The sequence below is a fragment of the Oryzias latipes genome, chromosome 8 (genome assembly GCF_002234675.1).
Source record: "Oryzias latipes chromosome 8, ASM223467v1".
Classification (NCBI taxonomy): Eukaryota; Metazoa; Chordata; class Actinopteri; order Beloniformes; family Adrianichthyidae; genus Oryzias; species Oryzias latipes.
In genome coordinates this window covers 22,039,992-22,112,080 of record NC_019866.2, presented here as the reverse complement: position 1 = coordinate 22,112,080, position 72,089 = coordinate 22,039,992, and the positions used below count along the sequence as shown (strand labels likewise).

The window sequence follows — 72,089 nt, the reverse complement described above, 5'->3', positions numbered from 1 at the left end:
ACCAAGACACACCTGTCTGAAATTTCCAAAGGAAGTTTTGAAATTATTATGGGATGGCCACAGGACCTGCTGCTTCACAGCCGTTTTGTGGCACAGTGTGAAATTTGGCGATTTGCACATTTTCCCGCAATATGTTAAAAGATCAAGCAATCTTCACAGAATTTGATACACATGCCACAAGGTTAAGTCTACAACCACAACTAAAGCTTTGTTGACCTTTGACCTCAAGAAGAGACCACCATCTTTTTTTATTTGATTTGATTTGAAATGGTTTATTTCAAGCAATCAAATAAGAATAATGCACAAAACAATACAATCAGCAGTTATACATTCATACAAAGATGTATCAAACTTAGGATAATTAGACATAAAATAAAAGATTGCTTGAAAGGGAGTGGAAGGAAGCGAACTCAAATAATGCCACCCCTGTTCCACCATAACCATTTTCATGACATGATTCATCATTATCCGCATCATGATTTTTATCAGACAGAATTGAGAATCCCGAACCCGAAGTATCAATAAATCACATGACAAAGATAAATTACTTAATTATTAGGTAAGAAATATACATAACTGTATTTTAAAAATCAACATGGCAAATGCAGATCAGTTAAAAACTTCCAGATTATATTCATTGGAAAATAATGACTATGATTAAAAATAACACTATCAGAAAAAACAGAAAACACTGTTTCAAAAATCTTTATAGCATATATTGATCAAGTATCAAAACCTAAAAATGTTATATATATATATATATATATATATATATATATATATATATATATATATATATATATATATATATATATATATATATATATATATATATATATTTTATATTTATAAGGTCATTATAAGGTAATGCTGTGAAATAAAAGGGTCCATATTCTAAGCATTGTCCAAGGTTGGTATTCCATCTTCTGCTGCCTGGTTGACAGCCGTCCTTCTGGTTTTAACAGAGTTTATAAGTTCTTTTTGCTGTTGTGTCTTCAGAGTTAGATTAAGGTCCTTTTCCTTCTGCGGTTGTCATCGGCACTGTTTCTTGAATGGAAAAAAAACCTCACCTTCATAATAATAACAATTTTCTACACTTTTTCCATTATTCATTCATACTTGGTGATGGTAACTGCTGATGTAGCCACAGCTGCCCCAGGGCAGACTGCCAGAGGCGTGGCTGACCATCACTGGGGCATTCAGACACATTCACACACCAGTGGAGCTACACTAGAGGCAAGGAGGGTGAAGCGTCTTGCCCAAGGACACAACGACAGTTGACTGAGGCTCAGCCGCCGACCTTTTTATCATTTGACGACCTGCTCAATCGCCTGAGCCACTAACTCGATTTATCCGACCAGATCGATTTGCCTGAGGCAAGCTGTACATCGAACTGCCCTATATCCTTAAAATAATGCCAAAATGAAATAAATGGACTATGATTGATATTGGAAAATACCATTTGGACGAAAGCACAGAAGGTTTACTTTACTATAACGTAAAACGACACACTCATGACAGCAGAAAATGATCAAACCATTATTCCAATGTGTGGAAACACTGAATTTTGTAGACATGTGACCACACAATGTGGTAGATGTTCAGTTTATGTGGAAAAACAACAGCGGGCTGAACTTTAGGAAATGAACATGTGAATGGATTTTTCACTTTTTTGTTTGTGCATATATTTAATTTACGGTACACTTGATTGTCCTGCAGTAAATATAAGAAAACTGGAAAACATCACCTGAGCCGTTCAGCATCCAGGTTTTTGTCTCTGAGTCACACTGGCTAAAGTTTTGCCTAAAGATGTCCTGGATCCATTTTAGGTCAGAGAATCGGATCGTTAAAATGAACCAAAATCAACTATGAATCGTATCGTCAACCACAAATTGTGATAGGATTTGATTAGTTGTTAAAATAAATTGTTACACAATTGTTTTTTGTTTTGTAAACGACATAACATACTTTATTAGGAAATGCAGGCGTGGGTAACGAAAAACCTCTGTTGCCAAGGAAATCGAATAGATCACTTTTGCAGACTCTTTTAAAAATGACATTTTTTTGTTCTCATCGCCCAAACAAAGAAATGGTTGCTATAGATAAAAAACCAACAGAAAGGCTGCCATATTGAAAAAAAGTGTTGTTTTTTTCATGAAGCTCTGACCAGGATGGCAGGGGCAGAAAGAAAAAGAGAAAGGGGCGTCTAGGAACCACTAACCTGGTGAGGGGCGGGACCGTAGAAAGGAGGCGGTCTGTGGCTTTCCTTTATTGTTATTCGTTCATCTGTAATTCATCAGAAGTTCTTCACACATTAGAAAAACGCTCGTCTCCCCCTGACTTGTGGGGACCAGACTCATTATATAACTGATCGATCCACTGAGACGCATCAACTTAACGTTGAAGGAGCCAATGCATTTATTATTTTTGAAGCTTTCCAGAGAACATCTTAGCACATTCCTAAATGAAGCTCAAGAGCAGCAGCGGCAGCAGCAGCTTCCTAACTCACAGGATTTCCAACGCCAACAGAGCACCCGCCCATTGGTTTCTTCCACCAGGTGACAGAACATAACATAACTGAAGGATCTCTGAGATTTCCCTGCTTTTTGTCACTTCAAAATAAGAGCACCAAAGCACGGTGTGCTTACATTCTCGTGCGTCATGTGAACAGAAACACATTTCAAATACTTAGAAGACCGTTGGGGATTTTTGTTTGTTTGATGGAATTTAGGAACCAGAGTTTAAAAGTTTAGCCTTCTTTGTAAAGGGCACAAAGAATTATTTTAATGATTTCTTGTGCTTTCAGACGTCTTTAGTTTGTGGTTTTATTTACTGTTTTACAGTTCCAAATGTCTTTGCAAGCTTTCTCCAAAGGCTAAAACCATAACAACGTTTGCACTAAAAATATGACATTTATGCTGCATAAAGTCCAGATTATTTAAATTCGTTTTGAAATGTGTTTAGTATAAAAATGTTGACAAAATCTTTCTGTTATTGATTTAACAGATAAAGACTGGGGTTCTGCAGTTTTACTTCATTATAGTCATATCGCAAAAGAACTGTGAAAACAAGGAAACAACACAAGTTTAAAGGGCATTTGGACAAAAATGTTTTCTGGGTGTAATTTCTACAAACCATTTATTTTACAACAAAGGAATCCCTAAAAATGAGACTTTAGGGTTTTGGCACTTCAGCGAATTAAACAGAAGCCATCCATACATCACAACCAAATCAGAGTCCCTGATAGGTCAAAGTTCAACGGGTTTTAGCTTCTATATGTTCAATCACTGTGTGTTTTACAAAGACTTTTCATTAGAAGTGGTCACTTGAACGCATGTTGCAGTCTTATCATTATTATTATTCTTATTATTAAACTGAAGTAATGCTAGTCTTGGTTCAAAACAATTTTTGGATACTCCACCTGCCTAACAGCTCTGTCGGACAATTAGCAAAAAAAATTCATAGAAACCTTTACATTTTTCTTGTGTTTTTTTTTTTTTTTACATTTTTTTATCCATACTCAATGCCTGAACCCAGATGAATATGTCAAACCGCAACAAATGCTCGTTGAGGCTGTGATTGGCTGCAGCTCCCCTGAGTTCTCCATCAGTGACACACAGTTTGTCTTCCTCAGGAGTACGTAGCACGGCCGTGTTTCCATCCTGCAGCAGAGACAGGATGGAACGGAGGATTACGATACAGGTTGGATGGATATAAAACAACGAATTGCTGTTTAGCAAATTTTGCAACTGCAAATTAAATCAATTTATTTATTTATTTATTTTTACAATCTGTAAATGATTGAAATAAAAGCTTATGCTAGAAGACTGAAGTGTTTTTTTTTTGTGGATGCAAGTAAACAGCTGACATCAATTTTTATCTTCCCACTCCAAATATGGAGTTTTCTGAGTTGAATTCAATTTTTATCTTCCAAATATGGAGTTTTCTAACTTTGTCTGCACACATCCTCTTGGATGACCTCAGATTTTGTGAGAAAAAGTTTTTTTTCAGATTTAAAGGTGATGAACATGAAATTTTAAACCCTGGACTTCCAAACATACCTCCCTGAGCCCTAAGAGTTGCTTCGTACTCTGTCGGACTTGGACCAGTAACGTCTTCTCAGCATGATGTGAGATTATTATCACTACTGGCAGAAGGGTGAGACGTTTTAAGTACAAGAACAAGTCCAAAAACAGTCTTTGTGCCGGAAACAGTCTTAAAACTTGAAGGCATCTCAACTATATAAATATATAGATGAGATGCATTTCCTCTGTGTAATGACACCCTGCTAAGAGGTTGCATTTGTGCAAGGCTGCAATTTTCAGCTTTAATAAATGACTTGCACTCATGAATATTTCATGTTCGTTAAGGGCTCTTAAACATGTTGAGAACTTTTCAAACTTTCTTTCATATCACCTCTGTCATTGCTCTCTTTCTCTGTCAGATATGGATGAGTCGTCCTCCTCCTCCTCCTCCCAGCTGGCTCCTCTTCTCTTGCTTTTTGTCTATGCAGTGGTTCTGGGAGCACTCTTCCTCTTAATGCATCCCTAGACTTTGAAAAGCCTCCAAACAGATCAATACTGGCTGGCAGCACTGAAAGCAATGCTTCGACCTCGGGCCGGTAAATAACACCGGGATGGGTCGCACTCATCTGAAGCCTGTTGAAAGCAGATGGATCCGGTTTGGCTGGGCTTTCGGGTGGTGGTGAGGCAGGAGGGGAGTGTGGGGTTGATGTGTTCCTTTGGAAAAATAACAAAGCTTCTATTTGGAGAATTTGTCTTTTTTGGAAGGAGAGAGCAGAATGTCTTCCAAGAGGGGATGACACGGAAACATCAGTCATCTTGTGGGGTCCTGTCTAACTCTCAACTCTGACAATCTCCAGGTCTGAGCTGCACTTTTACATGATGTTACTCTTTTATCTTGGTCTCTAGAGATCCAGACCAAAAAAAAAACATTTGGCCAATAATTTGGGTTAAAGACTTAATCCTGTGAAAATTATGTTTTTGGTGTTTTTAACATGTTCTATGCTATACCTGCCGGCTGTCCAGATGGGTGTCTGTATGTGCCTCCATGCTTGCGCATCTTAGTGTTAAAGTGGGGTCATTCCTCCCGACTGGCCTGTCACCCCGGCGTAACCAGGACCGGTTTTCCCGTGGTCCAGCGTTTTTGGTGGCCCTCTATGTCCTCCAACATTAGGGCTTTTGTGGCAGCTTGTCCTGTTTGTGCCAGTGTCAAGACCCCCAGGACCCCGCCTGCTGGTTTGCTTCACCCTCTACCTGTACCGTCTACACCTTGGTCCCACGTAGCCATGGACTTCATAACTGGTTTACCCAATTCCAAATGTAAGACAGTCATACTCACCATCATAGACCATTTTTCCAAACTGGCGCACGCCAACCTCCCGTCAGCCAAAGACCTAGCTGTGAAAGTCTTTCAGCATTTACCGGTATTCTGTTTGCATGGACTTCCCCAGAACATCACCTCAGATCGTGGACCCCAATTCATTGCCGCTTTCTGGAAGGAGTTTTGCAACCTCCTTGGGATCAAGGTTAGTCTGAGTTCTGGTTTCCATCCTTAGACTAACGGCCAGGCAGAGTGGTTTAACCAAGATTTGGAGACGACACTACGGGCCATGTGCAGCAAAAACCCCAGGACTTGGTCATGGGCTGAGTATTCCAACAACTCCATGGTCAATTCTTCTGGATACTCACCATTCCAAGCTGCTTGTGGTTACCAGCCCCCTTTGTTTCCTCACCACAAACATTTAGTTTCATCATCGAGTCCTGCTGCATTTGTGAGACGCTGTCACCGAACCTGGAGCAAATACAGGCTCGAACTTCAGCGAACCAGGAAAGACTCACGATAGTGGCCAATCATTGGAGGTCCACCACTCCTGACTACAAGGTGGGAGACAAGGTGTGGTTGTCCTCATGTCAGAATAACAAACTACTGTCCACACTAAAAGTCAAGGTGCTCTCAATCTTTATGTCGTTTTAAGGCAAAATGTGGGGAAAAATGCACCCATTGAAAATGCTGTGGCAGGGACGCAGCCTACAGTGCAGCAGCATGGAAACCACACATCACCAGAGGGAGCCTCCATCTTGAAAAGAGGTCCTCTTTTATAGGCGGTTGACTCCACCCCTTACCAAACAAACACAATCAACAATCAAAATCAAACATTTCCCAAAAAACAAAAGAACAATTACATGCATTTTCCTAATAACAAATGCAATAATTACACAAAGATGTCCTAACTTTAACAACATTATTTGAACAAAAATGCAAAATAAAAAGAAATCATTTCGAATTTAAAACAGGCCTGTCAAAGGAAACCAAAACAATAGGTGGGTCCACTGGACATTCTGGATACAAGAAGTACTCCCATGAAATCAGTAAGTAAACAAATGAGACATAGAAAACAACCAAAAACAGAAAATAAACAAAGTGAATTGCAAGAACTGTTGGAAGTTTAAAGCTATACAGTGTGTGCACCGCACCCACTGATGCTGTCAGAAGCAAATACACTTTATTTAACTCTCAAACTGTGACAGACTTGTGCTCTGTCACAACTCTACTGACATTCCTTTAAAGGGAGGATCCAGAAAGCTGCTTCCCCGATACACTGGTCCATACCCCATCACTCGGATATTCAACCCTGGAACCTCGATCTCTACGTGTCGACCCAGTGTTTCATGTGAGTAAAATCAAACCTGCCAGAATCCCCCCTCTTCAACCCGCTCCCGCTCCTGCATCCTCTCAGCCCCCCCGTCTCGTGGACGTTGGACCTGTATACACCGTCAAGGCTCTCCTCGCCTCCAGAGGGGTGGGTCGGGGTCTGCAGTACCTGGTCGACAGGGAGGGTTACGTTCCGGCAGATCACCAATGGGTCCCTGACCGCATCATCATCGACTGTAAACTTGTTTCACGCTTTCATCAAGTCCTTCCTGTAGGCCTTCTCCTTCCTGCGGTCTCCTGTCACAGGTGTTCTGCATTATGTTTGTCATGTGTGTCCCTATTTAAACTGTGGCTGTTCTGTGTCGGAGCGTCTTCTTATCCTGCTCCAGTCTGTGTTTGAGCTTTTGACATTAAAGCCTTTCGATTCTAAACTGGATCTGTGTCGTCCCTTCCTGCTTCTGGGTTTTCTCCCTTGGCCCCACCGTCACATTGAAAGTTTTATTTGAAGTTTTTTTAAACCGCTTGAAGCAAAGCTCGGGTCTGCAACCTGCGGCTCCAGAGCCACGTTTGGCTCCTTTACCCCTGCATTGTGGCTCTTTGGTTAATCAAAAATAAAAAGTTTTCAATTTTAAAACCAACTGTTAAGTAAAAGGAAATAATTAGGGAAGTTAAAAAAAGGAAAGTAAACTAACTGGAACTTTTTTCAAGTCATTTACAAAAAATGCTACGTATCACAGGTCGAACTGAAACCTTTTGACAGATTTTTGTGCGCAGTGTACCACAGAAAATAAATTGAAGGTTAGTAAGCACAACCAGAATTTATAAATAAGGCTCACCACATTATAAGGCAGATTTTCAATTTTTGAACAAATTCAAGGATATTAAGCATTCAAAAAGTATGGCAAGGGTTGTTTGAATAGCTCTGATTTAATTTTGGTTTGTTAGATGTATATATTTCAGACTGAGATTCTCCACAAATGATAACAGAAACTGTTGTTTTGTTTTTAAATGACTGCTAACATGATACCATACTACTAAATCCTATAGAACATGTGACACAGGGTGTCTTTTATTTTGAAAGGTTATGTTAAGTTATAAACTATGATGAAAAAGGGGCTATTTTCTCTTCATAATAATGTTTTATTATTGAAAAATGACAACTGTTGTTTATATTCATCACAAAAGTAAAATTAAGATCAATATAAATCAGTATTTTATTTTTCTAAAGGCTGAAGTTTGACTTTGTGGCTCCTGCTGGGTTCTGGTTAGTGAGAAATTGACCCTAGTGGCTCTTTAGATGTTGTAGGTTGCAGACCCCTGAACTAAATCAACCAATCAATAGTAAAAGTGTTCTATTTCTGCCCTTGATCTTCTGAATAACCTTGGTTACAGTTTTGTAGACATTTGAGTTGTTACAGGAACAAAAAGCTATTTTGAACTTGAAGATATTCTCATATTTTCCCTTCACTAAACTGGTCCTGATGATGGTCCTGATCCAGTGGGGGGGTCACTGCCAGTAAATGACCCCAATATCGATGTGTCACTAGAAGACAGTCCCATCCAGGATGTGCAATGACTTTACGGGGACGTCCTGCTGCTCTCTGTGGACCAAGTGAAGCTATTAAAAAGCATTGATGAGACGCTCAAGTGTTTACTCCCAACCTTTCCCCAAAGATCACAGACGTGGGTCATTATAGTCAATCAGCTCTCCAGATGGCGTCTGTTACATCAGCGCCATCACACACACTCGATGGACTCAACTTAATGGCTGCATGACGTCAACATTGAAATGATGACGGCTGCAGAGGCGGCGTTTGACGCCCAAAGGCTGCAGGTATGTGAGGATCCATGCCCATCAACATGCTGCAAAAACAGTCTGCATAAAGTCAAATACTCTTTATCAACGACACAAATGCTAAATCTATTTTTTAAGGAAGGCCATTTGGGGACATTTTTAATAACAAAGAAACAGAAAAAATGTTCATATATTGGCAAATTCAGTTTCCTAAATGTGGAAAAGGTGATGGGTTTAAATTTCCATATGATGCAAAAAAATATAACTTTAATTAAATCTTTGACATATTTCGCTTTTTCATTTGATCATGCTTCTTGCCTAATAGCAAAAAAAAAAATCATGTTCTGGACAAGGTTTTTGTTTTTTAATATTTCCGATTCAAATTTTAGAGTTTTATTCCTTTAACCCAACAGGTTTTAGGTGCAAAAGAGCAGACAGGTTTGTGTTGAAATGATCAGCATTTGACCCAACAAAACAGACCTGGAGTGACTTCAAACAGCTCTGCAGGTGCCGCACAATGAGAGTTCGGTGAGTGTAGTCATTTTATATTAAACTTCTCCAATATCTTATAATTTTAAAAAGGCAGATTTATTTTGACACGTTTATGTGCAACCAAGCAAAAAAAAAAAAAGGATGGAAATTAGTGCACATACCTAACATAACCTAACTCTAACCCCAACCCTTCCTCTGGGTCTATGCGGCTAAGGAAAAAGTTCAGCACTGGCATATCTAGAATCTTGCGTTTGAAAAGTCACGTTGTTTCAAAAAAAAGCATTATCAAGGAAAAGAAATTGACGATAAAAAAGTTGGCATCAGACATATGTCATTTTAGACACGTTTCAATCAACAAATTAAGAAATCAGTTATCGAATTCCTCTTTATTATCAACAGTTTACTTTAGTTTATGTATTGACATTTTTAATACTTTGTGGGTTCAGTGATTTTTCAGGATTTAAATACACGTATAAAGCAGGAAGTCAACAATAATTTAGGCTCCACAAAGGAGAGTTCATTTTAAAACCCAAACTTTCTAGCAAGGGCTGTTAGTCAGTGTTGACAAAATATCAGGTTTGCATAATTGGAAAATTGACACCACACCTGAAACTTTATATGAGAACTGGAGGGAGTGACTCCTCCCCCTGTCGTTCCAAACAGAAAGTACCTGCTTGTTCCATAAAGCCAAAATGCCACAGACTTCTATAGAGAAATGAACATCTGTTACTCATTCTATTGGTCAGATTCTGGATCTGATACCTTTTTCTGACGTGTACTTGATAATTCTGTTATTTACATGGTATTTTCTTTCTCTAGTACAAGATATTCGAGTTACAAACTGACTAATCAGATGCCTCCATTAAAGTATGTGGTCTCACGTCCAACGTTCAAAACGTTTGAATGACAGATTGGAGTGGACATCCAACAAGCTCACTCCTGATTGGTGAGAGTGGTCACTGCTTACTGCCTTTGTCTGCCTCCAACATGGCTGAGTCCATGTTGAGTATACTAGGCGACGGAATCGACTTCACTTGGTTGAAGTAAACCATTTTCTATTGGTGACGTCACACTCACTTGGTCCGGTTCCCATTTAAAGTCGATGGTTTAGCCATGTATGATCGGCTCTGAGGCAGAGGTTTTAAACCAGCTCAGTTGGTTAAGTGCAGAACTGGCATATGGGAAATCAGGGTTTGATTCCCATGGGGCTCAATGACTTTCATTGGGTAAGACTCTTCATGTTGCTTGCTATGTAGTATGTATGTATCATGTAGCCATGATCTGTCTGTGGCTCCAAAGGTCTGGAGCCAAGTCTGTGCAAGCCCCCCAGTCCAGATAAAGTGTCAGGAAGAACTCCTTCTGTAAATCTCTCTGCCAACCCACCTTTGCTGTGGTGACCCCTATTGTGAAAGTTTAACACATGAATCATATGTAAGCGTGGTTTAGAAAATAAATTCATGGTTCACAAAAGAAATGCGGTTGCCAAGGAAATCTACAAGTTTTCTTTTCAACCTTTATCAGATCAACCTTTATTTATATAGCACTTTCCCAACATATGGCACTCAAAATGCTTTGCATTAAATGTAATCAAATTTAAATACAAAATGACACGACAAACAATGCCGACAACGCCCCCCCCACACCCACACACACCATGGGCTCATACTTTAAAAACATATCAGATAAATATGAAATGCCCGAGACCATAAAAACATCTATAAACCAATTGAAGAACTTTAAAATCAATCCTGAAGCATACAGGGAGCCAATGGAGCGATTTTAAAATCGGTGTAATGTGTTCCCGCCCCCTGGTCCTCGTCAATACGTGTGCTGTTGAATTTTGCAGCTGTTGGAGGTTCGATATCCTTGTTCTGGGAAGACCAGAGAGCAGGGCATTACAATAATCTAAATGGAAATAAAAGCATGCATTAGTACCTCTGTGCTGGCAAGAGAGAGAAATGGGCGGACTCTGGCAACGTTTTTTCGCAATATTTTTAATTTGTGGTATAAAATTCATCTCTGAGTCAAAAATAACACCCAGGTTTCTCACACACTGAGAAGTTTTGTAATTCTTTTTTTTAGATAAAACAATCTCTCTCTTCTCTTCAGAACCGATCACTAAAACCTCTGTTTTGTCCTTGTTTAACTTTAGGAAGTTCTCTGCCATCCACGACTTAATGTCTAAAATGCATTTTAAGAGTGTGTTGACCGACTCTTCGTCATCAAGAGACACAGCGATGTAGAGTTGAGTGTCATCAGCGTAGCTATGAAAACAAACGCCATGCCTCCTGATGATGTCCCGTAGTGGCAGCATGCATAGAATAAAAAGTAGTGGGCCTAAAATTGAACCTTGGGGGACCCCACAGTTGATGTCAAAGACATCAATCCCAATCTTCCAAAATTTACATAGACTTTTTTGTCATCCCCCCAAAAAAGTGTGTTTTCATAAATTTGTCAAAAGCAGCTCTGACCATGGTGATGGGAAAGACTTGATGGCTCAACTTAAAACATGTTTTTTCAACAATGATCAAGTGAGTTTGTGTTTCAGTAGATCTTGACAGGTTTGATTCTGCAGCTTCAAAACTGGCTCTAAGTTTGCCTAAACTTAAAAAACAATTTACGAAAAGTTTTATTAATGTTTTCATAATTAATGGGAAACCACACTTGTTTTTAAGTTCATTTTTTAACTGTCAGATTAATATTTTAGATGAGGAGTTAAAAGCTCATTTTTGTTTGTTGAATTGAATATTTGGATTCCTTCATGTTTGCGTTTCTAAAGGGCATGTATCATGCTTTTCTTAAGCCTTTCAGAGTAAACTTTATCCATAAATACGATAATATATTACCTTTGGCACACTAAAGAACATTTTTTTAAATTAAATATGAGTTATTTTCACAGTTCATTCTGCTATCTGGAAGTAAGACAACTCGATCTCTGAGGCACCGCCTTTCGCTCATTTCGAAGTATTTCTTTATTCAAGTTGTTGTGAATCAAGAGCAGAGAAAAAAATATTGTTGGAAAAAGTCTGCTACATTCTGAAGCATCCACTTGCATGTATGTCAACCTTTTCCTTAGGTCAGTGTGTGAGGGGCTGTAAGCTAGCCGGAGAGAGCGCAAACAAAGGGATGATAGGAAGTGGGGACAGGCTTACTTCTCGCCAACAGTACCGTCCACAACTTAGAGGTGAATTTCCAATAAACTCCTGCCACTCTGCAGAAACTATGTCCTGGAAAACAAAGTTTCTAGGACATGGTTACGGTAAATCAGGTCATTTACCGTAACGCTGTACATATCCATATGGATATGTACACTGCTGGAGCCTCTGATTCTTAAAATACAGAAGAGTAAAAAGCCTGATGCAGATCTAAAAGGCTGTTTGCTTAATTAGAACCTGCTTTGTATTTTTTGGAAAACACGTGACTAAATGTGGAAGTAAATAAATGTTTGCACCAAAATAATCTAATTAAAAGTGAGACTAACTGTTAAAAGGCCTCAGCTTGATGCGGCCCTGCAGCAGAAAAAAAACAACAACTAATGAAATTCAGATTTCTAGTCTATTTTTAGCCAGAGAAAATTGTCTTGGCATTGATTTCTTGAATTTCTTGGATGATTTGAGGTTTTCGTCTGACCTTCCAGTATGGCAGATAGGATCTTTCAGGATTTGTCAAAGAATGGACAAAGTAGAGCATTTCCTCCTGCAGCTATTTAGGGATTTACACCTTTGTCCTCACATGGTCATCCACTTTTACAGCCCCGATTAGAGAGGCTTAGCAGAGGTTTCATTTCCTGAGGACCATCAACTTCATCAGTCTGGAGAGCTGCCCAAGGTCTTTTCACTGCTCTGTTGGGAGCTCTCTGCACACAGAACCACAACAGGGTATGCGAACGCCACAGAAGCACAAATGAAGAGCCTCCAGACAGCAATAATGATATCACAGACTCCCACTGCCCATCCTGGGTGACGTCTTCAAAGCACTCTGCCTCTGCGAAGCCATTTGGAGACATAAAAGTCATATCGACCATCTCAGGGTTGTCATGTGCTGCAGGTTCTTTACATCTGACAACGGCAGAATAAAAATCCTGTTCCCATGAAAGTAGGCTGCAACCCACACTCCCTCCTTTCATTTCCCGCATGAATAATGCCTGAGATTTAACTACAAATACCACAATGGTTGTCCTCGGTAACCTTGAACATTCAGACATTAGCATTCTTCAGGTACTTTTCTTCTGTGTTGACTGGAAACATCAAAGTAATTCATTGTACTGCAAAGTTCCACAGAACTGCACAACAAAGTTCTATTCTCTTTGGAATCAGAGAAACTCATCTGCACAAGTCAGAGCTCCCCCACAGAATGTGGGGGTTAAGGCAGCAGAAAGATTTGCAAGTTTTGATGTTGACCTTATGAAAAGGCTGTTAGGGTGCATTCAGACTGGAACAACCATTTGGTCCAGACCCAGTCCACTTAATTTGTTCCGGATTGAGTCCTGAACCGTTGCTTTTGCTCTGCCTTCAGACCGCCGTAAAGCGGACTTTCCTGTTCAGGACCAAAGCTTGTAAGCAAAACCATGTGACTAAAGAGCTCTTCACTCATTGGTCAGGAATTAAGAGGGCGGGGTAAAGCAACTACAGGCAGGAATTAGGGAAGACCTGCACTTTGCAATCCTTGCCGAGATAGTTCATTCAGACATTATAATTCACTGACCAATCTTAAATGTTTGCATAAACGTCAGGCACAACAGTTTTTACTGCTACTTGGTATAGTGGAGGCGTGCTGCAAGGCAGTTACTGGGGAGACGTCGGCTATGAAGGTATAAGTGTTTGTGACACATAGATTCTCGGGAAAACGGAGAGAAGCAATGTGTGTCGCGTTAAAAGTTGTTTGATTATGAGCATCCAACAACGTTTCAATGAGTTGCTGTGTCTCATCGTTGTGGTGTTATGGCATTGTTTTTAAGAGAATTCTGTTAAGGTAGCTTTTAGGATGACATCCTTCAGCACCTGTTGCGTAACGAGACACAGAAAGGCATGTCAGAAGCCTTTTCAACAGTGTTAAAATAAATGTTGGACCCTTAGTTCAATAAAGTTCATTGTGGCTGTATTGATAACTGAATTCTTTGGTTCTCCTATTATCAGACACGGTTGTATTTTTTCGCATACCTAACATGACGTCCGTCGAAGCATGTTAGGGTATGTGAAAAAACACAACCGTGTCTGATAATAGAAGAACCGAAGAAGTCAGTCTGACCCTTTTTTCTGTTTGATAACATGACAGCCGTTACTTTAGATATGTCCGCGGCTCGTCTGTTGCTACATTCCGACTGTGTTTAGATCACGTGACCACCTGCTACGGTGGCCGTCATGGTCCAGTTGTATTCAGACTGAGCAATCTCAGCGTGAACCGATGCTCAGTCCTATTGAAAATGAATCGAGACCACCTCGAAAGATGGGCCCGAGATCTGTTCCTGGTCCCGGACCAGGGTCCGCTTGGGTGTAGTCAGACTGAAAATATGTTCTGGATAATCAGGGGAAACATATTTTGGTTCACTTAAAGCGGACCAAATATGTCAAGTAGGAATCCACCCCTAGATTCCCTGATTTAGCATCAAAGCTTCCAACTTTATTTACTTTATGAGCAATTTATAAATATATTTTATCATATGTTACCTTTGGCACAATAAAGAAAGATTTTTTTATGAAATATGAGTCACAGCTCATTTTCTTACTCTGTAGTAAGACAACTCGATCTCTGATGCTCCGCCTTGCACTCCTTAAGGGTGCCGCCCATTTCATGGCGTCACCCTAGAGCTGTCTTCGGCTGCGTGTCTGCAAGGCACATCCCAACTTTTGCAAAGATAGATGTGCATACTGTGCATATAAAAGGAAAGGGTTTTAGCCAATCACTGCTAGCTCCACGGAGAAAGTGGGTGTGTGTGTTTGCCTGGGGGCGGAGCCTGCAGCGCAGACTCTTCCTGGAAGGGGACGTTCCTCACTTACATATGAGGAACCCACTCCTTTTCTAGGGTTGGGCGGGGCTGCTGCTCCGAGAGCAAATTTTTAGAGGAATACTCAGAAATGTGTGAATGGTCAGTTGGTTCAGATCTTATTTATGTGTAAGGAGTTTTTCTGTCCAAGTTGGACAGTCCTCTTCCCCAGAAGCTCCACTCAAGCATGGTGTACCCCAGGGCTCAGTTTTAGGCCCTCTTTTATTCTCGCTCTATCTGTTGCCACTGGGGTCCACTTTTAGGAAATATAATATTTCCTTCCACTGCTATGCTGATGATATCCAAATCTATGTTCCCTTAAAATCTGGAGGAGCTGAGGGTCTTGGCAATTTACAGAAGGGCTTAGCAGACATCAAATCCTGGATGGAGCTTGACTTCCTCTGTCTGAACAAAAACAAGACAGGGGTGTTTGTTTTTGGAAAGACTGACCTGCTGACAGGCTGCTGTAATACTGTTGGCCCCCTGGACCCTTCAGTTGCTCCTTTTAAAAGGAATCTTGGGGTAAACATTGACAGGTATTTTAACTTTGACAGGCGGGTCAGTGCAGTAGTTCAGTCTAGTTTTTATCACTTGAGGCTAATAAGAAAAGTTAAGCCATATCTTCCTCCTCCTGCTCTGGAACAAGTGATTCATGCCTTGATCTTCTCCAGACTGGACCACTGTAACTCTTTGTACAGTGGTATTGACCAGTCTCTGCTCCGCCGTCTCCAGCTGGTTCAGAATTCGGCGGCCCGCCTGTTAATGGGGACCAGACAGTGCGAGCATATCACTTCACTTTTATGCTCTATTCACTGGCTGCCTGTGTCTTTTAGGACTATTTTTAAGATTGTACTTTTGGTTTTTAAATGTTTGAATGGTGTGGCACCTCTGTATCTCTGTAAGCTGTTACATGTGTATCGTCCACGTCGAGTCCTAAGATCTGAAGATCACATGCTTTTAATGGTTCTCAGGACTGGGCTTGTGACTCGGGGAGACAGAGCCTTAACATCTGGAATGCTCTCCCCTTTTCTGTGAGGTCTGCCGGAACCATCAGTGATTTCAAGTCACTTTTAAAAACTCATCTTCTTAGTCAGGCTTTTAACTCCAGTGAGCAGATTTAGTGGGTCAGCTTGTTAATTTAATTCTTTTGTTTTTATTGTTTTATTGCTTTAATTTTTCTTTATTTTATCATATTGTTTCTGATTTTATTTGATTATATGTTGAGCACTTTGGTTCCCTCGGCTTGTATAACTGCTATACAAATAATAAATTGATTGATTGATGGAAATGGGAATAGTTTGATGCTGCAAAAAGCCATAAAAGGCCAGGGTTTGCTCTGATAACTGTTAAATCTCCCAGGCCTGTGAAATGTGTATTTCATCCTGGCCTGTGACGGCCCACCCACTAACGTGTCGCCACGGTGACAAACGACATCCAAGATGGATGCCAGACTGCTCTGGCCTTTCTCTCATAAGAAACTTTTCATTCCAAAACAGAGATATAAAGACAGAAGCTAAAAATAACCGTCCTCCTGATTTAAAGTTTGTTTCAGTGTAGCAGAAGAAAGCTGTTAATGACGTTTGCATTTGCTGGAAAAACTTTTTGTCAGGAAATGTTTTGGCTCCATTTTTCTTTTTCCAGCATGTATTGAAATGCGCCGTCAAAAAGCAGGCTTTTGGAAGCATGTTTTACCATTTTGCTTTAAAGTTTTCCTAAAAATCTACAACAACAAACAATCTTAGAACAAGTTTAGAACAAGTCAGTTGAAGGTTATCGAGCTTTTAGAAATTTACAATGTTGTTTACGATGAAAACAGCATTTTTAACATGTTCTTGTGGAACTTTTCTCCTGATGGAGGATATTTATAAAGAAAATTAAGCTTCCATTTTTATTACTGGGCATTTGTTTTTTCAAATAGAATCAGTAGCAGATGAAAAAAAATGGCTACTGCTGCTCTGCAGAAACTATGTCCTAGAAAACAACAACTGTTTTTTAGATTTTGTTCACAAACTGCATAACCATAAATAAAAGACCACTGGGAAAGCTTGACAACAGAGCAAAAGATGATCAGACTGGGACTTTAAGACCTTGGATGACCGCTAATAAAAAGTTTGGGGTTGAAATGAGATTTTATGGTTTGTTGCCACAGTGTGTTTGGACCCATCCCTGTCAAAGTCAAGACTGATTGAGATTTTGTCCCGTTCTTTTGTGATTCCGTTTTTTTAAAGAATTTTGTATTTAGTTTGCGTTTCTATGAGTGAAGCTCCACCTGTTTTGTTTTGGGTGAAACACCAAAACTGCAGGCCAGAGGGCTCAGATGTCAGACTCTTCTAGAATAAACTGTTAAAACTGCAGTCTAGGGTTTTTGTTGTCTTTGCGAAACACAAAAGACCTTCTCTGAAGTAGACGTCGCCTGGACAGCAGCACCTTTACAAATTCCAAAACACCTAACATTCCTGCACAGTCACACATCCATTTCATCAGATATGCTGGATTTAAACTGAACTCTGTGGACAAGCTAGAAGGTCCACTTTTGTTTACTGACGGACTTTGTAAATTTAACACTGGTTTACTTTAAAACAGTCTAGTTTTGAAAAGCCTTGACCCCCTCCCCAGGACCTCACAGCCATCTAATCATTTATGGCTTCCTTTCTGCACGTCTGCATGTTAAAGCCAAAGTTTGCATCTCTAGATGCTGTGGTGGATTGTTTTAACCCACAGAACTTTGTGGAACTTTTGATGGACAACAAAGTGTCATGGTGCCTCGGTCAGACTCCTCCCCCTCCAGCTTGGCTCCACTCTGTTCCTGATTACCCTCCAGCTGCCGTCACTCCACTCATCATCCTCTGCTGTTTAAAAGGAGATCCAATGCCACTAATCAACGCCAGATCGTTACCCATTACGGTGACTAGTATGGTCTTGTCTAGCTCTTGTGCTTCTAGTCTGACTCCAAGTCCTGGCTCTAACCTTGACTCCTTGTCTCAGGATTCCTGCCCACGAGTGACGTCAGTGTGGACCCCTCCCTCTGCCCTTTTGGAAAGAATCGGTGAATCGCCGCGCGATAAAATATAATAAATTTTTTTGAGGAAATGTCTGTGACATACATTTTACAATTTCACTCTCTGTGAAGCAGGTGTTAAAATGAAAAATGTCTGTGTACATGGCCCCCAACTCCTCAGGCATCCTGAGTTTTATGGGGTTTTTTTTTTTTCAGGCTCAAACATCTGATGTATGCGGACGTGTCGTAACAAATCTCAAATTCCTCAACAGCCTGAATGAAGGTAGAGTCAGCGAAGGCCTCCAGTTAGTTGAGAAAGCTCCCACAGGTCAGACTTTCACACATTTGCCTCACGGCGGGCTCCGCCAACGCCGCCATAAACTAGGAGATCTGGAGGCAGACAGGAGGTGCAGCATGGCTGAGGATGCTGGTTCTTCCTCAGATTGCATTGTCAATACAGGGCCGAGCATTTCCCTTCCACATTGAAGCCTTCACCTTCATCTGTGAACTCGTCAATAACCGGTGGGAAATTTGTCTGAAGGACTCAGATTTATTTCTACTAAATCTATGCACAGCTTAAACACATTAATCTTAAGAAGAAAATCCCTATTATTACTTTCTGAAGGTGGTAAAATGATCTGTCCATGCAGCAAATCATGTTTACTTAGAAGATATCAAGATTTAGATATAGTTTACCACAAGCATCCAAAAAAGGAAAAATAAACTAAAAAAGTTAACTGTTAAATAGAATGACCTCAAATTGAATGTAATCCAGCCCAATAATAATTATTTTTTTGCTAGTTCTAAGCAAAAAGTTTGTACTTTTGCCGGGTTTTTGCACTTCATTGTAGTTCTTTTGATTACAGTGACAAAAAAACTTGTGTACTAAGTGAAAACTCATTTTAGAACAAAGTGTAAATAAACTGAGAAAATAAGTACAAGTTGGCCAATCTTAACAAATCTTCTGAAAATCTAAAACTAACACTCATTCTCAGAACATAAATCTACATTTTTGTTTTCCACTATTTGGCAATTTAACTTGTCAGTGTTGTATAGTGTATAGTGTAGGTATTGTAATGTCAGCGTTTTGAAAAAAAAACGTTTATTTTACCATCTGTGAAGCATCTCAGCCAGAAATGAGTATATTTAACTAAATCAAATCCGATAAGAGCTAATCAAGTGAACCTTAGCATATTTTTTCGAACCATAATGCACATTTAAAATCCTTGAATTTGTTTAAAAAATAAATTATCTGTGTTATAATCTACAGTAGTGTTCTCTAAATAGGAATTTAATTGGTTTTCAATTGATTTGCTGTGGTGCACGAATATCTGTCAGAATGTTTTAATTTGATACGATTTGTCCTTTCACTTTTTGTTAATGAGTCAAAAACATTTTAAGTTAGTATACTTTACTTTTTTTATTTGACTTTACCACTTCTTTACTTTTTACTTTACAGTTCCTTTTTAAATTGACTTTATTTTTTTATTTTTCTTTAACCAGAGAGCCACACGGGGTTCTGGTTGCAGACCCCTGCTGTAGAGCAAAGAGAAGTTAAAACAAGTTTTTTTTAACAAATATCTCGAATGTAAATATCTTGAATGCCTAAAAATAAGGTTTGACATCTTTGCAAGTGACAATAGTTTGCTGTATAGCTTTTGTGCTTTTGTTATTACCGTTTTCAGGATGTTTACTTTAAATTTTCTTTAACTGTTTGTCCAGACCTCTGGTGTTTGCAGCTTTTTTTAACCCCCCCCCCCCTGCAGAGCACACTGTTTGGTCAGTGTGTGACTCTGCCGGCTAACAATAGATCCAGCTTGGACATTGATGTGAAACCTCGGGGGTCCACAGATTCAATCTCCTCCAAGTGACTGCAAGCTTTCCTGTTTCCTTCCATTTCCTCCTTCAATCCTCTCAGTCGTGCTCTCTTGAGACGGAAAATAATCGTTGAGTAGGACTTGCAGATGCATCGCCTTCGCCCAAAACGCCTGAAGATTTTTTCTTTCTTTTTCTGAAACATAAATACATCTAAAGGGTTTGCATACTTCACTCCCAGCGAATGTCACTGTGTGCCATTTCATGGCAGAATAATCTCCTGATGTTTGTCCACATAGCTGTTAAAAAGTTTTCAACTAGTTCAGTTTGGAAAACAACACCCCTTCAAACAAACCCATCAGCGTTTTGGTAATATTTTGATCTAAATAAGATTTAAAGACTTTTAAATGACTAAAAATAAATGGATTTACTGGCATGTGGAAGAATTGTTTGACTGGATAACAAACACACCAAATGAAAAAAAATGGAATATTTGCTTTGCACTGTGGGAGGTTTTTTGTTTTTCTTCTTTTACTGATGTGTTACGCATGGCGTTCTCTTCTGCAGGCTCATCCATTTACGCAGATGAAACTGTGTTTAACAAAATACATTTTTTGGTTTCTGTATATCCCTCAGATAAACTAACAGTAACTCCAAAAAAAAAAACGGCAACACCTTGGGGCTATAAAGTAAAATAATTTTTCGCTGTTTTGTTTTTTTGCCTCACATGAAAACGTTTGAAGTGATCTGTGTTTGTGAGCTTTTTGAGGCACTGCTGCTTCTGTCTCAGTGTGCGTGCAGCCATATGTGTCCTCTTCTCTGCTTCTTACAACTCAAATTAAGCTTTGCTCTAATAATTGTACTCCCCAAACTTTTCAATAAACATACAGGGAAAATAAGTGCAAACTCAACACATCACCGTTTTGTGGTGTACTTACCTCACACTTCATTTAAAACACCTATCTGTGAAGTTCTAAAGAATATGTCAGATTATTGAGTAAACAACTTATTCAATAAAAATGAGTTTTTGTCTTTTGATGTTAAAAAAGTACAGGAACAGTAACGACACACGCTTTGAGGTGTTAGGTTAGAATAGGTTTACTCGGACCTACTTAAATATTTTATGAAAAATATTTAGCATCCTTAAAGACCCACTTTTGGTGTTTTTACCAGACTCTTGTGCCATTTTTCTGATGATAAAGGACACAAATAAAGAAAATTAAGCTTAAATTTGCATTTCTGAGTTTTTCTTTATTCCAATTGTTGTGAATCACGAGCAGATCAAAAAAAGGATGTAGTTAGAAAATGAGCTTATACTCTGGGCGGCTCACATGCTCTGTGCTCCACTCCATTCTGATGTTTGGGGACAAACAGATCCATGAACGTCTTTGTTTTCTGCGACTGAACTGGAATCTGGTTCTAAACTGTACGGCTGGATAGCTCTGATACTGCTCGCCGTTTTTTGTTGCACTGTCACGGGGGGCTGTAAGCTACGGAAGCAATTCTGTAGCATAAATAAAAATAAAAGTCAATACCAGAACTGCTTTTTCATTTTCAAAATGAAGCTGCATTTTGCAGCTTTTTCATTTTCTTCCTCAGCACTGCTTATTCTGTCACTTAATTAAAATGATAAAGAAAATGGTATTTGACATTTCATTTTCAAAAAGTTCTCTGGTAAATGTGTAGCAAAATTCATTTAGAAATGTCTAATGTGAGCAAAGCGAAAAGCGAAACTGCAAAGAGGGGATTGCATTTGCGTTTTCACGTTCACCCCGCAAAATCTGTAGCAATATTCAATCTCAGTCAGCATTTCCAGGGGGAGGCGGGGCGATGACGTCAGTGCTCACTGTTCTTCTGCACACTTTACCCTCCCGGCAGTGTTGCTAGATTGGGCGGTTTTGGTTCTAAATTTGAGGGTAAAAATGGCTTTAGGGGAGTGGGCAAAATTTGGGTGATTTTAGGGTCGGTCTGGCAGTTCTTATTTTCTCATGAAAATATTTTACCGGACTGTGTGGCTGTTGGAGTTCTGCGAAGCTTCTATGTACTGGAGCTCCATGAACGCACCAGGCTGAGTGTGGGAGGAGCTACCAGCTAATGTTTTTAGTCAGATCGCTACATGGAGCGGGGTTGTGTCACTCACTATCTCACTTGCAATGCATGGTAGACACGGAGAATGTTTCTCACAGAGATTCTCTGCTTCAGCTTCCAGCCATGACGGCCGCTGCGCTGCAGGCTGTGGTTTTCCATCTCTCTCTTTGACCGAGTCTGAAAGTTTGCCATCCTGCGTTAACCCGAGAGGGAAAAAATTAAAACCAGATTTAAAATTATTGTATCGATTAAAATTAAAAAAAAAAGATCAGGAGAAGGGTTTAGGATCAGGCTAATAAGTGTCAACAACAACATTTAGCTTCTGATGCATTTAACTCCGTACTGCAGGCATAATTCCACAATGTGCATCTTGGTTGTAAATATGCGGGAAAAACTTCAGCCTTTATTTTCTCTGGACTCGATTGGAAACACAAATTCACATGACTGCACGGTTTCTCAGGACTGCCCGAAGCGGAAATTCCGCCTTCAAAAGCCGCCTTAAAGCTACTCTTCTGCTAAAGACTCGGTTCTTCCGGGAGACACAGTCAAGACGGACTGAGGTCTGAAGCGTCCTCCGGAGCGTTGAATGTTACAAAGCACCTTTCCCTTCCCTTCACTTCACACAAACACGAAGACTGTTGCTGCACTGATCAGACATGCTTGGCTCGCGCAGAGCAAGTAGCCACACAGAGTGAGCACTGACGTCATCACCCCGCCTCCCCCTGGAAATGCTCACTGGGATTGAATATTTCTACAGATTTTGCGGGGTGAACGTGAAGACCCAAATGCAATCCCCTCTTTGCATTTTCACTTTAATTATGTCACAGAATGAGCGATGTTAAAGAAGAAAATAAAAAAGGAATGTAAAGGACCGATATTTCATTTTAATTTTGAGTCATTTGATCCAGCTTCTTTTTGAAAATTAAAAAGCATTTCTGTGAATCAATTTTAATTGTCAAATTAGACATTTCTAAATGAATTTTGCCACACATTTACCAGAGAACTTTTTGAAAATTAAATTTCAAATACCATTTTCTTTATCATTTTAATTAAGTGACAGAATCAGTGTTGAGGAAGAACATGAAAAAGCATTTTGGCGGATTGCTTTTTCATTTTAATTTTGAGTCAAAAAATGCAGTTTCATTATGAAAATGAAAAAGTATTGACTTTTATTTTTATTTATGCTACAGAATCGCTTCCATAGTAAGCTAGCAGGAGGGCATGTCAACAAAAATCTCTCAGCAACAGGGAGGGGAAAAGGGAAGGAGGTTAACGGTCCCGCCCACAACTCAGAGGTGAATTTTTGTTGAACAATTATTGGGCTGAAAGTGACACAAGTGTTTTGATTCTGACTAAAAATAATCTTAATTAAAGGAGAGCACTTTTTAAAATAGATCAAAAGACGATCAAGGTTGACTGTATATAAAAACTGAACTGAGTGACCACCCCCCCCTTGCTGGCTCCAAGAAGCCAAACTCTCATAGACTTCTCTAGAGAAACAAACAGCTGGTACTCAGTCTTTCTATTGGTTAGAATAAACATTCTTGCTCTGATACCTCTTTCTAACATGTTCCTGATAATCCTCTGTTGTTTTTTTTTGTTTTGTCTTTTTTGGGTAGTGAAAGTTATCCAAGTTATAAACTGACTAAAAGTAGGTGGTTTAAAGCGTTCACAGATTCACCTGAGCCAGCTTTAAGTGGAAGGGGTGTGAACTTCTAACAAGCTCACTCCTGACTGGTGAGATTGGTTGCCATAGAAACATAGACTCAGACCGACTCGGTCCAATCACTGCGATCCAACATGGGGACAGCCATACTGTAAAAACACGGCGCCTGAATTGACTGAAAGACCCTTTCTGTGGATGAAGTCACCCTCGCTCGGTCCAGTGACCACATACAGTCACATACAGAACACGACTTCAGTTTCAGTAAATGCATAACACTTAAGTGTTTTTTGAGATGTAAGAACTTTCAGGCCGTGAGGCTGTTTAAAAAAGACTAAACCTCTGAGCATGTCTGTGATGGAGCCAAAGAATGTTTATCCCTCTGCAATGTATTTTCTAACTACTATCTTGTAAAACGGGTTTTAGTTCAGTTTTATCCACGTTTAATTCTTTGCATGACAGAAAGTCGTTAGCTGACTTTGTATAATGCCGCCTGTCGGTTTGCTATTTCTCCAGAAATGGATGGGTTTGTTGGCTCCGCCTCCTCCAGCTCAGCAGTTCTATTTCATTGTTTGTTGAAGCCACCAGCCTCTGGGCTAATTACCATCAGGTGTATTTGTTTTTGTGTAGGCTGGTGGATTAACCGAGATTTTTCATGGCACGAAACACTCAGATTTTACTGATTTGTTTGCCTTTGTTCCCCCGGTTTTATGTTTGTGTGTGATTGTTGTGCATCAATGTGGATTTTTTTGATTTTCTATTCTTGATACAACTACCACAACTATCCTGCAAGTAAGTACAAGGGAGTCACAAAAAATAAAAGCGCACCTTTACATAATTTATTATATTTACAGTAAGCTAAAAGAGATGGCAATCTTTGTGATGAGAAACAGGGAAAGCTGAATTTGTTCCAATTCGATGAACATCATCCCAAACAGGAAGCTTTAGCTCGAGGACGGTCCTCCGATAAAATCGCAGACATATTTTCTCTTTTATCTGAACTCCAACCTGGGACTTTTGTTCTTTTTGGGATGTAAACACCCCCGCAAATGTGAACTGATGACCGCAGGACTGCAGCTGCAGGGACTGAACGTCTGACCCACATCTCCAGTTTTCACTGACTTGTTCGGCGAGGATCAGAGCTGATGTTCTCCTGAGAATCCTCCAAATCTGCATTTCGTTTGAGGTTCGGCCCCATTGGACCCCCCCGGCGCTTCCTGAGGCCCATTCCCCTCACATCTGGAGACCTTTGGGACTTGATCATAGCCAAAGTCACACCTACTTTGGCTTCTTAACCCTTGTGCTATCTTGTGGGGTCCAGATGACCCCACTCCCAACGTTAACGTGCCTCGGAGGCACGTTAACGTTGGGAGTGGGGTCATCTGGACCCCACAAGATAGCACAAGGGTCAAGAACTAATTTATCCTCCACGAAATAGTTACAGTAGGTCAAATGACTAATCGTTTTGCTTCAAGCCACATTGCTTGTTTTCAATGGAAGCAGAGGCGTTTGCGTTGGCAGATGGAGAAACAGCTGCTTGAGACGAGTATAAAAAGGTTTGACCCGTCACCTTCATCTGTGACACAGATGTTACACAGTCAGAACTCGAAAACAACAACGCTTGGACAGCTTTTCCTCTCTTCAGGACTGATTAGCAAAATCGTTTTTTTTATTTGTCTCGATTAAGTTTTCTTCCACGCATGACTAAACGTCTAAAGTGAAGCTGGAAGGGCTCAAACTGGTTTTGTATCCTCAGGAACATGCAGACACACCTTTGTTCGGTTCAGTTTGCCCTTTTGAGAACAGATTTAACACCTGGAGACGTATCAACGGCTGCACCAAACGGGGTGAAAACAAATTCTCTGACTGAACAACAAATGCACAGTCATATTGAGCATTTCTATTGCAGTGGTATTTTCATCTTTCACACAAACACATCTAAATACATTTGAACCAAAATGACTGTGAAGTCCACATTCGAAGACTAGAAATAGAATTTAAAAAAAAGTCTGTCTGGAAAATAAAAAATGGATTAATACGAAATCTTGGTTCATATGAAATGTTACATTTTATTCACTCTGCACTTCTAAACTCCAAACAGGAGAACACTGTTATATTTTCCAGTACAAACCACTTAAGTTTTAATCACAAACACAAAAAAAACTGCAAATTTAGAATTAATTCACCGCAGAACAAATAACTTCCTTGCACGAATGTGATAGTGATTCTGAAATAGCAGCAAAAAGGCCAGATCTGGCTGAAAGACTGTGGTTTTGATGTGCAAGACGTCCCGCAAGTGAGCGTCCCTTAGTCTGGTCCTTTAGTGTGGTCCTTTAGTGTGGTCCTCCTCGCGCAGCTATGTCAAGCCAAACAAGATCAGCATTTTCTTAGCAAAATGATCTGCTGAACGCTGCCCTCATCCAGCTGGCGGGAAAAGTTGACCAGAAGGAACAAACGGCAACATTTAAGGTCACACTGCAGCTCAATACCGGATGAAATGTATGCAATTCTCCAGCAAACTCCTGCTTCTTCTCAGGACAAATGTTCTCCACCTTTTTCATCACGCAGTCTTCAATAAATTCTCCTTCGGTAAATGGGTTGCAGTGCTTCGTTATCGGTGTTGCTCCCTCGCAGCTCGCTGTTGAGGCGGGTTCTTGTGAAAAACGTTGCTGTGCCATAAAACTCCAGTTTGTCAAAGTTAGCATCTCGTCTGGCCATGCTTCGTGATATTAAAACATTTGAAATATTCCAATAAATGCAAAAGCTGTGTTTTAAGGTGTTGGTTCTGGGTCACTTTGGTTTTCTGAACTTTCCCAGCCCAAATGTGTGTTTTCTCTGAGCCACATCCAGCACTGACAGCTGCAGCTCATGTCCAATGCAGCCCCAGACATTTAGAAACCAAATATACCAAATTGTTTAAACTGATTTGGCTCTAATACATGGCCCTGAGGGGCCACTTGGAGGTAAAAGCAGCCAGAACATTGTCCATATTGGGCCTGCAGAGGTACAAGAAGTTTTCATTTGAAGCTATTATCTTTCAGTTCAGCTTGTGTGAGTAAAATCATCTGTATTTTCGCTCCATTTTTGTGATGCCTGTCTTGTCTAAAGAGGATTTCTAATAATCCCCAGAGTCAAAACAATGAAATCAGTGTGATAGTTCGCAGGAACAGGTTTGTTCAAGTCCATTCGGAGAGGGTCCCCCGGTGATTTCAGTCAGGAATCATCTGCCCACGCCGTTCAGATGATACGACCACGGTCTCACAGAAATCCAAAGCCAAGCCATGAATGCAACACGAGGTTCTAATCCCCCCAAGACAAAAGAGTTTGATCTAAACCAGAAAAAACTCTGTCACTGATTTTAACAGATGTAGTTGTTGATTCTTGTTTTTGTAGTTTGATCTCTACACAGACTAAGACATTTTATCTTCTATATTATAGATAACTGCAATAAAACTGTGCATCTCCATCAAAATAAGAGCAGTAGTGACGCGGATGATCTTGGACGCCTGGCTGGCCTCTTCACAGAAACACCATCAGTGTTGTCTTTCCTCTACGGTTTTTAATTCTCCAGCTGAGCTCCAAAGTATCAGTTTTCCCCCAGGTCTTCCTATTACCCGAATCATCCAAACTGTGCCTCACACCTAGCTTTCCATAAGGCTGTAAATGTTTGCATGATCGTGTGTGGATAACAGCAACAGTTCAGTTTGTCCGGTAAATCCACTGTGTTGTCTAAGAAAGGACAGGTTTGATTAGTTGAAGCACTTAAAGTGTCACTCTGACATCAGACAAGTTGGAACAGGCAAAGTGTAAATAGTTTAGACTATTTCATTTCTTTATTCTTTGCTCAAAATGTACAATCAGTCGACCCCATAAAACCATTCATACGTATCTCTCATTATCATGAACCAAACTTTCCTTAAAGGGCCTATATCATGCTTTTCTTAAGCATTTCAGAGTAAACTACATCCATATATATATATGATAATATATTACCTATAGAACGATTATTTTTTTTTTTAACTTGTCCTGTCCAACAGCTGGGCAGGCAGATGAGAGCTGAGGGCCTCTTGTGTTGGACATATTTTTCTTTAACAATAGGCGTTATTAATCTTCAGACAAACCAAAGGTATGTCTGAATAAACCCCTTTTTTAATTGAGGCCAAACTTTATTAATTTCAACCATGTTTGAAAATCTTTGGTGTTGGACCGAACGGAAAAGGAAAGACGGGAAGAAGAGAGAGGGATATTAGAGAGGGGGGGGGGGGGTTAGGAGGGTGATAATAGGAGGGGAGGGGGGATAAAACAATGAAGCAGCATAAAGCAACAAGTTTACTGGTTGTTTATCATTACGGTAAGATTCAAGTGTAGTACAAAAAGGGCCGGGCCTGTCCACACACACACACTCAAATGTTATAAACACACCTGCTAGCTGTAAAAATGTCCACATGTCAACATGTACACAAAACAGATAGTGTTCACACGCAAACTTATGCCTTAAAACCAACTAGTGTGAGATATTCCATTCATTCTATCACGCAAACTATTAGTGCAAAGGTGAGCTAACACCTGTGCTCAGGTGAGTGTTTATGTTCTTCTAAAATCGATGGAGGAATGTGTAAAGAAGGAGGGAGAGTCCAGCCATCCCCACACCAAGACCCCCGCCGCAGCAGCAGCGGCAGCCGGAACCCCCCCAATGCCACACGGGAGCAGGCAGGGAACAACCGCCCCCGGGCGACCAAGCCCGCCACCCAGGCCAGGGCCAGCAGGACCGCCGCCAGGCCCCCAGAGCCAGAGAGCAGGGATGCATGGGAGGAAAGAGTGCGCCGCATCAGCCCAACCAGGAGAGCAGCCCCCCCGCCGCGCCGTGAGAGCCCAAGGACGAGCACCCCATCACCACCCAGGAGTTCCGGGCACCCCCCCGCCCCAACCCCAGGTACGAGCCAGGACCCCCAAGGGAGACCCGCTCCGCACTCCAGGCAGCCACCCACCCGGCCCACGGTTGGTCCAGGGAGGAGCAAGGCAGGGGCCCGCCGCCCCCGCCCAGGAGGGGGGGCACCCCCCGGGTTGTTGTAAACATGGCCAGACCAGGCTCGGCCACAGTTGGCAAGGACCCGAACCCACCCCCCAGGGACACGAACACCCCCGGCTCAGGTCTAATGTGAACCCCCTCCCCGCACGGAGAGAGCACCGCCGGGCCCAGGAAACCGACACCCAAGGGACACGGCCGCCGTTGCCAAGGGCCCCGTACCCCCCACCAGGGAAGGGGTAGGGGACAGATGGTCCTAGGTCCCACCTTCCTTGCAAAATGTGTGTGCGTGTGTTTGAGAGGGTGTGCATGTGTGTGTGTTTATGTTGGGATGTATATATTGAGGGGGGAGGGGTGTGTGTACTAAGGGGGGTGCAGTTAAAATTGGCGGTTAGGGCACTAAGTGGACATCTCCTGATTACTCACAGTGATGTCCCCTCACCAAGGGGCCCTAAATGTCTGAGGTGCGGTTAAAATTGGCGGGTAGGGTGCTAGGAGGATATCTGCTGCTTGCTGGCAGTGATGTCCAAGCACCCCCCCTACCAAGGGCCCTACATGTCTAAGGTGCAAATAAAACCGAAAGAGAGGGGGCCCACTCCATACGGCAACCATAGGAGGGGGGCCACTGCCAAGTAGCCCCCCCCCCCCAAGGCGCATCGCAGGCTAAACCCCCCATCCCCGGAGGCGCCGACACCCCAGGCCCAGCACCACCCACCCCACACAGAGAGAGAGGAGCCAGAAAGCGTCGTTGTAGAACGATTTTTTTAATGAAATATGAGCTTTTTTCACATCTTTTTTCACAGCTCCTTTTCCTACCTGGAAGTAAGACAGCTCAATCTCTGAGGCTCCGCCTTTCTCTCCTTGTGGGTGCCGTCATCTTAGAGCCGGTCTCGGCAGCGTGTCTGCGTTTCTCCCACAAAAACTAACAATGTTCGACATTTTGCAAACACGAATGCGCATATTGTGCATTTAAGATGAAAGGTCTGTGGAGAAAGTGTGTTTGAAGGGGCTGTTCTTCACTTTGTGACATCACAACGTGAGGACCCGCTCGTTGTCGTGGATTGGGAGGGGCTGGTGTTCAGAGGAATACTCAGGAACAGGGGTGTAACGGTACACGTAGTTGGACCTAACCGTTTCAGTACAGCACTTTCGGTTCGGTTCACGTTCGTACCGATTCGGTTTTCGGTTTGTTTATTTTTTTCCCCGCAAATGTATTAACTTTGCGTTGAGGCGAGACTCTCAATGGTTTCTGCAATCACGTGCCTGTAGGAAGGGGGGCGGGGGAGGGGGCGTGTCGCGCGCATCGTAAAGGTCCGTACACACTGGGACGAATATTCGCCAGCCGTTATTCGCCAGCGTTTTTCAACACGTCTTTTGTGTTCACACCCAGGCGATTTTTGCTGACGATGAGCCGAGCGAACATGCAATTTCATTACCTGACATTAGATGGCGCTTAATGTAAAACAGAAATACTCCTGTACACAAGGTGGCGCTGCGCAACTTTACGCTTCTTAAAGTCGCTTTTCACTCAGAAGATGAGATCAAGTATTTAGGTGCTTGTCAGAATCATACAAAGAAAACATGAATATTTCAAGCACCAGTAGCTCCAGTTCCAGCGATGAAGAAATTATTGTTCTGTTGAATGATGAAAGACGCCGGAAAATACGCCGATTTTGGGTACATCCCATAGTTACGAAAAGAGAAGAACATGGGGAGTTTTATCGACTGCTACAAGACCTGAAAATGTATCATGAGCGTTTTCGGGATATTTTAGAATGTCCGTCATTATTTCTTCGCGGCTGTGTAGATGCTACTTGGCGTCTATCTTCTTCGCTGGTAAGTGTGCTCAGAAAGGCAGTTTTGTGTTTGAGCGCCCCCAAGTTGTGTTTACTGTAACTTCAGAAGCTCCAGACACTTGTGCAAAAGCGCCATTCTCATTGGTCGTATAGTTTTTGACGCGTCAAACCAAAAAAACGAACCCGAGGCGTTTTTTAAAAAGTGACACTTTGACGCGTGGCGTTTTTCGCGTCGGTGTGTACACTCACATTGGTGCCCTTTGTTTAGTCACGAGGCGTTAAACGTCGGCGAATATCGTGCGCGAATATTCGTCCCGGTGTGTACGGGCCTTAAGACTGTGTGTGAGCGCGCGTTCAGTTTGTGTAGCTCAGTTTTGGAGAACGGCAATAAGTCCAAACGGGTAAGTGAACCCCGAAGGAAGATCCGTCTTCCACGGTCAGAAACGTCATTGCACTTCAGCTTCAACAGCTATCAGGTGATGGAGGTGACAGTGCGCATGTCTACAGGATGAGCATGGCTAATAATGCTTAGCTTACGCTCTCCTGTGTGGGGAATGTTCTGTTGTGTTGACATCGTTACACAAAGATAGTGTATGCCACAGAATAGATCTGTTAATGCTCTTAAAACGGCATGACCCGACCGTAACAATCGGGTCTACAAGAAAATAAATGTGCAAGTTAATTTTTCAGGCCAGTGTTAATTATTCAAAGTTTTTAGTTCCTGGCAGCTAAGAGTTTTTCTTATTTTATTAAGCAGATCACCTACATAGGTCAATTTTATTTATTGTTTTATAAAACCAATAAATGCATTTTGCAAGTAATTATTTTATGGCTTTTTTTTACAGAAAAAAATATGGAAAATAGATCAATTAAAGCTTTATTAATCTCCCAAGGGAGAAATTCAGATGTCTGACAGCAAAACACACACAATAAATAACAATATTATAATAGCTCATAAAATAGCAGTTCATATCAGGCAGATTTGTTAAACCGCCGTACCGAACTGAAACGTATCGAACCGAGCCCTAAGAAACTCTGAATCGAACCGAAATGAGATTTTAGCGTATCGTTACACCCCTACTCAGGAATCAACATTATAATACACCTAAAACAGTGTTTTTCAACCTTTTCTGAGCCACGGCACACTTTAACCTTAAAAAAAAATCCCGCGGCACACCAGCATCCAAAAAAAAAAAAAAAAAGAGAAACTCATAGTCTGTATTGATCTACAGTCCCTCCACAATCTCACATGCATTTTTGAGATAATTGTGTCAGAAAAAGCTGGAAACTGCAGCTGGTTTTTTTTTCTAAAAAATGCAATAAAAGTTAAGTTAGAAGATTTAAAAACAGATTGATGTGTGTTCGTTGTTTCAAGACGTTTAACAACAGATCTCCTTGTGCGCTGTCAATCTCATGACCCAATGCATCACGGGAGATGTAGTGCATTAAACGGCTGGAGATCGGTTTTCGCAGCTTCATTGTTTTGTTCACTTGTTCCACGGTCTGATACCGGATTCTGTGCAAAGTTACACCGCTAAAGACGAGCTTTAGCTGGTATTTTTGTTAGAACTGAGCGACTTTACGAGCTAAATCGGGACAAGGAAGTGAAGACTTTAACCACTTCTGATTGGTCAGACTGATGACATGTGATTAAGCTCCCCAAGAATGATTGGTGGAGACAGTTAAAGGGCCGGGACTTTTCCAAAATACGGCCGAAGGTGCAGCTGAATCGCGGTACTGTACCGTCATTCTTATCAAAATGTCTTTAATAAAATAAAATAAACACAAAGAAAATGTATTTTACATCTTTTATATTCCTAACTACTCAGTGTTTTATCAGGGCCTGTTTGGATGAACACTGGATGACTGTTTGGATGAACACTCCTGGAGATGGGAAATGTGTTTAGATCAGTTAATGAGGACAATTTCCCACGGCACACTTGACCATCTCCCACGGCACACTAGTGTGCCGCGGCACACTGGTTGAAAAACACTGACCTAAAAACTCCAAAAAGTTTATATAGGCCATTTAACAACCCATTGTATATAACTTGGTCCGTGTTTTCTGCTCTGTAGTTCATCATCATTCCACTGGGGGGCAGTAGAGTAAAGTTAGTTATTGGACCAGGGATGAAAAGAAGTAGCTTTTTGCCTAATTCTGTCTTTTTGAATCATGTTTATTATGTGTTTTATGAAATTCAAAATTGGAAATGTGTGCCCTCCAGACAAGCACTTTTTTTAAGTTTACCACTTTAAATATCAAAGTCAAATGCATGTTTGCAGGAATTACATATTTGCAGGTAATAATTATTTTGAAATTTTCAGTGAATTCAAGCTAATTATCCAAAATCCTTGATCAAAATGTATCTTTTCCAAGCACTCCTCCACAAAATATTATTTTGGAGTCTGACTGAAAATTCAATGAAAATGTTATCAGGCTGTTTTTTTAAAACATTTTCCAAACTTCTGTTGCTGATAATAGTTATTACTCTTTTGAGTCCACAAGAAGCCTGCTATATGCGGTACTTTACCGCCCCCTGGTGGTCATAACCGCCAACAAACAGCTGTTGTGTGCCTTCTTAATTAGATAGGTCATGTCAGTAAAAAGCCACAGACAGCGTTTGAAATTGAAATCACATTTATTGTTTGTTTTGAAGTTGATTTGCTTGAAATGTAACCCTTTGAGTACTGTACAGTTCATTCCTCCGACACGTATTCGCTTTGCTTTGTGGCATCTCTCACTCACACACACACGCAGACACACAACGACTAGCAAGTGACAGCAGCTCAGGCTATTTCCAGCACGCTCAAACACTCGGATGAATGCAGAGGCTGGTTTTGCTCTCAACTTTCCAAAGTGGTCCCCTTTAAAGGCTGCTTTGTTTAAATCTGTGACTTTTCACATCCAAATCTGTTCCTGGTGTTCTGTCACTTGCTGCAACATCCTCACCAGCACCAAGGTTTCAGCTTGGAGAAGCAAAAATAAAAAAACCGAACTTCACCTTGCAGGACTGCCAATACGGAAATGCACAGAGCGATAAAAATACATCAAATTGTGCAAATCAAATCACAACGAAGGAAGTTAAGATCACTTATTTGAACTACTTTGCTAACAGAACCGCTGATAGCTGTATTAGAACCAGCAGTGTCTTAAGTATATGTAGTAATATAGCATGTTTCTATACTCCGTAAAATGGTAGGGGGTAATGTAGCTTCAATAATGGAACGACAGTGGACCAAACCCAAGAAGCTCGCCAACACACATGGACTCTTTCTTGGACGCTTTGAAAACTGAAACTGCTTTTGGTTTTTGTTCACGCTGAATTCCACTCAACAGAAGTCCAGTGAGTCCTTCAGAACCAGGGGAAGCGGATAATTTGGTTCTATTGTCGCTCCGCAGTTTCCTCCCGTATCAACGGATTCACGCCGGCAAGACATGGAAGTGAACAGACACCTTGGCTCCTCCTACCAAGGTTGCCATGGGGGCCCGAATGGACGACAACGCTCGAAGATTTGTTCATTTTCGACTTCCAGTCGAGCAGCTTCTCTCCTCTTTCTCTTTGAAAAATGGAAAACTGATGCACATTTGCTACATATGTACATGGACATCCAGACTAACACACACCGGCGGTCTATCTTCAGACCTTCCTAAGATACACTGAAGCTTGAAACTCGCCACATTCAGTTGCAAAAGAATAAATAACTTATTTGGGTCACATTAAAAAAAGGCAGGAAGGAAATTGCAACGAGAAAAAAACTGCTGTGCCTTCAACGGCTGCTCTGGGAAGTGATTCCGAACATGGCCTTGATTGGGAATGAACGTGTGCAAAAGCGTTCCGATCAAGCGCTTCACGCTACATTAAAGCTAAACGTATGTTGGAAGGACCGTTTTGAATCTTCTGCGCTCCTGGGTGTGCTTCAACTTCTACTTCCGATTGGATTCGACCCATTTCATGGGCGATTTGTTAAGTGCTGAGTCAACTTTCAAAGTGCCCTTTTTCAACAGGAAGTGCTACCATATTTAAAGTCTTGACCACAAGACTAGCTTGGCTAAAAATTGTAAGCCACGTGTCCACTGAGTGGTAAAGTTCAGGGGATTTTATCCTTTGATAAAAACTGCAAAAATTTGCAGTTAAAAATGTATCAGCATGGGTTATACAGTCACCTTGATTATCTTTAACATGTTGAAAAATTTGCACGATACAATTTCTCTAAAGAAAAGTTGCTACAGGTGTCTCAAACTTGTTTCAAATCATTTTTAATTTAGTTTTTGAAGGTAAAAAAGTTAGTTTTGAGAAGAGTTGGGGCACTTTGAATTGGGATAAACTGGAGACAAATCTAGGGGCAGAATCCAAATTCTTCCCCTACCTCTCCAATTTTTTGTAACCCTTGTGCTATCCTAGGCACTTTAACATTGGGAGTGGGTCATTTAGACCCCACTAGACAGAGTGCTGAACTTTTTTCTTCAATGATTTGTGATCTTCACTGGTGTCCATGGATTACATGAAATTCTCTCCACCTTTATCCACCTTTGTCATGGTAGGGATAACACGTTAATGTAATATCGGGTCATCTAGACCCCATAGGATAGCACAAGGGTAAAATGTATTTTTTTGGGGAGGAAAGAGTTTGCAAGAAAATGAGCTAGCTGGCAGCAACTGTTTGAAATTGTATCGAGTTGAAAACTATTTTGGAAAAATGCATTTGCGTACATTTATTCCAATGTTTACAGCTCCACAATACTCAGGTCTGAAAGAAAATAGAACATTTTGAGACACGTTTAAACCAATTTGCAAATGCTAATGGAAATGTTGTGGCTGAAGCTAACAGATCACGGCTACATTAGCTAGGTGAGGAGTTGGAAGTCATAGCCACAGCATTCAGTGATTCCTAACGATAAATACGTTAAACAGGAACCTGGACGGGATGGAGGAGCACCAACCAAACCATAGCACTCAGTGGAAACGGGAATTTCATCTCACCAGGACTTTTTTTTTTTAAGCGGGAGGGTTTGGAAGTGCGAGTTTTTTTTGAGGGGGCAGGAGGGGGTGAGGTGCTGCGGGGGTTTAGATTTGGATAGAGGGGCGCATTAAACCTACACCTTCCATCTAGAAGGAGATATAAAGCAACGATGAACATTCAGTAGAAACAAGGCAAACACAAAACATTAGCTCATCCCTCCTCGTGACCTTGGACAGTTCCCGTAATCACCAGCAATCACCAGCCCCCACTGCACAGACAATCCAGGAGGGCTCTGTTCCCATGGTAACGGGACTTTATAACAGTCTGGAGCTGCTTGAAAGGTGCTTGGAGCTCGGAGGGCTCTTCAGAGGGAGAGTGCTCCTCCTGAACACTCAGCCAAGGCCAAAAGAAAGAAACAGGTGGACGAATTTTATCTGGGGGGGGTCGCTGGCCAGCGAGTTGGAGCTCACGCCGTCTGGGTGGGGAGAGGCAAGGGGGCTGGAATGAGGCCGGGCTGCTCCTCTGAGCCCCGGATCCCCTCTGTGGCAGTTATGGCAGGAGCACAGTCGGACAAAGTTGCGGGGGAGCAGCTCCTAGCAACCGCGGCGGGGGAGGTTCGTGAGGTAGAGGTGGAGGCTTGGACCGAGGGTTGGGGGTCGGCTGCCGTCGCCTTGCAAGCAGCAGGCTTGTTGTAGTTCATCTTGATGATGTGCTGCTGGAGGTGTCGGATCCAGTCCTCCTGCACCGACAGTGGACCGTGGAACTCCACCTCGCAGAACCTGGTTGGAGGAGAAAAGCAGGTGGAGATGATGCCAGGGTGGTGCTGCAAGTCACCAGCACACATAAAGCGGCATTCGGATCAGAACCTCCCTCGTGTTCTCCACACTCCGCATCAGCAGCGTAACCCTTGTGCTATCTTGTGGGGTCCAGATGACCCCACCCTTACATTGACATGTTATCCCTACCATGACAAAGGTGGATAAAAGTGGAGAGGATTTTATGGACACCAGTGAAGATCACAAACCATTGAAGAAAAAATGTTCTAGTGGGGTGTAGATGACCCCACTCCCACCGTTAAAGTGCCTTGGATAGCACAAGGGTTACACTGTGAGGAGGTCAGCGAGGATCACAGGACTACCAGTGTACTGGTTCCACTCACCGGCACTTCAGTGTGTAGAACTTGCCCACCAGCTTGACCAGTGGGTAGGAGGGTGGTTTGGGCACCAAGGCGGGGACGGTGCCTGTGCGTAAAGGTTTAGGAGTACCACTGTCCCTCTCTGCTCCCTCTGGACAGGAGGGGTGCTTTAAGGGCCGACGCTCGAAACCTTAAAACAGAGGAGATCGTAGGCATGAGTCTGTGCGATCTGTGTCTCTACTTAACTTCAAAAACTTTTCAACTTTTCAAAGATTTCAAATTAAAAACAGGGCAATCTTAGTGTGGAGGTGTTGGACGGTGAAATAAAACCCTTTTATATTTAATAGATCGTTTCAGCAGAAATGTTAATGAGGTACTGGACTGTTTAGTCCAAGTTTTACCCAAAAGGGATCTAAAGTAGACCCGATCTTTATCACTAATCACAGCCCAAACTCAAGTCTTCTATGTCTTTGTCACAAGTGTCTTGCAGTTGAAGTATTGTGAAGTATTTGTGAGGATAATGTAAGCTAAACACATCTATGACGATGCTTTTGTGCGGTGTCCTTATGACACACTCTAATCATTAGTAAGGTGTGAATACTGAGTTACTGACCGCGTGTGGATGTCCACACAAACTACCAATTCTCTAATTAGCTCATTTTTTCCAGGTTGCTAACACAGAGCTGCAAGTAGAATGCAATGATCACATTAAGGGTACCCACTGTCACAAGAACAGGCAGACGGCAGGATCCAAATGCAGCAGGTTTATTAGCTCAGCTACAGGTCAGCTAAATCAGGGTCAGTCAGGCAGAGGTCGATAACAGGCACAAGTTCATCAGAGAAGAGATGGTCAAAATGCAGGCGAGGGTTGGGGCAGGCAAACAGAGTCAGAGTCAGGGTCAGGGTCAAATTAGGGTCAGAGTCAGAGTCAGGGTCAGAAGACCAGGTCCAGCTATAACACTCGGTAATGAAGGCAGAGTGGCACAAACATTACTTTGCACTGAGTGACGCTCAGTGCTTCAGAATGCTGTGGTTGAGTGAGTGAAGGAGAGTCAGGTGTGCGGCATCCAGGAAGTGTGGTTAGAACTATGGAGATGGTTCCTGATGGTAACCAGAGAGGGAGACAGACTTCTGACACCCACAGGTAAAACAAGGCCCTTTGTCTTTAGATCATACTATCGTTGAGCATTTCACCCTCTAGTGATGTCACATTTTACAAGTAAATTTCACTTCTCCTTAACCCTAGAGCACTATCGCCGGGTGATTTTCACCCGAGCTCAACTATTGACATGATTTTCAAAATGTCGCGTGTCAAGGAGTCTGTGCTTTCACCAGGGAGGTCTCACATGTCCCAGGATTGGGTGGACCAAAGACCAAGTTTCTAGTATCATTTTATTATTTTTAAGAATTTGTTTGTACTTAAATTCCTAACTTTTCAGTAGTTTTTGAGCATTTTTTAGCAACTTCCTGTGTTTTTCTTTTTCATTTTGTTACACATACCACAGTTAAATAATAAAAGAAAACCACTCTAATTTATCACGTCTTGTTTTGATCTATTTTTTATGACAACTACTTTTTGTGGGGTAAATTATATCGGGTAAAAATTACCTTTATAGCGAAAGTGTTCCAGGGTTAAAAGGTTTGTTTTTATTCTACATAAATCCCCCAGTTTGATGCAGTATTCACAAACTCACATCTGTTTCAATCCGTGTTTTCAAAGCTCATTATTTTGTACTTTAAAATTGTTTCATTTATTCTGGATGACAACGTTTTTTTTTGTTTTGTTTTTGATGTGACAAACACAGAGAGCGTATTTATTCCTGCTTTGCTCAGACTTGAAGTCAAATGCAGATAAAGACTGTCAGTGAAACAAAGGACAGCCCGGCTGTGTGGCTCTCTGCCTGTCATTTCAGTTATCTCCCCAGATGAAACAACATTACTTCCCAACGTTTCTCTGCCTTCTTACACAGCAGCCGTTTTATTCTAACAGCTATTGTGAAGCTGCAGTCAGACATTAAATCTGCAAAAAGGCAGAGTCGGCTGTCGCCCCATTAATGCATCTGTAGCTAAAACATCACATATTTCATTTATGGTAATTAGACTGCTGCAAACAAGGACTTACCACTTCCTGCAGTTTTCGTTTTTGCACGGCACAGTGAGATCATTGGATACTGAAAAGATACTTTAATATACCCAAAGATAAACTACTTTATCTTTCCTTTATGAAAAAAGAAAGCTTTTAAAACCAGCCTGTGCTCAAAATACATTCAGCTTATCGAACAAAAAGAGGCAAAAAGTCTCTTTAACCTTTGTGCTATCTTGTGGGGTCCAGATGACCCCACCCTTACATTGACATGTTCTCCCTACCATGACAAAGGTGGAAAAAGGTGAAGAGGATTTCATGTAATCCATGGACACCAGTGAAGATCACAAATCATGTGGGTCTAGATGACCCCACTTCCAACGTTAACGTTGGGAGATAGCATAAGGGTTAAGAGATGCTGCTGGACAAAATTCATCTGAAAAATCCCCAAAATGAACCTCATCTCGCTGCTATCTAAAGAGATTCAAGGACAAATAAGAAACAAACTTCACATGTTTCAGACTGAAAGGCAACAAAGTCATTCCTGCTATCATTCCTGCTATCATCACCAGCTATCATTCCTTATGAATTCCAAGAAAAACCTGGAGCACAGGAGAACATTCAGAGGAACTAAGTGAGCAAAATGACCCCAAGAACGCAACAAAACTTGTACAGAAGGTCATAAGAAAGGAAGAAATGGAAGATCATGAAGGCCTCACTTGACTCAAGGTCAGAGTTTATCTTTCAAGAATAACAACAGAGACAAAAGGGATCTATGGGAGAGTTTAAGGAGGATGTAAATGTCCAGGAAAGACAAAACAAAGACTTCTTCCAAACTTCTTTCCGAAGATGTGGATCTACTGGCAGAAAACGAACAAACGTTGCCTAAAAAAGAACACCATTACAGTCAAACACGGCGGTGGTGGTGTGATGGTCTAGACCTGCTTTCCAACTGGACCACTAGAAAAGCCTAAAGGAGAATGTAGATGTAGGAGCCCTCAAACACAACAGGAATTCCACCTCTGGATGGATCAGATGAGGCGGATGCTTCAAAAAAACCCATTAAACTCTTTAGAAATAAAATCTTCTGCTGTCACCAGGGGCCGCAGATACTTTTCTACACAACGACATGTCGGTTTGCACAGATAAACTAGTAAATAGGAGTTTGGAAGTTAGTTTTATCTGTAGTATTTGGCGTTCTTCCAAACACATTTAAGGAGGTTTTTAGGGTGTAGATGTCACTGTTTTCAGATTTAAACTGAATGGTCACATAATAATTCTCATATAGAAACACTTCTTGGCTGTTTTAGGCTGTAGGGTCTGCAGTAGATAAGAGAGATTGGTATAAAAATACTCATACTGTTTGTTTGGGAAGTACCTCGGGGCAGACGGACGTTCAGCTCACTGCGAGCCACCGGTGCTTGGGGAGGGGAGGCGCTGCTGGGCCGCGAGAAGCCGGGGCTGCCGCGGCCGGGCCTGACGGGACCCCCCTGCGAGCTGGTACCGGCATGGTCCCCTGAAGCTCTGGAGGAGGAGGAGGAGGAACGGTGGCCGACTTCCTGGCTAGCCGGTCGGCCCAGGCTCACAGCTACGGACGATGACCACTGAGAGGAAGAGGAGGATGGCGAGGAGGAGGAGGAAGAGGGGGCCTTCTGCAAGAAAATTGAGAGGAAATGGTCAGAATCTGCTGACACAGTCCTTTTTCGCTGTAAAGATGACATCAACGGACAAGAAATGGCTTCCTTTACCATCTTGCAATTTAAGTTTTTTTTATTTCAAACACAAATATTTTTACTGTAAAAGTTGCAGCTTTATTGTTGCTTATGTTGTTGTCATGGTTTCAAGAGTTAACTTAAAAAACTAAACACTTTCTGTAAAAAGAATCTCAAGACGAGACTAAGAGACACCATCTGTTTCCTCCTGGTTCATGGCTGTGTGAACACAACCACCACCTCTACCGGATGAGTGCACATCCAAGTAAATATCACTCTTGAAGGAGCTTTGGGTCTGAAAACGAGAGGCAGCGTTTATATTTCCCTGCTCAGGATTGTTAAGTAAGGCGTGTTTGGAGTCAGGTCAGTTCACAAGGTAACCTCTAGGTGGCCTGTTACACAAGTATATTTGTCCCCATCCTAGATATACACTGGACGGTTAATGATGATGATACTCACAGAACTATGGCCACCAAACAGGAGGACAGGCACATTGAGTTTGCCCCGCCCACCTCAACAATGTTCCACAAATGGTCAATGAGGTGGGACAAAGTGAAGTGAGAGTTTTGTTGAGCCCACCCGCCTCTTGTAATGCAATTCCAATTAGAGTTTACTACTGTAACTCTACAACTGTTTATGCAAAAACAGAATTCCAGCGCTCAAGTGGTCAAGTGTTATGCAATCAACGTCAGTCAGCTGATCCTGTCGCTATCTTTGTGTTCGAAATGCAGCGCATGTTGGTGCAAAGCTGATATGAAAAGCCGTTTTTCTCCACGTCAGAATGAGCTGACTCGTAAAAAGTCAAAGAGTTACAGTATCTCAAAGTTATTTAGGTGTCGCCAGCGACAACTCCGGTGTTAAAGGACCAAAAAAGACATTTACCGTCCCATACCGTAACATGCAAGTCAACGGTAAGCCTCCAGTGGCCGTTTGCGGAACTGCATCCGAGCCTAACCACTCAACTCTTGCCCCCTGGGTAGGAGTATTTACAGGAAGCACAGTAATCTCATCATGTCAACACCATGTCCTTATGTGCAATATATTTCCATCAATGTGCAATATAGTAAGTCCAATATATCTCTGCCATTATGGGCATAACTGTTTTTTGTTTTTGTTTTAACTACTACCTCTCCGTGGAAATTTTCTATTTTCTATTGCACCTTTTGCACCTTTGTACATTTTTTGGTACTTGGTATATTGTATTCTTCATTTTTGTGAAATAATTTTATTATTCTATTATTTCTGTGAAATAATTTTCTTATGCATGTTAGCACTGAATAGTGAGCGGCTTTTTTTCATTTCATTGTATACGCGTATGATGCAAATTGTGCATGTGCACAGTGACAATAAAGGCATTCTATTCTACTTTCACTTTGGCTGCATTCTTTTTTCTTTCCGGTATTCCAACCAAATAAAGTGTATTATGAAGACTTTATTTAATATTTATCTTGATGCTTTGGTAGTGCTCTAAAACAGACTTAAGGGACGTATTCCAACAACTGGGCATCCCCGTCCCATAGTTTTAGAAAAGAGGGTAAATTAATAATAATAACAAATATATAATAACCCAATTTCCTCATGTCATTGCATATATTGGCAAAGAATCGACCAAATGTCATGCCTGAAAAGTGAACTTCCAGAAAATCAGAAGCTCTGCCCCCATGACTCTTCATCGCCACAGACAGATAAAGGACTCATTACATCAGGACTTACTGCTGCCTCCTCTGTTCGAGCATGCTCAGTAGTGCTGTTTTCCCTTACAGTTCCACAGACGTTAAGTTTTGCTTCACCCTGAATCATAGGTTTTATTGTAATTGCGTCACTGTTGCATCTGCCAAAAAAACAAGACGTGACTCAGGGCGGCTCAGACAAAACTGGATGTCTGCTGGTGTCAGCAAGGCAAACATGAAGCATTCCACAGCAGCTCTCTGCCTGCAAATGCCAAACACTCAATCAAGACAGCCGGGCTCCCTGCAACAAACAATGAGGCCAAGAGTCGTCCATGATGGAGAAATCCATGCTCAGGCTTATGTCCTCTGACCTCAACATTGCAGGATAAGGATAAAAACAAATATCGCAGAACAAAATGTGCAAGAAAAAGACAAGCTGGCTACAAAAAACCTTTGGAAACTTGCTTATTATGCTGTAAGAAGATTGCTTAATGTCTGCCTGATGTGAGGTCTGCATTTACTTTATCAGAGCATAGGCTGCAAAGACGAATCAGTTTCCAGCACTGGGGGGTGAGAACCGCTTTGTGACTGTAACACATTTAAGGACCGAAAGAACGGCCGAGCTGTCATCAGCTCTGATGAGATCAGGTCTCCAACACATCATCTAGATAGCGTTGGTGCTGACTGCTCAGGAAGTGATGCTATTTGTGTTCCCCTGATGACCTCTGCTGATATGACATTCCTTCGTGAAATCAGTTCAAGAGCCTCAGTTCAGTTTGAGTCACAATATGGACACTTTTTTGTTAACCCTTGTACCATCTTAGATGACCCCACCCTTACATTGACGTGTTCTCCCTACCATGACAAAGGTGGATAAAGGTGCAAAGATTTCATGTAATCCATGGACATCAGTGAGGTTCACAAATCATTGAAGAAAAAAGGTTCAGCGCACTGTCTAGTGGGTCTAGATGACCCAACTCCCAATGTTAAAGTGCCTAGGATAGCAAAATGGTTATAATGATTTCATTCTGTGATTTAGCTTCGCAAGAACATGAAGTCATGTAACGCACAAGCTCAAGTTTTTCCAACGTCAGCGGGATGGTTGCATTTGAGAGGATCCTTTGGGTTTATAGTTGTGTAAACAGAACCAAAGTCTTGTGTTTGTGGTACTCTTATCAATGGTTTTATGGATTGTCTCAACCCTTCTAGGATCTGACCTTCTCTGAGTTCACTAGTTGATAAGAATGACTGTGTGGCTTGTGAACCTTGGCTTGTTTTTTGACTCTTTCCAGTCCAGCCAGTTGTAGGTTTGTCATGATTCCCAGTTGTTTACGTTTCAGTTAAATACCCTCAGGGTCTGGTTTTCAGTTCTTCTTTTTCAGGTCATCTGTCCTGCTTCGTCACCTTTTTTTTTGCTCCCTGGGTTTTGTCATGTTTAGTTTATTTATTGAATGTTTCAGTTTGTGTCACTATGGCTGGTCTCATGGACATTGGGTCCTACATCACCTTATCCTGACGGACAAGTGTAATTTAAAGATGAAATATTAGGGCTGAAGGGCTTCAAGAAGACTCCACTTGTAAAACAAAATCTAATTTGGCTTATGCCTCAGTCCCACGCATCTGTATGGGGATGGCTGCTGTGGATTTTTGGGTTGTCTAGCCCGTAGACAGAGGCAGCCGCATTGTTACCCTTGTGCTATCCTAGGCAGTTTGACATTGGGAGTTGGGTCATCTAGACCCACTAGACAGTGCGCTAAACCTTTTCTCTTCAATGATTTGTGAACCTCACTGGTGTCCATGGATTACATGAAATCTTTGCACCTTTATCCACTTTTGTCATGGTAGGGAGAACACGTCAGTGTAAGGGTGGGGTCATCTAAGATAGCACAAGGGTTAAGAAGAGTGCAGTGTGTCTTGTAGTTCCCTTGAGGCTCGTGCTGCCAACTTAGCTCTTGTGCTATCTTATGGGATCCAGATGACCGCACCCCTTACACTGTTATCCCTACCAGGACAAAGGTGGATAAAGGTGGAGAGGATTTCATGTAATCCATGGACACCAGTGAAGATCACAAATCATTGAAGAAAAAAGGTTCAGCGCACTGTCTTGTTGGGTCCAGACGACCCCACTCCCAACGTTAAAGTTCCTTGGATGGCACAAGGGTTACGGGAGGCCATGAAAATGAAGCGTACCATTGTCATAAGTGTGGTAGAGGTATTGTGAAGTATTTGTAAGGATAATGCAAGTTGCACGTACTTATGATCCTATTGTATGATGTCCCAACGCAGCACTCTAGTTGTTAGGAAGGCATGTGCACTGGCTGGCACAGGTATGCACAGGTATGCTTTTGATATATAAGTGCCCGTAGGATGTCCACACAAACTACACTCTGTTTTATATTGTCCTTTCTAACACCTATCATCTGAACACATATGATCCGTATCTAACGAAGCTCCGAAACTTCAAACTATTTCTAGTTCTTACAAGCCACCATGCCTCTTTGCTCCGGTTACAAAGCAGCACCATCGACAAGACCAACTGGAATTTGCAGCCCAGTATCGAGCAACTCGCACAGAACTGAACGTATTTATTGAAAAGTTTGTTGTGGAAATAATGCTCTTGCTGTCTGATCATTTAAATTATAAAGTTGAATTCCCATAAACTACATCGATGAAGAAAACACAAAATGAAATATGCAGCTAAAAGTGTCATTTCATAGGATACCTGAAATGTTGATACATTTACTTTTCTTTTTATGCAAGTTTGTTTTTCTACTATTGTAAAGTTAATATTATTTATATTTTCTTGTTAAGTTTTTCAATTATTAATGTTTTTTTAACTGGAAAAGTAACTAGAATAGTTATTTTGGTGAGTAACTAACTACTTTTAAGATGAAGTAACCATACTAACTCAACTACTTTTTGGGTGATGTAACTACTTTATTAAAGTAAGATTCCCAACACCGCTTGCAGCATGTTTATAGGAAAGGGGATAAACATTTTGGTTCTACGGGCTCACCAGGCGGTCATAAAACTACATGGGGGCCACCTGTGGGCCCCGTCCAGGATTTTTACCTCCATATCTAACCATAAGGGCAGTTGCGTCTAAGGCTTTAAATACTTGTTGACAAGTCGCAAAGCTTCGGTAAGCTCGTCCTCGGAGTGTGGTGAGACAACGCTGAAGTTCAATAGAGAATCTTATCGGCTTCATGTTTACAGATGTAGAAATATGTGGAGAAATTGAGCAGAGGATCAAGATTTCCTTAAAACTGTCAAGTCGTCATAGAACAAACAGTCCAAATAAAGAAACTAAGTCTCAGTAGCAGGTCATAGATGCATTATGAATGTATTAATTAGGAGGGTGAATTGGCAAGAGTCTGACAATACGTATTGTGATACGCGTTGTGTATCGCGATACACCTCAAGTGTCCGGAGTGAAGCATATTGTGTGTCAGGAGCATCTTGAGCCCACTACAAAGCACCACAATTTGCATTTTGTTTTGGTACTGGCATTAACATGGCACAGAGTTACAGTTCAGTAAAAACTAAGTAGTACATGTCTTATAAACAAAAGAAATCTAAGAGCCTGACTGAACATTTAGCACTTTGCACAAGCTGATTCTCATGAGATCTTGTTGTTGTAATGTGGTGTAGAGCTGCTGTAACAGCTTCTTTCAAGTTTTTCCAACTGTTTCATTTCTACACACTACGTTGAGTGACATACTGTCACAATTCTGACAGTTATTATTATATTATATGGCAAAAATAACATTTAACTAACCGATATTCAAATATGACTTACACTAAAGACATATAAAGTGCAGATTTTCCCCCGCTTTCTAATTTTACTCTTCCTATTAATACAAAGGTGAAATATCCCACTTCACAGCCCACTGTCACACCAAAACACGTGAAGCAACACCTGCCTGTGTGGAGCTGCAAAAACATCCCGACATTTCCTTGAGCTCACCAAGATCCACCAGGCTTTAAACCTTGTGCTATCTTATGGGGTTCAGATGACCCCACTCCCAGCGTTAACGTGCCTCAGAGGCACGTTAACGCTGGGAGTGGGGTCATCTGAACCCCACTAGACTGTGCGCTAAACCTTTTTTCTTCAATGATTTGAGATCCTCACTGGTTTCCATGGATTACATTAAATTCTCTTCACTTTTATCCACCTTTGTCATGGTAGGGATAACACGTCAATGTAAGGGTGGGGTCATCTGGACCCCACAAGATAGCACAAGGGTCAAAGTCCCGCATGACCATTTATTTTTAAATAAAAACATTCCTAGGTAATTATGATGACTTATCACAACCTACATGTCTTAAAGAGTCACATTTCATGTTTAGATGAAGTCTCTGTTTTCAAAATCTCCTCTACATGGGCGTGGTCATCGGTGCTGAGCTGAGTAGCCCCGATGCCCCCTTTCTGCGAGCCGTATGTTGCATGAGTGAAAAGCTTGACACACTGACTGACAGTCCCTATTCTCAAAAGTTTCTCTTTAGCGATAAAGAAACGGTGGAAAGTGACGTATTTTGGGTTCCAAACCGACACTTTTTGAAACTGAATGTGTGAACCAGACCATTTCATAAACTTACACAGGAAAAAGAACATTGATAAGTCCATGAAAAAGGCTTTGAATCAGATTAGAATTTAGGCTACATTGCAGCAGCCAGCAGTACTGCCAGTAGCTCAGAACTGATTTGATGCTATCACATGAAGATTGTTGAATTCACTCACAGCAAATACAATGAAAAGCCAGGAAGAAAGTGACTATTTGCACGTAATTTTAGAAATACCTGCAGCCTTTTTGTGTAAAAAAAACCTATATGTTACGTAAAGCTAGTTGTTACGAGCTCCTTCCTCCGCACGGACCCAGAGGAAGGGTTACGTTTAGGATTACGGGTTATGGTTAAGCTGCGTAAGAACACAGAACCCGATTCTTGTGGTAGAGCCGGTCAGTTTCAGTCGATGGTACAGACGCGATCTGAGTTCCTGCGATGCGGTTTGAGTGACGCAAAGGTCTGGCGGCACCACAATTTCAGCAGCGCGGCATATTTTCTACCCGTCTGAATCAAACGGTAAACAACAGTACTCGTCCTGGCTGCTGCTGGGTGAAGGCGGGCACACCCTAGGCAGGAAATGCAGCAGTGTGCCCCGTTGTCTTCTCCTGCACCTGAGCTTGTGCGCGCTGGACGGGGCAGATCAGGGAGCTTGTGCAACGGGTATGCAGTCCTGGGCTGTTGTGACATCACAAAATCTCATTTATTCAATCCGAGCGTCTTTGTTGACAACGATTTAAAAGGAGAAATACTCAGAAATGCAAAAATGAAATGATTTCTTATTCCATTTGTTCTCTTTCATAAGAAAAACGCCACACGTCCATGTCACAAAACTTAAAAAAAACAATTTTCATCGGAGGGGGACTTTAAAACTGTGAAAGTTTGAGATTATTTCACCTTAAATCCAACATTCATTTTGATGTCTTTCACATATTTTTAGGGATTACGTATTTTTTAATCTAAAAATGTATTCTAAACAGAGTGAGGAGTATCAAAGTGGCTTTTCAGGAGCCACAATCAGAAAAATCAATAAATGAAATCCTTAATTAATTAATTAATTAAATTCCTTAATGATACATTTATGGAACAAAACATGTTTGCTTACATCTTCCAGTGTAATTTATTATCACACTGATTATTCAGCTTTAGGCTAACTAATCTGTTTCTGGGAGAAAACTGCCTTAAATGGATCAACTGGGATGTTTGACAGGAAGTGCTTTTTCTGTTGCTGTGAGGAAACGACAGCTCAGAGAAAAGGTGTGACAGTGTCGCAAATGCACCAGAAATCTGATTCAGGAGGGGAGGGGAGGGAACAAAGGAAAAAAGGAAAAAAACATACATTTTCTTCCATCAACAGCTTGCTATAGTTTATCTGAAGATGAAACATAAGCTGCCAGGCACCCCGGTTACTATGGCAACTATCAAGTCGTTCTGGCATCTGTCTCCACTGCGATTTTTAAAGTATGTAAAGACAGAGGATCTACAGTGAGGCTGGGAGCTGAGAGACAAGCACATCTGAAGCTTTCCGAGACACAAAATGTCTGTCACGCCACCAGCTGGGGCCTGTAAGACCTCAAAGCCTGTTCAGACACACAGGGAGGGGGGCGTCTGTGTCAAAACGCGGCACAGTGGGAAGCGATGTTCAACCACAGGCCCGGTTTCTTCCCATGACAGCTTCCAGCTCTTCTGCGGGAAATAAAAACCTCGGCGGCAGCTCTGGTCGGAGCGCCACTGCTCCGCGGGGAGCTGTCCTCACCTTCTTGAGGGCGGAGCGGTTACCCTGCATGTAGCTGCGGTGCATCTCCAACACCTTCTGAGGCCTGCTGCGCATCCAAGCGCTGAGCGTCTCGATGGGCGATCCATTTACACTCCACTCAGTCACACCGAACTGCCGGAGGTGGGCCCGAGCGTGGCTGGCCAGAGCCTTGCGGTTCTCAAAGTAGAAGCCGCACAGCTCACAACTGGGATCTGGAATGAAGGGGGGGGGGGTTAAACGGCAGGATCGCCTTTTTTATGACCTGGAATCCTTTGAGCTCACCCTGATGCTTCTCTGGGGAGGGTTTTCTTTTGACGGAGAAATCCCGCGGCAGAGGGGGCGTGGTCTTAAGCCGATGAGGAGATGAGTGCGGCGCCTCTCCTGACCGGGACTCCCCAGACAGAGGCCGTTTCCCCAGTGGGGACATCCGGAAAAACCTTGCTGCAGAGGTGGTGCCAGACCCGGACCCCAAGCCCGGTTTCTGGACCCTTGGCCCCGACTGCACCAAACTCAGGGGGGAGTTCCGGTACTTTGAGGACTGATAAAAGCCAAAACTCTCCGAACGGCCCACTTTCTTCTCCCAGGACGGACTGCTGGCTCTATGGCTCAACTCTTTTTTCACCCCCTGGTCGGAGGAAGCGCCCAGCCCCTTCTTGTTCATGACCTCCCTCAGGGTGTCGATGGGGGAGCCGTTCACGCACCACTCGGTGATGCCCATTTGCCGCAGGTGGGAGCGAGCGTGGCTGGAAAGGCCTTTCCGGTTCTCAAAATACTCCCCACAGAATTCACAGCGGATGTCCCTTGTAGGCTCCACGTCCGGAGACTTGGCTGAAGACAGAAGAAAAGCCGTCCAGTCGACAGTTTTCAAAAGGTTAGCTTTACAAAAACACAAGTTTACTGTCGTTAAAGACCCACTCCAGTGTTTTTGCCATCTTCTCCTGATGATGGAGGACAAAAACAAAGAAAATGACGCTCAAAATAGCATTCCTGAGTAATCATTTTTTGAACAATTAATTTGAAATAAATAAATAATTACAACCACTAGACGGCGCTGTAGGTGTGTGTTTCAGTATCTTCCACTGACAGCAACACATAAGAAGAAGCACCGCTCAGTCTGAAGCCTTCAGTGACACAGAAGATGTTGAATTTAAACGATTTGTGAACTATTTATTGTATTGACAACAATTAATGAAATAAATCCATCACTCAATCAATCAATTAATCAATATTTAAAGGTTTGCTCGGGGAGAAAAGAGCCAGTGAGGACACTGAAGAAGAGCCTTCGACCTTAAAGAAACATAAAGCTGCACTTTACCAAAAAGTTTTGCTCCAAATCCTCATTTACCGAGATGGTTGTTCCCACGAACCAGAAGCCGCTCCGCCTAAAGATTATCTGCCGACTGTCTCTCAAATGTTTCACAAGTTGCAGCGGGAGAGTGTGTAAACAGATGGGTGACAGGAAGTGGGGGCGGGCTTACTCCATGCCAACAGTCCCGCCCACAACTCGCAGGTGAATTTTTAATGACCGCTGCCGCTCTGCAGAAACTACGTCCTAGAAAAAGACCCCGGTTTGTTTATTTCAGCCAAAAGCAGCATCATCGTTATTTAAAGAACGACTTGAAAGAGATCAAAAGATGACTGGAGTGGGACTTTAAAGTTTTATATTGAACGTTTCCATGAGAAGTGATTCGTGTTACCCAAGTTGAGGGGGAACGCGTTGTCAGAGCTCCAGTTGGAGTTAGGAGCGCCGCCTGAAAAGCCTCCAGACCTCTCTGCAGCCGCCGGAGCCGTGACCTCCAGCTGCACCGGCTCGCTTTTCAGCTTCAGGCTCAGACCCCCAGGAGGAGCAGAAGACGCCGAGCTGGACTTGGCTCCCGAGGGCTGAGGAGGACTGGAGGGACGGGCGAAGGTAAAAGGGAGGCGACTGAGGAGGCCCGCAGAAGGAGAGGAGGAGGCTGTCAGAGGGGAACGAGGAGGTCCTGGGGAGGAAGAAGGTGGGGTTTTGAGATGATTCTGAGGAAGAGCGCAGGGCAGGCCCCGCCTTGTGATGATCTCCCGAAGGGTGTCTATCGGGGATCCGTTGACAGTCCATTCTGTGATGCCCATTTGGCGCAGGTGGGACCGGGCGTGGCTGGAAAGCCCTTTCCGATTCTCAAAATATTCCCCGCAGAACTCGCAGCCGATTTCCTTTGGAGGTTCACCTGAGGGAGAAAAGAGTTTTAAAACCTCCCACAGATAACTGACGTGAAAGATCCTCCTAAGCTGCACTCACTGTGTGGAAGAGCCATCAGCTCCCCGCTACTAAGGCGGAAGACCTGCATGGAAGAGGCCTTGGGACGCTTGGCAGGGGGACCAAGTAAAGGCGAGGTAGCTTTGGATGTGGATCCACCCCCTGCAGCGGTCACCTTGTAGAGGAGGGACGGAGAGGAGGACAGAGTGAGCAGGGACTGCTTTGCGGAGGAGACGGTTGAGTTGAGGCCCTTTGGTTCTGCGAGGCTGTCCAGCTCCAGCGTGCCGGCTTTGTGCTTGAAGTCATCGGTGTCGATGAGCTGGCTCAGCAAGTCGATGGGCGAGCCCTTTGACTCGGAGTACTCCACACCAAAGTGCCGCAGGTGCGCTCGAGCGTGGCTGGACAGGCCTTTGCGGGTCTCGAACCAGGCGCCGCACAGCTGACAGACGATGTCCTTACTGGAGTCCATCTCCAGTGCTGCATAAGGAGAAAACGGCGCCGGGCTAAGACCAAAGGGGGGGTGCAGAACCAAAACGACAGCAGTGACACCTACCGAGATTGAGAGGAGCATCGTTCTCCTGCGGCGCCCACAGGGGTTTCGCCGTTTCCGCTGATGGCGTGGCAGAGAGGCTCTTCATGCCTCCGGCCTTGAGCTCGGGAGAGCGCAAGGGGGAAGACACAGGCAGCAGAGAGGAAATGGGAGCTTTCTTCACCACTGAAGGAGAACCGGAGACAGACGAAGCCGGAGAGGCACCAGGAGAGGGTGTAGGAGCCGGAGAGGAAGATGGCAGCGACACAGCTTTTGCTGCTTTGGCCAGTAAGAAAGCCGGGATGGGCTTCTCGTCCAAGTCCATGTCTTCTAAATCCTCATCTTTTACGGGAGCGGGTGGTGAGGGGGTCGTAGCTGGAAGAGGATCGGAAAGAGACAGGCTTACTTTGCCGTCTGTGTGGCACTCCTTGGCGATCCGGCAGAGGTCGGTCGGTGTGCCGCCGCGGCGCTCTGAGGCGGTGACGCCCAGCTGTCGCAAGTGGGCGTGGCTGGACAGGCCACGCCCACTCTCAAACCGAGAGTCACACACTTCACACTTCAGGTGTTGGGCTAAAGCAAGACAAAGAACAGAAAAGAGTCTAAGAATTTTTTTCTCAACCCTTTAACACCAGAGCTTTAGCTCCACTGTTGACCTTCTCTGAAACTGTTCTTTGCATAATTTTAGCAGATTCTGACGCTAAAAAAAAATATGCGACACTTTAACATAGTAAAGTGTTTACACAATCAAAAGAAATCCACTCATCTACTTAGAATAAAGGGGTTTTGTGTTTTATGCAACACTTTACAATAGTAAAGCTGCTGTTGTCAACTATGGCGACCATTGGAGTTACGTTAATTGCTCAAACAATTGAAGAGTTACGGTAGTACAAAGAGAGTTTGTTATGTTGTGTCGCCGCCCACATCTCCCATAATAACCCTTAAACACCGGGGCTTTAGCTCCACTGTTGACACTCTTTGAAATTACCGTGACTCTGCAACCATTTACAGATTCGGATGATCCAAAAGCGGCTTTGCCCCGACATGCAACACTTTAAATTAGTAAACCTGCTTTAGCATTGGCTGGAATTATTTCGATTGCTTAAACAATCGTGTAATGTTGTGTCGCTGGCGACATCCATCCATTTATCCAATTGACGTGACCTTAACACATTCTGAAACCGACAAAGTGGCAACACTTTACTCTAATGAAGCTAACTACATTAGTGAAGCTGCTATTTTCCACGTCAACATCCGCTGGAATTACGCTAACTATTTAAATGGTCAAAAAATTACGTTAGTCAAAAAATGCTTGTTATTTAGGGTCACTGATACAAACATTTAATCAACGGAGCTTTAGCTTTAGCGTTTACACTTTTTGGACTACAGTGACTATTTGACCGTTTACGCGTTAAATGTAATTCTAGCTAATTCCGAATCAGAGGAAAGCAGCTTTGTGCTGACATGCAACACTGTCCGGTAGTGACGTGTTTATGCAATCAACGTAAAATCAGCCGATACTCTACACGTCAAGTAACGCTCACTGCATGAGCGGTTGAGCATATCGCTGCAAAGCCCGTCTAAAAAGCGTGTGGGAAGCCGCTGATTCACGATGATCGTGTTACAGTATGTCAAAGAGCCTGTTTTATTTAGGTGCTGCTAAAGGGGTCATGCGGGCAGGAAATCCTTTGGTTTTCAATTTTTTTGTGTGTGAAAACACTAACTTAGGCTGTGTCCGAGTTCCTTCACTACTCCATTCTTACTGCACTATATAGTGCAGACTTGTAGTGCCGTCCGAATTTACAATTCCAAAATCGAGTGCCCTAGATATTTCCCAAAAGTCTGCGTGCTTCGATGCTCACTAGATTGGCGAATATAGAGCACAATGCATTGCGCTTGAACAATTTTTGCCACAAAAAAAAAAGTATTCTGTTAATAAACCATCAACATTTTCATCATCAGAACACATAAATATTGATCACAAAACGCTCATATCAGTTACAGTTCACTTTGTGAAATCGATGATGTCATATTGATGGTTTAGAAGAAAAAAGAAAAAAAGTGACGGAATTGCTTTAAAAATCCAGAGCACTAAATAGTCCCGCACTATATAGTTTTGTAGTAGTTAGGGATTAGGGTGAGAATTCGGACACAGCCTAAGAAATCTGTCTTGGTTTGTTTTTATGACTCGAGTTCTAAAATATGCATTCCAAGCAGCAGATAAGTGTACTGTGATACCACACATCACTGAAAGCAGAAAATCTCCTTCTCCATCGAACTCTGTTCTTGGATTTGCTGCACCCCAGGATTAGAAAACAGATTAAAAAACACACCAGCTTATCTTTAAAAAAAAGCCCAAAGAAGAATACCATATTTTCACGACCATAAGGCACACTAAGGTCTTCTATTTTCTCCAAACTGTAGGGGGCACCCTATGAGTCGGTGCGTCTAATGTGTTGTTGTGGGACGTAGAAGAAGACGGCATGAGAACAGGGGAGGGAAGTGTGGACGTGAACAACATTGGTCCACAAGTGGAGGAAGCTGGAAAAAAAACTCCGACATGTCAAGAAGACGCAGCTGAGTTTCCGAGGAGAAAATGCGACTCGAGTGATGGATTAACGATCAGCGATCAGCTTGGAGAAGCTTCTCTGCCGTCACCGTTCGACTGAGGGCAGTAAGGCTTATAGAAGAAGCTTTAGCTTTCGTTTTATGAAACGCCGTCATCTTTCCATCCGGGCAAGGAATATGGTGCCGCAGTGACTTCTGCTGCCTTCTTAAAACACACACTAGCACGCATGTTTAACCGGGAAGTGTGAACGTGCCCACGCCTCTTAACCCGGTGCGCCTTTTGTTTGTGTTAAATACCGAAAAATCACCCATAACTGAGACTGCACCCTATAACCTAGTGGGCCTATGGTCGTGAAAATACGGTAGCTAAAGGGGACTCCACTGCCTTACATAAATAGTAAGGATGTCACTATTCTTATTGTTTTGTAATAAACAAAACATAGGCCAGAAATGAGGTTTGAACCGAATCGTGGTAAATGATTTCATCCCTAGTAGATAGCTGTAAATATGTGTCAATTACTGCTGATTTATGTTAACTTCCATCCATTCATTATCTTAACCTGCTGTATCCCCTGTGAGGCTGCCGGAGCCCAGATTTAACCAGCCCCACTACGAGATGCAGGTAGAGTATTTTATTATTCATGTATTTTATTGTATATTTGTTGTTTTTTATGTGCTTCTTTTCTTTCTTTGTTTGCTTTTGGTTATTTTTGTCATTTTCAAACCATCACCCCCTTGCCCATGCCAGGCCGTTGCAGGGCGATTATGCCAACTTGCAAGAGTTCAAAACTTAAAAACAGTAAATGGAGGAGGAGAGAACGCTTCAACCTCTGCACCAAGAAGCTCATCCTCGTCTCTGCGTGCAATCACAGACAAACACTACAACTATTTCCACTGGGATGATGATGAAACTTTGGGGTAATTTCTGTACTAGAAGTGTCTCAACACCTAAATCCATCAGGACGCCCCACAGCGTTGGGGTGTCACCACACCTAAACGCTGACCTGGGGTCGGCTTCCTATTTCTGCCCCTGACAGGTGAGATGAGGCCGGGCTGCAGAAAATCCAATGTGTCATCATCACTCTCGGATCGGCGTGCCCGGATTTCCGCCTCACCCTTGGTGTCTGCATCCTCCACGGTAGATTGGCTGCCGCCCACGGCGTTCCCCGGACCGTCGCTCACACCATCAGGGGCTGAACGCTGCAGATCCTCATCATCTTCTTCGGCACCATCAACCCCTGATTCAAAAAGATTTATACTCCTTTTAGATCAAACACTTTTAGGCAGTATTTCTTAATAGTCACAAATATGAATAACATATTTTTTTAAAGCTGTGACTTTGTAAAGATTATTGAAGAACATCCACTGAAATGATTCCTGTCAAAAAGTGATGTTAGCTGGACTGAATGCAACAAACATGGCAGTCCCTGCAGTCATGGGACAAAAGTCCCGTTTTCTGCGACAGATCGGTGAATCAAAGAGACGGAGACAGACAGACAATGCTCTTTGCGTGATGGGCGGCTTCCTTTCATCTCCTGATGTGGCACCTCGGAGCCCCGCGTTACAAGAACAACCTTTATCACAACAACAACCGAACCGAACTTGACACCCAGAACCAAGCCGACTCCTTCAAGTACTTGTATTACGCTTGACAGATCCGGTAAATTAGAATAAGATCAGCGATTACGGACACTCGGGGTCCAGAAAGTTACCTCTGGGTTCAGCTTTACTTTACAAACACCGGAGGATGCAAGAAAGCTGCTGTCTGCTATCAAAAATCTAAGTAAAATGGCGAAGATTGGGCAACTGTAGGTAATTTGGGAGATCCCGCAGCGCTGTGAAACACCGCACGTCACGGGAGAGAATGGAGAAAACTCCCAGACGTTCGGAAAACACGCCAACAGTTTCGCCAGATTACACAAATTCCGCGTTAATGTTGCCAAACAGCGACGGCGAACCGCTTCAAGGGGCTCGTGCCGAGCATGTCACCGGCTACCTGCTTCTCCTCTCTAGGCGCTCGCGCGCGATTTATACTTTTTGTCCCCCCTCTTTTCTTTCTTTTTTTTCTTTCTTTCTTCTTGTCTAGATGTACTAGTGACAGAAGACCCACGCGAGACGTGCCGCGCGACGCCGCCGCCGCGTGTTGCGACAGGGGCACGCGGGAGATGACGGCGCGCGCTACTCACCGGTCCGCAGTGCATCGGACTCCCGGCTGCTGAAGCTCGACAGTTTCTCTCTTTTGTTTGGGTCTGCAGGGAGGTGGAAGCAGCCATTTTGCCCCCATATGCACCGACAAGCTAAGGCGTGACCAATCGAGTAAAGCGGGGGGGGGGGGGGGGGGGGGGGGGCATTGAGTGCCACTTTTACCGTGGGCACCGGGGACACTCCATGCACGCGCACACATAACACCTCTTACGGATGATCGTCTCCTATCTGAACATGCCTTTCATTATAGAAACAAAAGCTGCAAAGTTTCACATTTTTGACAAAAATTACCTTAAAAAGCTCAGAATTTCTCTCATTTGCATCCTTTTTACCTCTCAGTGTGTCTGTTTGCTCCCTTTAAAACAAATTTCCGTGCCTTTCTTCCTCCCTCCTTCAGTGTTTTGTGTTGTTTTCTTTCATTTCTCTATTGTCTACAGTTAATCATTCGTCAAATTAGCTGCTACACGCCTGTCCAGAGATTTGCACATAAACTTGGTGCTCTAGAAGTTTTTAGCCTCATCGCTACATGAAAGTATTTCCTGTATATTGCATTTATAATGCATGGAAGACACAGATAAGTAGATATGTTTATTTATTTTGAAGATCGGTAATCATGTTTTAATGTCTCGGTTCATTCAGAGACTCTCCCAGTATGGTGAGCTTCACCATCTACTGCAAGAGCTGCATCTGAATGACGGCTGTTCCAGCGGTACATCCGTCTCTCTGTGACCCAGTTTGACCAATTGCTTTAATTGCCAGAGTTCAGACTTTTAAAGTCTTGGCTCAATTTGCACTGTGCCACCTAAAACACATTGCTGCCATATTGACACACCGTGCCCGACACTCAAATTGCGCCGCAGGACCCCTGATCAAGTCCGTACATTGACTTAACATTGAAAGTGGACGCCCCTGATGCGCAAATCGTGTTCGGTGTGAACACAGCTGAGGCTACTGGGATTGACCATGTACAGGTTATGTGGGATTTTGGGTTGCCCGGCCTGAGCAGGGTCATAGATAGATCTTAAGGGGTGTGCAGGTGTGTCTTGCAGTTCCTTTGAGACCATCTTAAGAGATGTTATGAAAATGGATTGTAACATTGTCATGTGTGTGGTAAGTGTATTGTTAAGTATTTAAAAAGCTACTATAAGATGCACTTACGATGTACAGGTCATACTGTTGTACGGTGCCCTTATGCCACACACAAGTCGTTACTAAGGTGAAAGTTGCTGGTTGCTAACTGACCCAGCACAAATGCCAAATGCACATGTTTGTACACGTGATACAACGGGGGCCAGTAGGATGGCCACACAACTACAGTCAGATTGTCTAGTTTTTTTAATTTATAACAGTAAGGCTACTCGCACGGAGGATACAAGGAGCCTGCATTCATCGCATGGTATAAGCCCCTTCATCAGGATTTGGGAGGGGCGTGAAAAAAATCAAAAACCCGTACAAACCCCCTCTTCTCACTTAATTCACCCGCAAGGCCCGTTCACACCGGGACGAGTTTAACGCCTCATGACTAAACAAAGGGCACCAATGAGAGTGTGCACACCGACGCGAAAAAACGCCACGCGTCAAAGCGTCAAAAAAAAACCCGCCTCGGGTTCGTTTTTTTTTTTTGACGCCTCGCGTCGAAATCTATTCAACCAATGAGAATGGCGCTTTTGCACAGGTGTCTGGAGCTTCTGAAGTTACAGTAAAACACAACTTGGGGGCGCTCAAACACAAAACTGCCTTGCTGAGCACACATACCAGCGAAGAAGATAGACGCCGAGTAGCGTCTACACAGCCGCGAAGAAATAATGACGGACATTCTAAAATATCCCCGAACGAAGCACCAGTTGGAGCTACTGGTGCTTGAAATCTTCATGTTTTCTTTGTATTAATCTGACAAGCGCGTAAATACTTGCTCTCTTCTTCTGAGTGAAAAGCGACTTTAAGAAGCGTAAAGTTGCGCAGCGCCACCTTGTGTACAGGAGTATTTCTGTTTACATTAAGCGCCATCTAATGTCAGGGAATGAAATTGCATGTTCGCTCGGCTCATCGTCAGCGAAAATCGCCTGGGTGTGAACACAAAAAACGTGGCGAATAACGCCTGGCGAATATTCGTCCCGGTGTGTACGGGCCTTTACTTTACCCAATTGTGTTGTTAAAGTGTTTGCTACGACCTGTTCATCCCAGCATGCCAGTAGAAAAAAATGTGCATGAATATTTTCACTCTGCCTCCATAGCCGTCTACGACATTGATGTTTCATATGCGCCACGTGTGTGGCACATAAAGGTTTGCCTATTTTTCACTTTTCCCTCACAAAAGCCAGTATCTACTCGTAGGGGCAGTTGTTACTAAGGCTTAAGTTATGTATTTTGTCTTCTCTCAGATGTTCCATTGTTTAAGTCTGTCTCGGTTAGACGGACTTAAACATGAACATCTCTGCTAAACATCTCTACTGCCTTTTAAAAGATGTTGTGGATTTTTCTGTTTATCTTCCTCTTGTTTTCTGTCATTACTGTAGTAACTACCTTATCTTGTCAGGTATGTTAGTTCCAGGTGTTTTTGTACCTTGAATTTATAGATTATTCATATGTTTTGCACCAGAACACACAGCCACATTTAGAGCACTTTTACAATTGACCTTTTGGTCCGCATATTGTTTCCTTAATATTCAACTTGATCGGTCAAGGGTAAATGGAGGAGGATTCTGATAAAATACCCCAACCTTAATCCATCTGAAAACAAGGGTCATGGTTTAGTTGCAAATAAACCCTAGTGCAGTTCACCAACCATGTGAATGCAAATATTCTGGTCACCACAGGGAGTGGACCTGTCTGAGTCTGGTTCTGCTGAAAGGATTTTCCTAATCTATCATTTAAAGGAAGTTTTCTTCTCACCTGTCACCTTTTACCTGTTCAGTTGGGAATTACACTGAACACCCTTTAGTGGTATCTATTGGTCTTGTACATAGCCGATTACTATACAGTTAAGACAAACTGGCCTTACTCAAATGACCTGGTTTTGGATTAATACAATTGTAATTAGATTATTATAATTGGTCTGATGTTTTTTTGGTTTTAATGCTTTGAGACACCCTCAGTTGGGAAGTGGCGCTTAATATATAAAATGAATTAATTAAAACTGAATCTAAATGGGATTTTTAAGAACCAAATGTGAAGCTTACTAAAGACTGTAAGTGATTGACATATTTCAAAGTACAGCCAAAAAAAAGCAGCCAAAGCATAAACTCAGAGAAGCACAAATAAAAATTTTAGAAGGTTTTCAATGTCTGGTTGTATTAAAAAAAGGTGATAAAGGCATTTCTAACAAGAAAATTAGCTCAACAAGCAGGCATTTAGTTATTTTTTTACCTAGTATGAACTTCCTTTAGCTGATACCAACCCCAAGCTAGCAGACATTCTAACTGCAGACCTCTTCAAAACAGTTTAATCGCTTCAGTGTTTGATCTGTGTCAAAACAAACTATTCTAAACAAAGATCTGAAGATTTTTTTATCCAGATGAACAAAGTTTATTGGACTATTTGGGTGTAAAAGCATCACTAAATGTTTGGCATTTCCAGTGTAGCTGGACAATAGCTTAAAGATTCACCAGTAACTACAATTCACACCCAAAATCAACAACTGCATTCAATTTTTAGATAGTTGCAGAAATTGAACATACCTCTACAGTCTTCCTCTCCATCCTTTTTCTTCCATTGATGGCAAGACGCTGAAGCCACTGCATTCAAATCAGAGACACACGGAGTCCTTTTGCTTGTCCCTCCCTCAAGCTTAACTTTTATAATCCCATCTTTGTAGTTTCTTTCCTCATCATCCTCTTCGCCTTCTTCCTCCTCCTCCTCCTCTTCCTCCTCTGAGTAGCTGCTTTGACTTCTGGGGGGTGCTGTGGGGATTACCAGGTCCGGCCGACTGGAAAACAGTTCCCTCAGAATGTGTATTGGCGAGATGGTAATGTCCCAGTTTGTGATGCCAAAGTCACGGAGGTGCGCCCGAGCGTGGCTAGACAGGCCAGCCCGGGTGTCAAAGCCGGCCTTGCAGAACTCGCAGTGCATCACACTGAATGTGTCTGGATCAAAGTTGGCAACTGGGGACAGAGAAGCCAAATGGACCACCGGTCAGTTCATGAAACTGAGTGCTTTCATGACATTGACCAAAGTAATCTACTAATTTATTATACAGGTACAAAATCCACACATTAATAAACTCAATGAAACACTGCAAGCTCAACTATCCCCAAAACAGTGCCCGTGGTGCAGAGGTAGAGCAGTCGACCTACAGTCTGTAGATCACAGCTTCTGTTCATAACTTGCCCATTCATGTGTCAAAGTGTCCTAGGGCAAGACACTAAACCCACATTGCTCCTGGTGTTATGGGTTGGCAACAGTGTAATTTTACATTCACACCAGGCATGTAAACACATGGACTGTCCCCACTCGATACTAACATATGTACTCACAGTTGGAATAGGCTTGGCACAAAATGTCAAACAAAATGTGCCGGTGCAAATCTCGAAAATCTTACTCCAAGCTTTTCCTTTGATGGCTGTACTCCGACATATGAAAGACTTGGTGCCATAATTTTGGCCGGGCACAAACCCCAATTATTAATTTCTTATCCTTAATGAAGGGGACACAATCTATACATCAATACCAAATCAGGGTCCCTTGCAGGTCAAAGTTCGATATGGTTTAACTATCACGATCAGTGGCCATGCATTTTGTACATGAAGCCCGAAAATTGTTGAAGAAACCTTTGTAACTACATGTGAACGCAAGAAGTTTAAACCCGGAAACCCAAAACACATATATATTTGTGTTTACATAGACTTTTTAATTGAATATGGTCTCTTAAACGTGTTACTGATGGTGGTGTGAATGTAGCTTAAGGCAGCGGAGTCACCATCAGTCTGTCAATGTGTGTGTGCGTGGGTGGACAAATAGGACTGTGACTGTAGAGCCCCTTGGGCCTTCTAAGAAGGTATTAAAGCACTATATGCAGTAAGTATATGCCATTTACCATTTGGTGTTGGTTGACATTTGTTTAAATCAAACTACAAAAATGTACATTCTGTCATATTCAAAAAAGCATACTGGTATAAATCCCACCTACACTTTTTCTGTTCATGGGTTGAGAAATCCTGGCTCCCTACTGCAGCTTAAGAAAATGTGTCATGGTTGACTAGTGACTTTGAGACCCTAGATGTAACCCTTGTGCTATCCTAGGCACTTTAACATTGGGAGTTGGGTCATCTAGACCCCACAAGACAGTGCGCTGAACCTTTTTTCTTCAATGATTCTTGATCTTCACTGGTGTCCATGGATTACATGAAATCCTCTCCACCTTTATCCACCTTTGTCATGGTAGGAATAACACGTCAATGAAGGGTGGGGTCATAGGATAGCACAAGGGTAAACTGTAAGAATGTAGCTGATGGATAGATGGATAGATGGATGGATGGATGGATGGATGGATGGATGGATGGATGGATGGATGGATGGATGGAGTCCACATTTAAGCTCCATCACTCTTTCTTGAGCACTTTTGCCTCCTTTGGTACAGCACCACTGCAAAATATTCAAAGCAGCCTCTATATTGTCTCCAGAAATGTTCTACTGGAGCCCCTTTTTTTTCATCTGCTCTGCTCCAACTGGTAATCATTCACAACCACTGACTGGTTTTCTTCTTTTAATCTGAATAATTTAGAAGTGAAGAATTTTGCAACGGGAGTGCTGACCTTGAGGCTTTAATTCATAGAAGCATCTTCATTGGCTCAAAAGCCCGTGATGCAACAAAAAGAAAAGATCTGAAATACTTTGTTGTGCTCAGGCTAAAGGTAAAATGATATTTTATCTCTGAAGATAAAACTCAACTGGATACTAGTCATTGTTTTAGAAAAATGAAAGAGACCTTTTTTCTTCTTCTTTTGATACGAGAATTTCTTCTCAATGGCGTTGACTTCTTCAGGTGAAATAAAGTGGCGCACGTTGTAGCTGACACCCACTCGGTTCAGGTGGCCTCTCACGTGATTGGCAAGCCCAATTCCATTGTGAAACCGATCAGGGCAGTAGGGGCATTTCTTCTCCACGGGCTTCAGCGCCTCTGGGTCCTCATCTGAGTCGTCTTCATCTAAGATGTGGTGTGACAGGAAGTGCTGCACATCTACCTCGTCCACATCGTCATCGTCACTGTCAGTTGGGGCCGAGGCAGCAGTGACCCTCCTGCTCCTCCTCAAAAAGAAAACCTTTCCATCTTTGTCCATTTCCTTCTTGTCCTCATCTTCTGCAGCCGTTTTAGTGGGCAGTGATAATGTAGCATGCACCACTGAAGAAGACTCTTCTATAAAGAAAAAAGAATTGGATCATCAAACCAAAAATGTTCCTTTTCATCTGCTTTTACACCCTATAAAATACTTCACTAAACTTTTGCCTGCTCCCCTTTGACACCATAAAACTACTATAGATCACATCAACAAAAAGGATTTTTTTGCAATCTAGGGTACATAGGTGAGCTTCACACTTAAAACACTTAAGAGATCTATAAGTATACGCATTCATCCCTCACATCAAAACAACACCCCTTTTTTTTCCCATATTGTGTTTTCTAATCCTTCAAATTATGATTGAAACAAACAGGCAACCCTTTAAGTAAATATTTCTGCTCAGTCTCAATAACGATCAACCACAAATGTTCAAGTAGGAGCCATTCCTGTTGACTAGTAGGTTGACGTTGGAGCTAGCATGCTAGAGCATTAGTTAACATCATTGGCTGTAAGCTAACAACTGGCCAAACTGAAAGCCAAAACGGAATTTCTACAGCTTATTTTTACTACCTGATTTTCATATGATGGTTAGCAAAAAGCCCTACTTGCCCCCTACATGTCCTCTACCAAGCATTTAGCAGTCTAAGCTACTGTCCAGGCAAAATCTGTTTGCTCAGCTGCTGGACAGGACAAGAAACACTTGGTTTCACAGTAACACGTGAAGTACACTAGCTTTTGGGCATCTTGGGTTAAGACATTTACTGATTTCCATGTATCCACAATGAATACAATTTTGACATTTTCTTTAACAACTAATATATCGTAGCCACACCCACATTTTAACATGATATGTTTCATTGTTTAGCTTGGTACAGTTTTTAGCAAGATGTTTATGATTGTTTCTATCAGACAAAAAAGGAAACAAATGGCTGTACTTCAACTTTGACACATTTTGACCAATGACTCCAGTCCTGTCTGTCTAACAGAAAGACGCTCTATACATTTGAAAAGGAGCACGATTATCCTATTTCCTGGTTATGTAGAAGGCTTTCAGCCAGTTTAAACCCAGGGGTTTAAACAATAAGATCTCGTGGTAACATCCGAGTGTAACAGCAAAAACTTCAGGAATGTGTTCTGTAGTCTACTTGGTTTGTGACACATCCCACACAATTTTCTCTTTAGAAAAAACAGGTCTGGGTTCTTATGGGTTAAAAGAGTATCCTTCCATTTCTGGCCCATGTTTGGGAAGAGCTTGCCTCCAACAAGAACAAATGACTTGTATGCATGTATGATTGCCTTGATAAGTTCCAACAGGTAGGATTTCTGCCTGAGTGATTATTATGAGCACTCCTGTGTCTTCAAATCCTTTCAATGAACAAGTCATGATGCCGTCATCTAATAAAGTACAGTTATTATTCTTTTGTCAAACTAGTGCTGATCTAAAAAATTAGAGATGCCATCTGTCAGAACACTGTGGCTGAAGCAACCTAAACGAAATCATGCCCTCGGAAGCAGAACAGACCCTGGATAGGTCTTGAATGGCCATCTGTTCGTCTGGCCAAAAAGCTCTGGTGCACAACTACTGCTCCAAAAGCTTGTCTGTGTCAAAACCTCCAACCAACTGCTTATGAGACACCCATTGAGCAACAATGGGCGGTCGTGGTGCAGAAGTAGAGCAGTCAACCTCTGATCGGAAGATCGCAGATTTGGTTCCCACCCTTCCCGCCCATGTGTCGAGGTGTCCACGGGCAAGACACTGAATGCCACATTGCCACTGGTAGTTATGGGTTGGCGCCAGTGTTTGGAAGCAGAGACGCCATCGGTGTGTGAATGTGTATGTGTCCATGGGTGAATGGGACTGTAACTGTACAGCACTTTGGGCCTTGAAGGAATCTAAAAAAGCACAAGTATACACCATTTACCATGTTTGGAATTGTTCATAATGGCTTGCGTCTCTAGATTAGTTTGACTGAAGAAAGCATGTTTAAACCTCTGAGGACGCCATGATGTCAAAAGGAAGTGTCCTCTACAAAGGTCAGAGGACAAATCCTCGAGGTAGGGCTGTTGTGGCCAAACACTTTTTACGGGGGTGTAAAAGTGCAACAATTTCGGTGTAATGGATCTTAAGTGAAAATTTCTGATGGCAACGTTGTATGACAGGCAGTAAACAATATTTTCATATTCACAAAAATGTTTCCAGCCCTGAAGTTTGTGTCAAAAAATTTTGTTAATATTAATATTCAATTTGTGGTTTATCGTTTAAATTAAAGGTCTATATAATAGCATGCTATGATACAGAGACTTTTTACAAAGATTCATTTCATAAACAATGATTACTAGCATGCTACATCACAAATTGGCATGCTATTAGTATGTACTGTTTATGTGAACAAAATAACTCTGGGCACATTTTAATGATTTAAAAACTTTGATCTGGCAAAGAACATATAATATATTTAAGGCTTTGATTCCTATAAAAAATTCATATCATGAAAATCATTGCTTTCACAATGGGAATTGGCAAGTTACATGAGCTGCAGCTACAGCAAAAGTATTTTCATACACCCACTCCAATGAAATAGATTTTTTTGGGTGTAATTTTAACATGTTTTTGTAGCATTTTGCTCAAGAGAGCGAACACATAATAAGACAATTAATAATGAAATTGCATTTCTGAGTATTTCTTTTTTAAAATGATGTGAATCGGGAGTAGAGGAAAAAATGCCATAGCAGAAAACCTGTATCAGTGTCAGATTTGTTACTGTCAGTGGGTCACAAGCTCCTTGCTCCGCTCCATTCCGATGCCTGCAGACAAATGTATCCATGTACGTCTTTGATTTCCTCGTCTGAGCTGGTGTCTGGTTCAAAACTGTACACCAATTGCACCAGTAATGTAAGGTTGGGGTTGTGGGGGGCTGTAAGATAGCGGGAAAGTGCGTAAACAAAGGGATGTTGTTTACGAGGCCACATTTCCAGTGAACTCCTGCCGCTTTACTGAAACAAAGTCCTAGAAAGTGACACTTAAGAAAAAAAAAAGTAGATAGGAAAAAAAAAGTATAACCCTAATTAAAAAGACCACTGGGAAAACTTTGAAAATACACCAAAAGATGAACAGAGTGGGACTTTAACCCATGTGCTATCTTAGATGACCCCACCCTTCATTGACGTGTTCTCCCTACCATGAAAAAGGTGGATAAAGGTGAAGAGGATTTCATGTAATCCATGGACACCAGTGAAGATCACAAATCATTGAAGAAAAAAGGTTCAACGCACTGTCTAGTGGGTCTAGATGACCCAACTCCCAATGTTAAAGTGCCTAGGATAGCACAAGGGTTACTGGGTTTTAAAAGTATTGGTGTCTCGCAAGACAATGTACCATTAGCCTTCAGTGAAAGTCATAGTCATTTTGGAGCTAGTTCACAGTAACTGATGAGGTTCTGGACAATCTATGCTCAAATCATCCTTCATATTGTAGCTAATACTGTGGAATAAATGTTGATGAACGCATCTCCCCGTTTTAGGACCTTTTTTTTACACTGAGATCAGTGAACCAACATGTTTCCACGCCAGCACTGCTCACATACAAAAACTATTACTGTTGAGCTTAAATGTTTTTGTCAGGAAACATAAAAGACATAACATAAACACAAAATCTTTCATTTAGAATCAGGATTCAGTCATGTGAATAGCCTCTCAGTTTTCACCTCCTGTGAAAGATCTCATTTAACTCCTAAGTTGTAAAGGAATGGAATATTTTAAGCGTGGCTGCAGTTTGGTGCAGAAAAAGTCAATTCAGTTTAAGCTGAAAGGAAATCTACAAAACTGTCAGGGTGAACTAGTTTAAGGTCACAGAGCTGAGAGATGTTTGAAAGAACCCATAGTAATGGAGCAACAGAGTTGGGTAATCATTCTTGCAATAAGTCACCTATTTAAAGGAAATAATGGGACCGTGTTGGAAGAATTAGCTTTAAAAGTCTCCTTATAGCGGGTTTTTCTGTGAGCATGAGATAACACGACGTCTGCATTGTGTTTTTCGAGTGCCCTCTGCTCTCACCGGTGTTGGGTTTCGCTTTTGTTCGGGGCTTCCCTCCCACAGGTGAGTTTTCCTCAGAGGTAGGCTCCTTTCGGCGCTCTCGATCCAGTTTCTCCCTTCGACTCGACGATTCATCATCCATTTCAGGATTAAACTCGGTCCAGGTCTTCCCTCGCGTGCTCAGTCTCCTGCTCCCTACTGCCTGGCTTTTAGGCTGAGCTGCGGCACCGTCTGGAGCGGCTTCGTCCTCGGGGGCAGTGATTCCGTGCTGGCTTTTGCCTTGAGCTGCTTCTGGGAAGGATCCAGACTCAGAGAGGTGAGACCCTCCATCATCGTGCTTCCCACGAGCAGACACGTGGTGAACAAGTGTCTGGTGTTCCCTCAGTGTGCTTAGACTTGAAGTCAGGAAGGCACAGTGACCACACCTTAGGGAGGTGGATGCCAAAGTCGATGCTGAGCCAGGAGAGGGGGAGTCAGCCTGGAGAGCAGGTTTTTTTCTATTGTGGGTCTTGGAGTGATTAGCCAGAGCCTGTGATGTTCTTGTGCTGAAGTTACACTTGGTGCAGACAAAGCGGCGGCGGTAAGAAGACACGGTTCTGGTCTGAGCCGGGATTCCAGCTGAAGTCAAAGGCGTTGCGTAAAAGTCCTGGTCTGGTGTTGAAAGTGAAGCAGGAGACAGAGGTGGAGATTTGACTATTTCTGGGGCTGACATTTTGCCTGCATTGTAAACTGGGCCCGTGTGTTGTGCAACGGCCGGGTGGGCAGGATTCTCTTCGTTTTCTGCCGCCTCATTTCCGTTCTCGTTCAGCTTTTCGATCTCCTCCAGGATCTTCAGGCGGGACTCGCAGTGCCGCCTGTGGTGGTCCGCCAGCGCCGGCCTGTTGGGCAGGTTCCACCCACACTCGGCGCACTGAAAACTCCTGCCCTTTCCCGCACGCCGGCCCCCCCCTGCTGTGCTCTGACTGTGCTGGGCCATGTGCTCCTTCAGGTGGACCTGCTTTCTGAAGTAAATGCTGCACTCCACACAGGTAAAAATCTCTGGCGCCTCTTCCTCTGCCTCTTTAGGCTTTTTCCCTCCTCTCCCTCTCAGTTTCCTGGTCTCCGCCGGTCCTTCCTCAAAGCCTTCCTCAAAGTCGTAAACCCCTCCCCCGGGGTGAACTGGTCCACTCTTTGCAGCTTTACACCTCAGGGGGCTGCGTTTGGTCAGCTTTCCAGATTCCGATTTGTTCAAGCTTCTGAGTCCGGAGAAGGGCCGGAGCAGAACCCGCTTCTTCCTGCACCGCTGGATGAAGGTGCAGTGAGCCCAGGGGGCAGGAGGGGGGCTCTCTGGGTCCGAGTCCCCGGGGAAGGTGTAAACGTCTCTCTCCGGCTGCGGGACTTGGTTCCTCTTGGGCCTCGCCTCTTTCTCGCTGCTGTCCTCCTCAGCCTCCATTCGGGAGCCATCCTTTGGTCTGGACAGGAACGCCTCCCCTCTCTCAGAAGCGTCCCAGGCGCCGCCGTCTTCCACTGAGAAGAAAGCAAAGGTTTTCCTGGTGGTTGGAAGAACCGAGGGGAGGAGATCAAACGTGCAGCTTCCTCCTTTCGGCACCTACGTTCTTTCTGACCAAGCGGAGATGCATCGGCGCTCTGGCGGATGTCACTGCGTCTGTCCACGGGGGGCGACGGGTCCGTTTTACTGCTGAGGCGCTGCAGTTTCTCCGCTTCACGCTCCTCTTTGCTGTCAAGCCTAAAAGAAGGGAGAGATGGATGACATCTCTGCATAGGAGAAGTTTGAATCATTTATTATTGTGACAAAGTTGCATTTCAGTACCAACATCAGAGGACAGGATAAAGCAATTAGGATTGCATCTTTATTTACAACAAGCACCTATTTCGTTTAAAGGGACTATTTTATATCCTTTAAAGAAAACACAGGTCATACGACAGATTTTCTTTGCACAATGTGCTTTTTTTTCCTCATTTTTGTTCAAAATCTTTAAATTCTGGAATCTCCCAAATCATTCCTTTGTCCCTTTCACTTCTGGTGGTTATATTTGTATAAGGACATTATATTAAAGACTCACTTTGATGAAAATGGTGTTTTTAACATGTTCTTGCTGCCTTTTTGGATGATAAAGGACATTTATATATATGTATATATAAAGACAATCAAACTTGCATTCCTGAGTATGTCTTCATTCCAATCATTGTGCATCAGAAGCAGATGAAAAAAGACAGAAATTACTACGGCAAGCCGCAAGTCCCCTGCTCCGCTCCATTCTGACGCATCCACTTACAGACAAACAGATCCAATGGATCTAAAACTGTTCGGCTGGATAGCTCTGATATTGCTCGCCGTTTTTATGTTAAGTTGGGGGCAGGGCTGCACGATACGAGGAAAACTTGCAATGGGCAATATTAATTATGATTTAACTTGCAATACACAAACTAATAACACAGAAAATGACATACAAATTATTTCCCTTTCACTGCAACAGTTTTCTATAAATAAAAGCCAACATAAATTACATTATACTCCAAATGTCTATATAGGAGTATGCATCTAACAAGATCTAACATCAGTCAATGGAATCATTAAATGCTTCAAGCTGTGTATAAAAATGTAAGCTACCGGTAACCATTTATTGTGGTTAAAGGGGACTGCATACTGCACAGGTTGATAAGGTGATACATTTTTGATTTAGGTCTAGTTAGGGGTGTGAGGGGCTGTAAGCTAGCAGGGATCTCAGCAACGGGAAGAGGAAATGGGGGGTGGGGTCGCCAACAAACCCTGCCCACAACTCAGAGGTGAATTTCTAATGAACTCCTGCCGCTCTGCAGAAAGTGTGTGCAAGGAAAATGCCAGTTTTTATTTTGGCTAAAAACGGCCTAAGGATCATTAATAGACCACTGGGAACACTTTAATACAGTGTTTTTCAACCGGTGTGGAAATTACCCTCATTAACTGATCTAACAACATTTTCTATCTCCAGGAAATCAGGTCTTTGTTCTTCCAAAGAGGCCCTGATAAAACACTGAGAAATTTTTAATATGAAAGATCATAAAATACTTTTTTCTTTGTGTTTATTTGATTCTATTAAAGACATTTTGATAAGAATGACGGTACCGCGATTTAGCTAAAGCCGTTTTCTGAGAAGTCCCGCCCCTTTAACTGTCTCCGCCAATCATTCTTGGAGTCCTAATCACATGTCATCAGTCTGACCAATCAGACGTGGTTAAAGTATTCACTTCCTTGTTCTGATTCTGCTGATAAAGTCGCTCAGTTCTAATAAAAATACCACCTAAAGCTAGTCTTTAGCTGTGTAGTTTTCCAAAGAATCCGGTATCAGACCGTGGAACAAGTGAACAAAACAGTGAAGCTCAGAGACGCTTGTCTTTCTGCGTTCGGCGGATTATTGCACTACATCTCCCATGATGCATTGGGTTAAAGTGACAGCATCTGGACGCAGGAGTCTCTCCTCTTAACGTCTTGAAATAACAACGAACACACATTATCTTTTAGAAAAAACTGCTACAACTTCCAGCTTTTTCTGCTACAATTATCACAAAAATGCATGTGAGATTGCGGAGAGACTGTAGATCAACACAGACTATGAGTTTCTCCTTTTTATTTTTGGATGCTGGTGTGCCGCGGGATTATTGTCACGGTTAAAGTGTGCCGTGGCTCAAAAAAGGTTGAAAAACACTGCTTTAATAGAACAAAAGATGATTGGGATGGGTCTTTAAAGTACAGTTTTAAAAATGTCAACAAAAGAGTTTGCAGGGTTTAGCATGCAAAAAGAAGTGAATGTCCTACAAAGGGGAAAACATGTGTCCTCTGTGCTGTTTGACCTCACAGCCAAACAGAACAATCCTCCCTCCTGCGCCTCCTCCTCACCTGAGTCCGGAAGAAGGAGATCCTGGGCTGTGAGCAGCCAGACCGTGAGGGTTAGAAAAGTTCTGTAGCTCCTCTTCTGACACATCACAGCGGACAAAACACACAACCAACAGAAACATCACAGCTCAACAGTTACAATCCATACCCAAGTTACATAAAGAGGCAAGATGAGGGACATGTATAACTGCAAGGACACAACAATGAAAGTGGGTTAGCTGAATTCAGGACACATTCCAGGCTCTCCTGGTTCCAGGAGACAGGAAGAGTTACCATCTAGAGCTTCCTTCTCAGAGTCGGAGTCCCAGCTTAGGGAGGAGGTGAAGGCTGAGGACTTGAGCGTCCTCTGTGCGCCCCTCCCCGGCTCTGCTCCGGATTGCTCCTCTCCGGCTCCGGCCCATTTAGCAGACATCAGGTCATCCCCTGGAGAATCTGGAGAAGTCAAGGACTGGAAGATAAAAACCCCAATGAGCGTCTGTTAAAGACAGACAGAAGGAGCACACACAAGGCTTACCGCTAAGGCGCAGTTGGGGACGTTGGTAGAGGTTGGGGGCTCATGGCTGGTCCCTGGGGTCAGAGGTTCTGGCTCCATGGTCCCCCAGAGGACAGTGCAGAGTCCCACTGGTGACCAGCCCACCTACATGGTGCAGCCTGCAAGCAACATCAACAGTTGCTAACAACTTTGCTCTGCAGTGACGCACCACACAAGACCAAAAAAAAACAAAAAAAAAACAGGTGTTCCTCGATTCTGCAGGACTGGATCAGGGTCTGACCCACTTTTTCAGCACGCTTGGTCTTTCTTTCAGCCCGAGCTGGAGCGCTGGGGCGGTTACATAAATAAGTGGCCTTTTCTGTTCAGGCCCGCGTCCTGCCTCCACAGCTGCCCCCCTCTCACAGCAGGAAAATGCCCGGACGCGTCGGGCTGTCAGGCGGGCAGCTCGGAGCGGCGCGCGCCGGCCCAGCTGCTGACAGCTGACGGGGGACGAGTGGCCGCCACGTCCGCCGCCGTTTCCACCACCGACGCCGTCAACGCGCAGCTTTAGTGGGGGAGGAGGGGGGGTACTCACTGAGATCGGCCTGGTGTAGCGGGAGAGGGGGGCTGGCGGATCAGGCGCCGCTCGTTCTTCTTCCCGAGCGGAGCCGAAGCTTTGAGCCGCGCGCGCGGCGCTCGCGGGAGGCTCCGGCCGCTGCGGCGGGAAGAGCGGCGCTGCTTTCAGGCTCAGCTCGGACTCTCTGCGGGGAGATGCCAGGCGGTGGACTCCATGTTATTCTGCTTGCAGGCACGCCACGGCGGCGTACGTAACGTCGACGGGGAGGGCGACGGGGAGAGTTTCGAGTGACCCACCGGAGCGAGTTGAAAGAGTTAAACTTTACGGCGACCGGGGTTAAATCTTCGGGGTTTTTTTTCTCGTTTCTGCTTCTATATTCAGACTTTTGCCCTTTCTAACCGATGATCCACTGCAATATTTCACTAATAAAAACACACCTATAAATTATTTTCCCTCTTCATCCTTAATAGATTTGCTTTAGCACTTATGGGTTTCTTCAGCTATATACCTGACCTGTCACATTTCCGTGCGCGAGCTCATTATTCTGTAATAACATTTATACTACGTCAACAAAACGTACGTAGACTTACTCATAAGAAATTATACGTTTCTATATGTTTATGATATTATATGAAATACTTTGGTTTTCAGTTTTGTTTTTCAAATTGAGGTGTATAAATAAACGTCTAATTATCAAAAGGATAAATGTCGCCCCCGTTAGGTCATTGGTGGAACTGCATGATCATGTTTAGCTTGCAAAAACTTAATGTTTAACTTTTATTACTTTATGACGACGTTTGATTGATGAAATGGTTGACTGATTGATTACCTTTTAAAACATAAAATAGAATATTAAAATAGACACAGTAAACAGAAAGTTGTCAAGGCCCACTCCAATGAAAATTGTGTTTTTAGCGTTTTTAATATGTTCTTGTGGCACTTTTCTGACGATGGAGGACGTCAATATAAAGAAAATTAAGATTAAAATTGCCTTTCTACATATCTTTTTATTCAAATCATTGTGAATTAGGAGCAGACGGAAAATGCAGTTGGTAAAAGATCATATTTGGGACGTAGAAACTACTCCCACAAGCTCCCTGCTCTGCTCTATTCCAAT

The 72,089-nt window shown here is 42.8% G+C and overlaps 1 protein-coding gene across 6 annotated transcripts; it reads right to left on the bottom strand.

Moving 5' to 3' along the window:
• Positions 1-34,939: 34,939 nt before the first annotated feature.
• LOC101160662 (protein Wiz) lies at positions 34,940-71,265 on the bottom strand. 6 transcript variants are annotated; one of them, XM_023957987.1, is made up of 18 exons: positions 70,991-71,264; positions 70,438-70,574; positions 70,197-70,371; positions 69,927-70,002; positions 67,642-67,775; positions 66,071-67,555; positions 61,665-62,093; positions 59,419-59,841; positions 54,652-54,774; positions 51,502-51,541; positions 50,996-51,468; positions 50,485-50,919; positions 49,910-50,413; positions 48,495-49,040; positions 48,213-48,424; positions 39,890-40,163; positions 36,453-36,618; positions 34,940-36,072 (listed from the first exon to the last, which is right to left on the bottom strand). In XM_023957987.1, the coding sequence occupies exons 2-18, from the start codon at positions 70,513-70,515 to the stop codon at positions 35,760-35,762; spliced, it is 5,886 nt and encodes a 1,961-aa protein (XP_023813755.1). In that variant the 5' UTR covers positions 70,516-70,574; positions 70,991-71,264; the 3' UTR covers positions 34,940-35,759. The 6 variants fall into 6 exon arrangements, with proteins under 6 accessions (XP_023813755.1, XP_023813754.1, XP_023813756.1 ...); XM_023957986.1 differs by having other exon boundaries at positions 50,996-51,541; positions 61,665-62,090; positions 70,991-71,265; XM_023957988.1 differs by lacking the exon at positions 51,502-51,541 and having other exon boundaries at positions 50,996-51,346.
• Between the last annotated feature and the right edge of the window lie 824 nt (positions 71,266-72,089).

Excerpts from the sequence above, each read along its gene's own strand:
- LOC101160662 (XM_023957984.1), bottom strand. The coding sequence starts at position 70,515 with ATGGAGCCAGAACCTCTGACCCCAGGGACCAGCCATGAGCCCCCAACC. Across the intron at positions 40,164-48,212 it reads ACCGCTCCGCCCTCAAGAAG|AAGGCCCCCTCTTCCTCCTC; the intron begins GTGAGGACAGCT and ends ATTTTCTTGCAG. Across the intron at positions 36,073-36,452 it reads TTCTACACACTGAAGTGCCG|GTTCTGCGAGGTGGAGTTCC; the intron begins GTGAGTGGAACC and ends TCCTCCAACCAG.